The sequence below is a fragment of the Vipera ursinii genome (assembly GCF_947247035.1).
Source record: "Vipera ursinii genome assembly, chromosome: Z".
Classification (NCBI taxonomy): Eukaryota; Metazoa; Chordata; class Lepidosauria; order Squamata; family Viperidae; genus Vipera; species Vipera ursinii.
Window position 1 is genome coordinate 29,098,419 of NC_139517.1, and position 72,089 is coordinate 29,170,507.

The 72,089-nt window shown below is 39.2% G+C and overlaps 4 protein-coding genes across 9 annotated transcripts in view; 3 read left to right on the forward strand and 1 right to left on the reverse strand.

Moving 5' to 3' along the window:
• HDAC5 (histone deacetylase 5) overlaps positions 1-9,853 on the forward strand; it is a 176,944-nt gene extending 167,091 nt beyond the window's left edge. For 4 of the 5 annotated variants that reach the window (XM_083378654.1, XM_083378653.1, XM_083378652.1 and 1 more), the window contains 3 exons: positions 3,173-3,257; positions 4,104-4,257; positions 4,715-9,853. In XM_083378654.1, the coding sequence (XP_083234780.1) occupies positions 3,173-3,257; positions 4,104-4,257; positions 4,715-4,754 (279 nt within the window). In that variant the 3' untranslated portion in view covers positions 4,755-9,853. Of the gene's footprint in view, positions 1-3,172; positions 3,258-4,103; positions 4,258-4,714 lie in introns of those variants that run through there. The other variant, XR_014494321.1, reaches the window with a different exon arrangement.
• An 8,557-nt stretch (positions 9,854-18,410) lies between these two features.
• G6PC3 (glucose-6-phosphatase catalytic subunit 3) lies at positions 18,411-33,122 on the reverse strand (the record flags this gene model as incomplete). The annotated part of the gene is made up of 7 exons (XM_083379078.1): positions 33,098-33,122; positions 28,586-28,816; positions 26,732-26,842; positions 25,234-25,320; positions 23,259-23,377; positions 19,487-19,628; positions 18,411-18,771 (listed from the first exon to the last, which is right to left on the reverse strand). The coding sequence occupies exons 2-7, from the start codon at positions 28,804-28,806 to the stop codon at positions 18,411-18,413; spliced, it is 1,041 nt and encodes a 346-aa protein (XP_083235204.1). The 5' UTR covers positions 28,807-28,816; positions 33,098-33,122.
• A 3,557-nt stretch (positions 33,123-36,679) lies between these two features.
• On the forward strand, positions 36,680-56,160 carry LSM12 (LSM12 homolog). Of its 2 annotated transcripts, XM_083378210.1 has the most exons (6): positions 36,680-37,136; positions 38,657-38,790; positions 40,887-40,996; positions 42,470-42,596; positions 48,439-48,573; positions 55,865-56,160. In XM_083378210.1, the coding sequence occupies exons 1-5, from the start codon at positions 37,016-37,018 to the stop codon at positions 48,544-48,546; spliced, it is 600 nt and encodes a 199-aa protein (XP_083234336.1). In that variant the 5' UTR covers positions 36,680-37,015; the 3' UTR covers positions 48,547-48,573; positions 55,865-56,160. The 2 variants fall into 2 exon arrangements, with proteins under 2 accessions (XP_083234336.1, XP_083234337.1); XM_083378211.1 differs by lacking the exon at positions 55,865-56,160 and having other exon boundaries at positions 44,397-48,572.
• An 8,251-nt stretch (positions 56,161-64,411) lies between these two features.
• On the forward strand, positions 64,412-68,580 carry LOC310649877 (uncharacterized protein). Its single transcript, XM_083378705.1, has 3 exons — positions 64,412-64,526; positions 66,280-66,530; positions 67,051-68,580. The coding sequence occupies exon 3, from the start codon at positions 67,458-67,460 to the stop codon at positions 68,517-68,519; it is 1,062 nt and encodes a 353-aa protein (XP_083234831.1). The 5' UTR covers positions 64,412-64,526; positions 66,280-66,530; positions 67,051-67,457; the 3' UTR covers positions 68,520-68,580.
• Positions 68,581-72,089: the final 3,509 nt, after the last annotated feature.

Sequence of the window (72,089 nt, forward strand, 5' to 3'; positions counted from 1 at the left end):
AGTGATTAATCATTGTCTAGATTCCAACAGTGATTTTATCCATGCTTTTGAAAAGAGAACTGGCATTCAGTAGGGTAGAGTAATAAATGGGAAAGGTGTATAAAAGTATAACTTCCCTGACACATTAATGCATGTCAATATCTATTAAAAGCACATTTTAAATTTAACTATTTAATTTGTAACACACCTTTCTATTTATGCAAAGGTAGCTAAATATTACAAGAAATAATAATTTAAAAGTATTGAAATCAAGACAAAAATTAATTGTTAAAGCCTTGCAAAAAGGCATCATCTTTACAAATGTTCTTTACAAATAAACACTGAGTGGGTATAGGCCTTGTGTGCCAGTAAGCAAGTCTCTAATAAGATATCTTAAAAAGGACTATCCTTTAGGAAAAGACATGACTCTAACAAGAAGGCATTCACTTAGTTGACTCATGACATCTTTAGTGATGTCTGCCAAGGCTCATCCTGAAATTGACAAAATACCTATTTTTGTTTATAGGAAATTGATCAATATATGTAAGAAGTCCTCTAATAATAAGAGAAAAAATGAGTCATGAAAATGGATAGAAGAGAAAATGCAGGTCTCTTTCAAAGTTTATGAGATATAAACATACAAATATCAAATTTCTTGAAGCCTAGAAGTTATGGGGGAAGAGATATTAAAGCAATATATTTATAACATTTATTTTCTTATAATATCTAATATCCTCCAATAATCCCAAATTCTTCATTCATAAGTAGTATGTCTCAAGGCAGCTTTTGATTCTGTATCCAGGCCCCAATCCAGAAGCTTCATGAAGCATTTATAGGTTTTTCCACTAAATTCAAGTCAGATGCAGTGTGCAGGGGTTCTCTCAAAACCAGTTACAACTCAAAAGGGGGTAAAACAGGGATATATTTTAGTACCCCTGCTTATCAGCTTCTATCAATGGCATGTCCAAATGATCCAAATTTTCATCCCTCTAAATTGTGGGATCACAGCATTTCCCTGCTGCTCTATGCAGACAAATTGTTATTCCCAAAACACCAATAGATTCAAAAGAGCTCTGAGAATTTTCATCCATATTGCAATAATAAAAATCTGAAAATAAAACCAAGATTATGGCTTTTGCCAAAAGGCTGAAGCTCCATTTATAGAGCATTAACGACCACAAAATAGAACAAGTGACTAGCTTTAAGTATCTAGGAGAAGTCATGAATGCCACTGGCTTGTGGAAAGCGAACTGCGAACATGATGCTGCTACTGGACAAAGATCTGCCAATGCCATCTTTAAATTGTTCTGATCCAAGGGAGGATAGTATGTTCTAGTCGTATTCAAACTTTTTCAGGCTAAGCCTCTAGGCCAGCTCCTTTATGGGACTTTGGTTGCCCTCCCTCTCCCTGGCTTTGTGTTTCACCTCTCTGGAAAGGGTACAGTCTAAATTCATTAGAGCAATTCTCCATATACCATGATGTGTCCCAAACACACACCTATCAGAGAAGACAGAGTCCAGAATGCATCTGTAAACCTTTGGTTAAAGCTCAGCTTCTTTCTCTTAAGGCAAAGCACCATTAATCTTCAGGGAAAAAATCCAATCCATATGGATCAAGGCTGTAGAGTCTAATCTTTAAAATTTAGACTACTCTCCCTCCACAGTTCTTAAGATGGAATGTGATCAGGGGAAACAATCCCTGAAGCAAAGGCAAACAAATCTTAAGGAAAATTCCAACCTTCCTAGGGCTTTATCTAGTGCCCAATGCCATGTTCTCCTCTCTGCAGTATTGAATCCTAAATACAAAAATATTTCATTGCCTGAAAGGTTTTGCACCTGTGATTCCAGAGTGTTAGAAACTATAGAACACGTCCTTCTACAATGCTCCCTTGATGGAAACATCCAAACTAGATTCATACTTACTTTGATCAGTAGATACCCTGGTCACCAGAATTTAGCCTATGCCCAGATGCTGTTTATAGACAAAACACCCCTTATTGCAGTGCATGAGGTTTTGCACAGCAGCACAGAAGATTCCTCAAACTCTGATGGGCTATTATCCTGCAGTGCATCCCCTTTAATGATAATTCATTTAAAATTTTAATATTATTGATATTAATAGATATTTTACTCAGTGTTATTTTAATATAAATTAGTGTTTATATTATAATTTAATATAGGCTATCTCCTAGATTTTATATATATTAGATGTTAATTAGATTATTTTACAATTGTATGTTATCTCTGTGCTAAATTTTATTTGTGTAGTATCTTCAACCATAGTAACTCAAATTGAGCAGCATGTAAAACTGTGACTTGGTATTCAGCCTGTATATTTATAACACGTATGAAACAATATGGTTTGTTTTAGATGTTTTTCTAGACCACTATCTAGAATGCAAATATTTTATTAGTGTTTAGTTTTTCTCTAAATCTATGATTTTCAGGTGAAAAATAATAAAGGTTGCTTAATTGTGTATATATACCAGTACTATAGGCAGAGCACAAGGAGACATGGAAACTTATATTTAAGGACAGGTACCTTATTATTAAAGGTGGCTCAGTGGGTTAGGACGCTGAGCTTGTTGATCAGAAGGTCGGCAGTTTGGCGGGTCGAATCCCGAGTGCCGCGTAACAGAGTGAGCGCCTGTTACTCGTCCCAGCTTCTGCCAACCTAGCAGTTCGAAAGCACATAAAAATGCAAGTAGAAAAATAGGGACCACTACGGTGGGAAGGTAACAGCGTTCCGTGCGCCTTTGGCGTCTAGTCATGCCGTCCACATGACCACGGAGACGTCCTCGGACTAGCGCTGGCTCTTCGGCTTTGAAACGGAGATGAGCACCAGCCCCTAGAGTTGGAAACGACTAGCACGCATGTGCGGGGGAACCTTTACTTTTACCTTACCTTGTTATTAAATATAATCAAACAAAAAACAAATGTCATTCAAACCTAAATAGAAGCAAAGTTCATAAATTCACAATATTAAGCAGATGGAATGGCACACGAAGGCTTTGTGGGAAATAGAAACAGAATTGTTTTGGCTTTTTTGTCACCATGGCCCCAGTTATTTTCACATACACCTTTTTTCTTGGGCACCCATTTATTTGAACTATTTTTCTTTTCTCATGACTTCTGTCCAGATTTGAAATTAGGAAATTAAACTCTTGAGTTTTTGTTGTTGTTGTTATTGCAGTTGGAACAGTTGGATCAAGCTCTGTTGCAACAAAAGCCCAATGCAAATGCCATAGCTACATTGGAGAATGTCATTGAAATCCAGAGTAAGTTTTTGGGGCATGACCTTGGCTTCAGATTACATTTTCTTATGGAAAAAAGATTTGTTGAAGAAAAGCTTGAACTGGTGATTTATTGTTCATCCAGGCTAAGGTTATAACTATATAGTATACAACTGTTTCTCAACCTCTGTAACTTTAAAGAATGTGGATTTCAATTCCCAGAATTCCCCAGTCAGGATGTTGGTATGAAGAACAGGGGTTGGCAATATGCTTGTAAGAGGCAGGTTGCCCTTTATATTCAGCATGGTATCTGCAATATCCTCAATTACTCTTAAATTTTATGTTGCAAAAAGATGTTAGTGATATAAAATAACCTTCAACATGTTATCATACATGGGATGGAGGGTGGCTTTCCAGCATCTGCTTAAAATACTAGAGAAGTAAGCTCCACTATCTTTTAAAGCAGTAGTTTAGATTTTTCTTTGAATTTTAGCACAAATCCTCTTGCTTGCAGCACCCCGTTGTCCTAGTCCTGCTTTCTGGTGCGTCAGATTTGTGTTGCCACCTTCCCAACAATCTTTAGATGCTAGAAGAGAGCATACCTGAAATTTCTCATCTCCTAAGCTACACTTAACTGGCTAGTTTTAACTATCTAGTCCCACCCAAGACTAGACTAGGGATGCTATTCATTTATTTTAATTAATCTCCTTAATCATGATCATAGCAATTGGTTGATTATAGGCATGATTATAGCAAGAAATATTCCAATAAAGATCACAAAGGTGTGCTTTCATTGATACTATGATGGATTTGGAAAATGTAGGTAGACAAGACAGGAACTCAACATAAGTGCTAGAATTTTTAATCTAATGCATGGCAATTGTATCACAGGCAAACACTGGAATTCAGTGAAAAGTTCTGCAGCAATTGTTGGCTACTCGTTGCTGGAGGCACAGAAGGGTGAGACAGAAGAAGCAGAGACCGTCAATGCCATGGCATCATTGTCAGTGGACACAGAGCAAGGAAAAGCAGACTGTGCTGTCCGGTAGGTTCATTTTGGGAGGTGGCAAGTGTCTGTTTGTGAAGGTTTGAGGTCTAATCTGCCTGACCAGGTTGCCCCAGCACCATGCATACCACTGTTTCTTAAGGGCAAGAATCACTTCTGCACACCCAAATCCACAAGGAAGAGAAGCATTGCCTGTCTTTTCTTGCTGTGCATCAACCAGCATTGCTGAGATTGAGAAACATTGCCTTAGTCTTTGGTGTGTTGGTCCCTCAATTTGTCAGAACCTGGGATGAGTGCACTAGTGGTCAAAGCCCATCTGGAAGGTGCTAGATTGGGCATAACTCTCATTGGACCTCACCTCCACCCAGAACAAAGCCTTTGAATTGTTACTGCCCCTACTACTATTAGAACAGGCCTTGAAAATCCTTTCATCAACAGCGTAACTAATAGTGAAAGTCCATTAATCGTCATTTCTTTTTTTACCTTCTTCCCACAGATCAGTGGAAGAGCCCATGGAGGCTGAACCAGTGTTGTGAAGTGCCAAGACTTCAATTTCTGTAGCTGTCACTCTGTGGGTTTAATTGGTCATTTGTGAGTTCGTTAAAACAACAACAAAATTATTATTTTTTATCTATTAAAAAGGAAAAAAAAGGAAAAAAAAGAGTTGCACTGGACAAAATGAGCCTCTGTGTGTGTGCGTGATCGCGTAAGTCTCCAAGCATTTGTTCTCACCAGCATCATTGTCCTGACTCTTTGGAGATTTGTGAAGGGGACTGGTGAGGGGGCTTTCACATGGACATCCCCTTTATTCCTTTTTCAGATACCATTCCCTCCCCCACTCGCTCCATTGGACACTAAACCCGTCCACTTCTTAGGCCTGGAAAAAACATTTTGCTTCTTGAGGAGGAAAAAAAACATTTTCTGCCTCTTTGTCTCTCATACATACAGTTAGTAGGAGCGAGCAAAGAAGTGCATTCTTCCTCAATAATTTTTTCCAGTGTTCACATGGATCCTAAATAGTTATTCAGAATTTTGAATCTGGATGCCCTTTCTGAGCAAGGAGTTGGATTTAATGATCTTAGTCATCTCCAACTCTTGTAATTCAGTTTCATCTCCTCTTTCCTCTTCCATGTAAGTGAATATATAATTTTCCCTCCTTCATTTGTTTGGAATGAAAGAGAAACGGATTGCAATCTGAACAAAGGGACCCACAGCTGCCTCTTGCATTTTAGAGTCTAGAACAGGAGAATTTTCCTATCCATCAGAAGGTTCTACTATCCTACGTAGGCCATTCATGTTACCTGTTTGCATTGAGCCAGACTTGCCCACTTCACCTCTTCCTAAATCTGATCTTGAAACAGTATTCCTCTCTTATGGGTTGTTTGCACAGTGAGATGGGGTTGAAAATCCCTCCCCTGGCCCAGAATTTTCAAATGCCTTTCTCCTAACTTTGCAATTTTTAATGTTTTCATTCTCTTCCTTGCCCCCAAAATAAATTCATAAATATTTGGATTTAATGCTACCTTTGTTGCCTAAATCTCTCTATTCATCTCAGCTCTAAGGTGTTCCTCAATTTGTATAGTTCTGGTTTAACCTCTAGAAAAAACTCCCAAGGTGGGGAGAAAGGGGAAAAAGTGTGCCTTTAAGTCATTTTTGTTAATGCCTTAATTTCTCTGTAAGTTCATTTTTACACCATCTCTCCTCAGTCCTTTCCCTTTTTCATTTGCCATCTAGTTAACAATTATCCTACATAAATACAGAAAGGAATCACATATTATCCCCAGCCTCAATGCATGTTTTGGCCCTGATCCTGCACCAGGTATGTTCAAAGAAACCATGAATATCTCACCAGCCTGGGGATCATTGTGGATGAGCATTAACTTACTTCCAACACAATGCAGTTCAGTGTGACTGCATCATCACTCAGCTGTGCTTTGATTTGCACATCTGAATTATGTGTCCTGTTTATGCCTGCAGTTCTCAATCTGTCAAGCGATATATGCGATATATGCGTGCAAGCCTATTTACAAGATTGGACCTCCTTAGCTGGATCACTCGTATGTGTCATAAAATCCTTTTTGTAACAAAAGTTTTGCATATGTGGACTGTTTCATGACCAATGCTTTGACATTCTCTTTTTGCTATTTTCCTTCCTCCTTCACTCTGTCATTGTTTGAAAGACTCCTTGTCATTTATTGTAAATAATTTGATTTCTTGTATCACTTGTACAAACTGTTTTGATGAAAGTTTGTCCATTCATAAAGAAAAAACAAAGCAAAAGAAAAAGGAGAGAATTCTTTGCTGTTACTTCACCAGCCAAAAAGAGGGGGAAAAATAGAAACAGAACAATTTTAGCTTTTAAAAGAAATGGATATAAACAAAAAAAGGTATATAATTTTATTACAAATGTATTATTTAATAGTATTTTTTTAACTCGTACCAACTCTCCTTTCCTTTGGAAAGTTGATAGCAGGGATAATGAAACAAAGGAAAAGATGGGGCTTGATACTGTTTTCACTAACCAGGGCTGCTGGATTTCTAAGCTGTGTGTGGGAGGGGGAGGCACTGGGGAGGGGGTAGTTGTGTAGAATGTAAGGCTGTGACCTATTTTTAGCTGCACGTATGGAAACCTTGCCAGGGTCTATTTTAAAGATTCCTGCACTTGTTCAGGTTTAGTCCTCCCAAATGTTCCATGGTGTGCCTGTGTGAGTGATACTTCTTTCCAGATTTTCCTATAATTATTCTCACAGTCATGATTAGTGGAATGTTGTGTCTTGACAGTGCTATGTTCTGTTTTCTTTCCCGTTTTTCTTTGTGGCAATGAAGACCAATGTTTCAATACCATCTGTTGCCCTGATTTATCAAACAGTGCATGCCTGGAGATAGCTTCTTTTCATCCTCGTGTTAGCCAAAGGTTTTCTGCTTAGGGAGAGAAATAAGGAGGATTGGAGACTTCCGCCATCAACTTGGTAATGCACACTTTGTCCCACCAAGATCTATTTGTGACAGCCTGACCACTGCTAAGTACTGTAATGTATTTCTCCCTCATGCTATATATTGGATATTTAAAAGTATCAAGATCAAGCTAGACCATTCAATACAGAAGGCATCAGTGTTCCTTATCATTTAGTTCTTACCATTTCTGAATTTCATTATGTTTTTTTAAAGTCCAATATATACAAGTGTATATTTAGAAGTGAAGAATAGTAAGGAAAATCAAGTTTCATGGGAAATGAGAAGCAGTAAATTATATATTTGCTACGAAAGGTATCTGGATGAGGTAGAGTATCACCTGTAGCATTAATTACTTTACAACAGCCTTCAGCTGTGTTGGACTTCACTTTCTATCTTCTGTAGATTAGAGGGGACATCAGGTTCAGAATGGGCTACATTACAGTATGTCACCCTTCTCAGATGGGCCAGCCTGCCATCTTTCCCTACCCCACCCCAAATGGGAAACCAGAAGACTTGAGTAGGACGCACCACCACTCTTGCATTATTTGTCCATATCATTTCTGTAATTCAGTAGCATGCACTGTGCAGCCTTCTGCTTCTGTCAACACAATGAAAGCAAATGCCTTTGCCATTCACACAGACTGTTCACACATTGTACTAAGTTGAACTCTGGTGTATTTGATCATGGTTGAATGCAGTGTATGAACAGGACATTGTGGTTTGTAAAATGTGATTCATGCTTATAGCAGAGATAAGCAACTTTTCAAATGCTCAAAAAGTAGCTGTCATTTTGTATCTATACTGGTCTTTATGCTTAGCCAAATGTGGAGCACTGATTAGGTGTAACTCATTAATGAAAAACAATGTTTTTAACCTGGGACTTTCAAACGTATTGAACTTTAGTTCTCATAATCCTTCAGCCAACATGGCTTGGCTGTTATCAGAACTGAAATCCAACATGTTTGGAAGACTAGGGAAGATCTTTCTAGTAAGAGGAGAATGTTTGCTAGGTCAGATGGTCTGCTGTGGCTCTTGTTCAATTGTCCAAAGTTATTCAGTGCTAGCCATTCCATCCCATAATTTCACATCTGATTCCTTGACAGAGATTGCACTTATATTCTATGGGGAAGTTTCTTCAAACTCTAAAATGACCTTTTTCATTGGCAAGGCTTAGACATTCTTTGCTGCCTTCAAAATGGCCAAATATTTTGTCCATGGATTTCATCACAATAGGTTGAATACAGTATATCACCACAATCCTATGCACATCTACAGAGAAAGAAATATTGTTGAATTAAATAGGGCTTACTCACCAGTAAATGTATACAGGATTGTACCCTAAGTTGCAGTGAAAATAATATATAACTCCATTAGACACCAACCCCGTGAGTATTTTGAATTTTCAAGGTACTCATTGGCTTGACACAGATAATGTCATTTCTGTGGTTCTTTAAATAAAGTTCTGTGACATGAGAAATTTTGGGCTTCTGAATGTTGTTGGATTCCAGCTATAGCTCCAGCTGCCAAGGATAATTAGAGGCAGAAATCCTATGAATTCTTAAGCCTGAAAAAGGCCAAAGCTGATGGGACTTGTAGCATCAACTCTCTGCAAGATTCCCTTTCTATTATAGAATAAACTTCTCCTTTAAAATACTGGTACTTTTCCTCTTTGCCCACACAGGAGATGCAAGTATTTCCTTTATTTGTACTTTCATGTACACATCTTAACAAGTGTTGCTGCATTTGATTTATGGGCAGTTGTTATGCAGTCCTAGAGATTTGCAACAGGCTTATTGCTGGCTTCTGGCTGTATGTCCACCTGTACATAAGGGCCTAGTACCGTCAGGCTCCCATTTGTGCATGTCATGGGGTAACCCATGAACTTGTGTGTGCATTACCAGGATTGTTGGAAATAGTCTCTCCCCCTAAAATACACTGCAGGCTTTTCAATGAATTTCTATACAAATGCAGCTTACATTCAGTGGGCCAAGCTAATTATCCAGTGGCATAGATATAAAATATATATATTATTCTCTACTACCATTTTTTCACTTACAGATTCATAATCATAATAAATTACACAAAAACTCTACCACTGCAATTATACAAATCACTCCAGCTAGAGTAAAAAAAGATTACAGCTAAATATATCAATGTATTCCATAAAGCTTACAATTGGGAAATGATGGTTCCACTTTTAGACTTTGTTGCATTACATTTGTTTCTACCACCCCCTTTATTTATGTGAGGTGGGGGCAAGAAAATCTCCATGAACCATTGATTTCATATTTTTCATCTTGAGTTTTTCTGGGGGGTGGGTGGGGAGGAGGGAGAAACAAACAAAATTCTGGCCAAGAATAGCAACTACTTTTGAAAAGCCATTAGTCCTTAGGACACCAGCATTGAACAACTTTATGCTACAGCTCCAATTCCACACAGTGGTAAACTGTCATGGGGATGGTTATTGTTGAGGAGGATTAGGACTTTTTTGTCTTTCCTCCCTTCTAAACAGCCTCCCCACCCACCCATGATATGGCAAGATGCCCCACAAGTGGGGAATATCTGTAGATTTTTTTTTCCTGCTTTCTGTCTATCTCGCTCTGAATACAATTTTCAGTTGAGTATTTTGTAAGATGTTGCAATGTTTGTCCTTGTGTAAATAAAATTGTTTCTGGCAATATTCTGTGGTAAAAATCAATGTGTGGAGCTATCTTGCTTTCCCCTCCCCCTTCTTTTTTGATGTGTGTATCTTTAGTTTTCTGACTTGCTGAACCCCAATGGGGAAAATTTCTAACAAGTCTGCAGTATCCTGAGTCAGACCAATCTGTCTACTTCTGCATTTGGAGTAGCTTTTCTCCATCTGGGTGCCCTCTAATTATGTTAGACTATATTTCCCATCACCTTTGAATTTGTAGTTCACATAACCTGACAATTTTCAAGATGTGTGGACTTCAATTCCCAGAATTCCCCCAGCCAGTGGTCCTTTAATATCCCAAAAGTACACACAAATTTCAGGTGTTTAATTCTTGGCATGCAAAGTCCTTCCCATGCAACAATAGGAAATCAACAATGGCATTCTGATATCCCACTCAGTGTGTTATATTGAGGCAATAAGATTATACCATCTGTATAACCGTGAACCAGTATCTCATTTGTGGCAGCTAGATGAGTGGTTGAGTTCTTAACCCCACAAATAAACATGCAGAATATTGATTGCCCATTTTAGTCCATAGACTTTTTCAATGGTGCCTGTATTTTCATTCTCTTGGAAAGAGCTGCTTTGAAAGGTGGATCACAGGGTGGTCCATCCCTTCATGACTTTGGATAAGCACTGCACCTAAGTCTATGTTAGAAGTGTCTATTTGTTGGACAAAGGGTTAGGGAAAATCCATCCCTTTCAATACTGCTTTCACACACACAGCTCGTTAATTAAATGTCTCCTGGCATTCTTTGGTCCACTTTATCCTTGAGGGTTTTTCTTTTTAGGTCCACAAGGGGTTGAGCCACAATAGAAAAATGAGGTATGAACTTTTAATACCCCACTACTCTTTACTGCCTGTAATTTGCTTTCTTTACTGGGCAATAATAACAGTATTTGATCTTCTGCATTAAACTTCTTTGACTTTAAACCCTTATCATGGTGTCCCTTCTGTCCTTCCTTGTCTGTTCTAAATGTTTCTGGACAATGTGTCCTAGGGCTTTTAACTTATTCCTTTGCTTTAATATATATTTTAGTAAATTCTAAAAGCTTTCCAAGTTTTCATCCCAGCCTTAATGTCTAAAACTCCTCAAGATTGTCTCCCATAAAGTAACTCAAAGAACCTAAATCCCATGGATGCCTGAGAAATTTCCTATCCTATAAGATTTTTGAATAGCTCCTCAGCTATTCTTTTGGCTGTCACATTCCTTAACAAAACTGTTTCAGGATACATAATAGCATAATCACTGACAACTAGGATATATTCGGTGCCTTTACTGGACAGTGGCAGAGGGCCTACAATGTTTATAACTACTTTTTAAAAAAGCAATTGGGATTAAAGATACTCTTTCCACTAGAAATTTATTATGTTCCCCTTGACAAAGTGGGATCTACAGCAATGGGTCACATTTTTACAAATACCTGGCCAATAAAATCTACCTAATATTTTGAATGTGTCCTATCTCTACTCATATATCCAGACCAGGGATCTTCATGGGCTAGTTCCAATATAGCCATGCAATATTCCTGAGGAACTACGATTTGTCTCGAATTCTTTTATCTGGATCCAACCCCCAGTAAGTGGAAAATTTGTTCCAATTACTAGGTTATATATTAAGTTAGGGATTACACCTACTACCTGTCCTCCACCGGAGGAAGTGGACAGGATTATGGGGAGGCTGAGCTCCACCACATGTTTATTGGACCCATGCCCTTCCTGGCTGGTTTATGCAGCCCGGGAGAGGTCACGCAGCTGGTTCCAGGCTGTTATATCAGCTTCTTTGAGTGAGGGTAGCTTTCCTGCCGTCTTGAAAGAGGCGGTGGTGAGGCCTCTCCTCAAGAAGACTGCCCTGGAGCCAGCTGTATTGAACAACTTTCGTCCGGTCTCCAACCTTCGCTTCCTTGCGAAGGTTGTTGAGAGTGTGGTGGCGCATCGGCTCCCTCTGGTCCTGGATGAAGCGGATTATCTAGACCCGTACCAATCGGGTTTCAGGCCCGGGTACAGCACGGAGACGGCATTGGTCGCACTGGTGAATGATCTCTGGAGGGCTCGGGACAGGGGACATTCCTCTGTTCTAGTCCTATTAGACCTCTCAGCGGCTTTCGATACCATCGACCATGGTATCCTGCTGCGGCATCTCAGGGGATTGGGAGTGGGAGGCACGGTCTTACAGTGGTTCTCCTCCTATCTCCGGGGATGTTCGCAGTCGGTGTTGACAGGAGGGCAGAGGTCGACTGCGAGGTCTCTCGTTTGTGGAGTTCCTCAGGGGTCGGTCCTCTCGCCTCTCCTGTTCAACATCTACATGAAACCGCTGGGTGAGATCATTCGTGGCTTTGGAGTTGGGTATCATCAGTACGCTGATGATACCCAGCTTTTTCTTTCGACCCCAAACCACCCCAGTGATGCCCTCAACGTGATGTCCCGTTGCCTGGAGGCGGTTCAGGTCTGGATGGGGAGGAACAGACTTCAACTCAACCCTGACAAGACTGAGTGGCTTTCCATACCTTCATCCCGGGTCTATTCGGATATTCCATCTCTTTCTATGGGGGGGTGAATTATTACCCCCCCCCCCGTAGATAGGGCTCGCAACTTGGGAGTCCTCCTAGATTCACGGCTCACTTTGGAAGATCACATGGTGGCTGTGACTAGGGGGGCTTTCGCCCAGGTTCGCCTGGTGCGCAGTTGCGGCCCTATCTAAGCCGGGATGATTTATGCACAGTCACTCACGCGCTCGTGACCTCTCGTCTAGACTACTGCAATGCTCTCTACATGGGGCTTCCCTTGAGGACCACCCGGAGGCTCCAACTGGTACAGAATGCGGCCGCGAGAGTTGTGTTGGGAGTTTCCTGATACTCCCATGTCACACCTCTGCTCCGTGAGCTGCATTGGTTACCAGTTGTCTTCCGGGTGAGATTCAAGGTACTAGTAATGGTGTTTAAAGCCCTACATGGCATGGGTCCGGAGTACCTTAGGGAACACCTGCTGCCGGCATCAACTTCCCTCCGCCCTGTGCGTTCCCACAGAGAGGGCCTCCTCAGGGTGCCACCGGTCAGAGAATGTAGATTGGTGGCCCCCAGGGGGAGATCTTTCTCTGTGGGCGCCCCGGAACTATGGAACCAGTTACCGGTTGAGCTCCGGACAGCGCCCGATCTTCGCTCCTTTCGCCGCGATCTGAAAGCATACTTGTTCGAACAAGCCGGCCTGGCCTGAGGGGGGATTGGTGGGGTTTTTACTATCATTTTATTGGGGTTTTATTATGTATCAACTGTTTTACGGGCTTGTATTTAATTACCTTTTAACTTTTGTAACTCTGTGTTTTATTCTTGCCCTGTACACCGCCCTGAGTCCTTCGGGAGAAGGGCGGTATAGAAATATTAATAAATTAAATTAAAATTAAATTAAATTTCCATGTCCCTATACTCTAGCTTTACCAATGGGACTATCTTAGTTTGCCCAAACACATTGATAAGAGACTCTTTTCCCATAGATGCTGCCTTTTTTTTAACTAAATGAGGGCATACTAACATCCCTCTACTCCAAGTATCTACTAGGCCAGAGGTCCCCAACCTTTTGGGCACCAGGGACCGGTTCCATGGAGAGAGGTTTTTCCATGGACCGGAGGATGCGTGATTTTGCCTGCATCCCACGGATGGGGCTTTGCTTGTTTGTGCAGACCAGTTGCTGGCCAGCCGCGGCCCAGTACTGATCCATGGACAGGGGGTTGGGGACCCCTGTACTAGGGCTCTGATTAAACCCATTAACCTTTGAATCATATTTTTACCCAGAGGTGCTTACATTCCACCCCCATCTTTTAGTGTTGACAAATGTCCACTTTTTCTGCAGTTGTAACAATTATGGGTCTCTCTAGCTTCCCAATGCCTTCCTTTAATTTGGGCACACATTTTCCTTAACCTTTCCAGCTCTTTATGGTTCCTATTTTCTACAACAGAAATATTCTTTCTCCTTTTGTATCTTCCCAATATTCTCCAATATCCTCCAAACAAACAGGGGCAGGCTCTAGTGAGAGTCTGGTTTCTTCAGCCAGGATGTTGGCTATTATCAGCAAAGTCTGAGGTCTGCAACCGCCAAACTTCCTTTTGCAGCTAAGGTTTGTTTTCTTTTCCTATTTAATTAATTCCTCATCTCTGAACCTATCCCACCTATTTGGGTACCACCTGCGTAGTTATTTCTACTTGTTTTGGATATCCCATCTTTTTATGGATATTCCACTACCACCACTTCGACACAATTCTTTTAACTATACTCAGTTTCATGGGCTCAAGACACAAAAAGAGCCCACAACCATCCAGGTCCCTAGAGAACACACACAAACACTTGCATATTCTCATACAATTACTCACTCTTCTCCACAGCTACACATACTACTCCTACTATTATTCCTTGCAAGTACTCCTAGCAAAAAATATCCCCTTCTAGCTGTTTCTAAGTTGCTTTACTTCCACAAAGACACACCTCCTTCTCCTCCGCTTGCCCAGCTGTTTCACAGCAAAACTTTTATAGGCAACTTTGCCATGCTGATGCAAGTGTGAGGGCTTAAAGGGAAGCAAGTAGCACAGATGCTGGCAATCTTCAGAGCGGTCTGCTCTCTCTCTCATGTGCGCATACACACAAAAACTCCTACAAAAGTGACCTTTGATTAAAGATAATATAGTGCTGATTTACCAGAGGCACATTCCAGGTAAAAATATGCTAAGAAAAAATACATAATCCTAGAATTATTGTATGTTGCAAGTCATTAAAAGTACAGCATCAGGTTAGACTGCGATTCTATACACAATTACCTAGAAATAAGGCCCATCAAGTGCAGTGGAGCTTACTTCTGAGTAGACATGCATAGGGTTGTGTTATTAATGGAAGAATCCAGGAATTTTAACTGACCTAATGATTTTCTGATTTATTATTAAATTAACTTGTCACCCATCTTGTGGTTCAAGGCAACTCTGGGTGGCTTACAGTGAGATAAAATATAAAAATATCAAGAAAAATATAAAAATGGATTAAAATTACTAAAAATTAACTGGGGGAAAAACAGGCTTAAAGAGAGCTGGGACTGCCTGCTCTGTTAGTGCACCAACCATCTCCAGCCAATTTTTCCTTTAGGACCCCATGCCAGCAAGCACAGCCAAGTTTTAAGGCTTTTCCTTATGGCTAAATGGGGGGGGGGGGAACAGATCTTATCTTCTATGGAGATATTCCAAAGGCCATGGCAGAAAAGGCTTTTCTCCTGCATCCCATCTGCTGAAATTCCTTAACTCATGGGGTTTGCAGTAGGCCTCTTCTGCCAGCATGAGTGGGATGGCCCAGTTCTATTGGGGAGAGACAGTTGTACAGATATCCTGGAGTCATGCTAAAAAGGGTAAAGATAATAGCCAATACCTTGCGTTGTACCGAGGCAGACCAGCAGCCAGTGCAGTTCACGTAATAGTGCTGTCACATATGCTACCCTTGGGGCCTCCAAACTATATGTGCCACTGCATTTTGGACCAGTTGTAACTACTGAGTACTCTTCAAGGGTAGCTCCATGTAGACCACATTGCAATAATCCAAGTGAGAGATGACCAGGGCATGAGTGACTGAGCACATGGCCTCATGTTCCAGAAAAGACGCAGTTGGCACACATGAAATTGTGCAAAGGCTCTTTTTGTCCAGAATGGTCTGCAAGATGCTTCTAGAAATGTCACATGCAGATGAGTAAATGATTATTGCTGATAGTCCTCAAATCAGTGCCATTTTCTGAATTTTAGATCATGATTTGTGGGCAGAAACGGGCTTATGCTACAAATAATTTAAGTTACTAGTGTTTTTCACTACATTTAATAGTAGTAGATCTCATTGGACAGCAATGTATTATGTGACGTAGAAGTGTATCTTCTCTGTCCTGTCCAAAAGTTCTAAACTGGATCACTGTTCTCTCCTAGATACAAGAAGTAGCTAATGCTCACACTGAGATTCAACTGAATCTTAGCTATTTTCGGAAACAAAAGTAGAACAGACTGTAAAACACAAGTATAGAAAACAGAGACAAAATGTTGCAATATTACTTCTCCCAAAAGTGTGTGGAGTTATTCAGAATCTAGAATAATATCTAAGAAACACAGTAACAAAAGCATATGGTTCACAAATGGGACCAGCCACAAATACACTGCGTTATGGAGTGCTTTATTTAGGATGCTAAGCAACTGGGCCTTCTCTTTGTAAATACTACTACTTTGCCAGACTATTAGGTTGTACAATGAAATAAGCAATCTGTGAGAACTGCATCATAAAATGTTCTGTAATTTCAGAGTGTATGCTTTATTTCTGCCAACCCTGGAGACTTTTAGGCCTGAAGATATTATCCTCTTGTACATGGATGGAGGCATACTGAGAGCAAGTTATTTGTAGTAAGAAGACTGATAAAGGGCTACATCAGTGATCCTGCTTATGGGAATAACTTTTAAAAATAAACATATTTAAAGACTGTTCACAAAGTAGTGCAAATAAGTTTTCACACCTCTAGGATAATCAGAAACCTTTTATGTGTGTATTTCCTTCATTTTCCCGAACATCAGAGAGATGGTGGGTAAAATGCAGCCACATTTGTGGAAATATCCACCTAATAAGAGGTTTATTAAATATACCAAAGTATAAAATAAACACACACCAGCTGCTCTGCATGGAATTAATCATAAACAAACACATTATACAACCAGTTGAAAATATCAACTCGAACATCATAATTTACTGCAACATCTTTTCAAACTTGCAAATCAGCAATGGGATATCCTGAGATCCAATTTCTCCATTGTTTGGTGGGCTGGTCTGCCCTGAATCAAGTGTGCCATGAAGTTATCATTTTCTGTACCAGCTGCTTGATTGTAGTGCAAAACATGTGTGGTAAGCATCACATTAAGAGGGAAGGAAAGATTCTCCATTACACCTTTTCTAAAAGGAGAGGTCTCTTTATTAGTCTTTTGCTGATCTGAAAGCTAGATGCTAAACTTAATTTAAATTATAGGATAGAAAAAAAATCACTTTACCATGGTTGGATAGTTAGAATGGTTTGACAATGGACTCAAATGATTTTGAAGGGGATGGTTAGGGTCTACCAGATGTTGGACAAGCAAATTTAGACATTGTCATAGTTTTGGATTCCAATACGAAGCCCTTCCAATACTTCACAGATTTAAAAGGATTAATTTCCTCCTGAATAATTGTACCGTATTTCCCTGAAAATAAGACTTATCCTGAAAATAAGCCTTAGCCTGATTTTTACACATGGGCCCAATATAAGTCCTACCCCCAAAATAAGTTTTGGGGCAAGGGGCATGTGTAAAAATCAATCTGGGGGGTGGGGGGAATGGAGCTGCCCCACGACCACTGCAGCCAGGCCTCCCACATCCCAACACTTGTGCTGCTGCCTGAGTTCTACAACTACTTATGACCGCACGCCATGTGGCTGCGCCGCTGATGCCAGTCGTGGCAGGAGACTATGAGCTTGTTGTGCCAATTGCGCTGCTGCCGCTGCTCACAACAGGACACCACACAGCTTGTGCTGATGCTGCCACTTGTGGCAGGAGCCCATGAGGCTCCTCGCACTGATTGCGCCTACTTGCAAATGGCGCTATGAGCCTCGTGGCCTCCTGCCACAGTTGGCGGCAGTGGTGTGATTGATGTGATGAGCTTCGCAGCCTCAAGCTGACAGCTTGTCAGAAATAGCCATTTTCTCTCTAGGAAGAATTTAGCAGTTATTAAAAAAAGGAACACAGCATGTCGTCTTGATTTCTTTGGGCTACAAAACTGAATAAGGACGTGTGCCTTCAACAGGGACATTTCTAATTGCATCAAACAATGGTGAACTTTGACATACATGAAACAACAGTTTCTACCTCATTTTGTGAAACAGCTATTTTTTGCTGGTCTTTGGTAGGACTTTGACCTCAAGCTGCTACCCAAATTAAGGCAAGATAAGGCAGTTAGAATTGGAGGAAGTTGCCTTATACAAAATCAAATTACCAAACTATCTAATTCAGTTTTCTATTGATTTTACTGGAGAACTTTTTCTACCCCTCTGTGGGAATGCTGGAGACTGAACCTGAGATCTTCTGAACTTTATGGATTGAATTTTCATGTTAAAATTTTATGATCTGTATTTGATCATGGTTGAATGCAGTGTATGAACAGGACATTGTGGTTTGTAAAATGTGATTCATGCTTATAGCAGAGATAAGCAACTTTTCAAATGCTCAAAAAGTAGCTGTCATTTTGTATCTATACTGGTCTTTATGCTTAGCCAAATATGGAGCACTGATTAGGTGTAACTCATTAATGAAAAACAATGTTTTTAACCTGGGACTTTCAAACGTATTGAACTTTAGTTCTCATAATCCTTCAGCCAACATGGCTTGGCTGTTATCATTACTGAATGTCCAGGTCCACACGTAACCCTTGAACTGGGCACAGCTGCTCTACATTTTGAAGGAAATACAGCATTTCCTTCAATGGGAAGGTCTAAGGAGAAAGAACAAATATTTCTAGCTACTCTGTGTGAGATCGTGTTCCTGAAGAGGCCAGTATTTGAATCGCTTTGGGAAGCAGTGTAATTACTATCCATGGGAAGCTGGAATACTTTACAAAATTCAGCCCATACCACAGAGCCACCCTTTGTGGCTGGGCAATACTACTTAGGAAATAAAGGATGACAAGAGCCAGGATTGCACACCATCCCCTCTGAAGCCAACCAAGTCTCTCCAGCTTCAGTTGGGTATAGGATGAAGAGTGGAAGGTCAATCCCAGTCCAAGGACTGTGGCTGCATCACGACACAGGGAAGCAAATGGGTATGTGTCCATACGGATCCACTTGGGATTTTCACACCACTTTGTAGCAAGTTTCATTGACCTAAAGACAGTAAAATGAAGAAAGACATATGAAACTTATCTATAGCCATGTCTACAGGAGGAAAAAGTTGAAATCTGAGTAGTTCTAGAATCCCTCTTGAATCTTCTAAAACTACAAAATGTGGTATCCATGGGTAAACTATTTTTTTCTTTTTAGAAGTGAATTCCTACAAATGTTTAAGTCAACATTCCTTTATTATCTGAACATACCTGTTACTTGGTGGAAGATCTTTGAAGTTGTCAGAATTAAATATCTTTAAATCTTTAAAAGACCAGTTCAATAATGGCAAAACCCACCCCCTGCTTATGTGGATGGATGGCTTTTTTCCCCCTCCCCCTCAAACCGAGAAAAGCGCTAAAAAGTTTATGGTGAACATGTGCATGAAACAGGCAACAAAGCTGAGAGCTTGTTTCCCTCATGTATTTATAGCATAATTAAAACAGCATTGCAATTTCACTTTCACTTGATGTCTTCGTAGTATTGCCCTCATCTCATATTTAGGGCACGATTATTTTAAGCCATGATTTTATCTTACCCTTTTCTGTGTGCACAACACCAGCAAATACAGCCAAGATTACCGGCAAACAGCATCCTAGTGTTGCAGGTACATGTGCTAGGTTCCATTAAGGAGTGCTAGTTAAGAAAGCCTGTTAGTTATTTAGATAGCCTGTGAAAAAGATGACCATGTGCATTCCTTTGCACTGAAGAAACTCACCAGTTGAGATCTATGCCAAGAGTAATCAATGTCCAATAAATCACTGTGGCACTTAGCCAAAGGGAGAATGAAGTCATCAGGTAGAAACGGAATCCTCTTTCCAGTGGGACCCAGAATTGAAGTAGCCAACCTAGACTGATCCCTGACGAGATGGTAGAAAAGAGAAGCTTCAGTGTAAATTGCCAGTCTATTGCCTTAAACTTTGTATGTTCTAAAGCAGAGGTCAGCAGCTATGGGAAGCCAGGTCAGCAATTCAGCATTTGGTGATATGGTAATTATCACCAGAAGCATATGTGTATTTAAACAACGTGTTGTCTGGTTTCATTAGTAATTCAGTGATACATATTAACTTCTTCAATCTAGGCCCAATATTACACCATCCAATGCTTCCTCTCTTCTTCCAGTAGTACACATTTTCCCACACTAGGCAAATAAAATTCTTATTGAATACATATACAACATGTATATATAGTATACAATTGAATATATATATAAAACAATTGAATATCAAAATCTGTTACATTTTCCTAATAATATAAAAATGTCAGTTTAAAATATCTTTTCTAACCAAAATATATCTTAATTGCATTTGTACTTAATATCCATTTGTTCAATTAATATCCTGTTTTTCCCGCTTTTAAAAAAAATTAATTTCCCATCAGTGTTCAAAATGTCTCTATTGCTTATAATTTCTCATAATAAGTTATATTTGGGTAACCAAAAGCTCCCCTTATTCAAACCCTCTTAGCATTTTCCTATTTCCCTTCTCATACCAAAATATAATATTCTAGTTACAAATCCTCTTTCTAGTTATAATACTTCTATTTCTAACAATTATCTGTTCTCAGCCATGTTCAAATATCTGATTAATAGTATAATATCCCATCTAATGGATCAAACCCTCTATTTTCTTTAGTCTTTCTCTAGCTTTCTTCCTTTGGCAACTAACTTTCCAAATCAATGCATTTGAATCATTAAGTAATTCTACCTCTATTTTTGTGTATGTTGTTTGGAATAAGAAAGATAATTTGATTAAAGTATTTTTGGAAGGATGCTCAGCCCATTGATATTCATTAAACAGCTTCTCCAATTTCCCCCAGGTCTCCTAACAGCTCTATCTTCCATTCAATCAGCTCTTCTTTCTTATCCTCAAGTGTGTTCTGAGATCTTGACAACTAAGATATCTTTTCCAATTCCGATATTATCGCTAGGTCTTCTAATTTTTCATTTGTCTGAGTCTGTCTGTTAGTTCCTTTCTTTAGGTCCTTCATCTTTGGATCTGCTTTCTCTGATTTTCCTTCTCTTTTCTGGGTTGCTAGTTCCTTCTTTGTAGTCATTTTCTAAGTTTGTAGATTTTGATTTAAAAAATGTTCTTTTATATCTTTTGTGTTATTTTTAATCTCATCTTAAGCTAAGGCAATTGTCTCTTGTATTTAGGGATTTAAAAAGTTTCAATCGTCATTTGAACTCCAAATTATCAATCTGTCCTTAAGTCTCCCCTCAGCAAATATAAGTAAAGTTTGAATTTTTCAAATTTTTCTGTCCAATGAAAAACATATCCTTTCTGTCCAGAGAGAAAAGAGCAATTAAAAATTGTTCATCAATCAAAGTATTCCATTATCTCAATCAATGATGCATGTTTCTTCTATAGGGAAATAGCTTCGTGACACAGCTCTAAAAGTCAGTTAGTATTTATATTCGTAGTCCAGGCAGGCGAGTTTCAAAATAGTTTATTATCTCTGCCACACAAATAAGCAGCCCAAGAGGGTTTTTTTTCCCTTTTCCCAGCTGCAGTCTTCAAAAATGAAAGTTTCTGAAAACAAGAGTCTTATCTGAATCTGGGCTTCCAGACAAGTTTCTTTTAGCATAATAAGTTGTAGTGCTGTAGTTTGCCACTAGATGTAGATGATGCCATCCTCCAGCTTTTTACATCCAATAATTACAAGCTTTTTAAGTCTCTTTTTTAAAAAAATCAGAAGCACTTTTAGTCCCCAAATTTCAAAGTTATATGTGTATTGATTCCAAATCAATCTTTTAATTTTCTGTGTTTTCCCCCCAAGCAATTAATTCACCGCTTTTCCTGAGAGAATGGAGTGGAAATAACCCTTCCCTCTCTCATAGGGGAGGATTTTTTTGCTTTGGGTGGTTTTTTTTCTAGGAAAAAGTCTTAAAATCATAAAGAGAGGATAGGGTCTTATGCAGTTTCATCCACGTTGCTTCAAAGCTGCTGGTTAATGCTTATTTTCTTCAGTAGTCAGCAGCTTCTAACTGGCCACATGAATATAGCCAGTCTTTCCCCTGCTGATTTGGAGGGCTTCCTTGGATCAAAGGGAAGGGCCTCCCCCTCCCGTGATCAATGAGGGTCCCCTCCTTCTCCGTCGCCTCTTCAGGGCAATGTTCGACCCTTTTTAGGGTCCCGTGTGGTGCAAAATCAAATGTGGAAGACGGAGCCCCGTCTTCCTGCATCCGTCAAGCTGCGATGTCAAACCAGAAGTTCCAAATAAACCATTCTTGACCTTCACCCTTCAATCCCATTCCAAAACCAAAAGTGTGAAACCGTACCAGCAAAATACAACAATCTCACAAAGCTGGAGGGCAACCTGGTGAGATGTAGATGGAAGCAAAGTTGAGTAACTGTCAGGCTTATTTTATCTATTTTGCTTTCTTTAATTTGAAACCTGAGGCCTATCAGCCAGGCTACTGGCTATCAAACATACATTTTGAATTTAAAAAAATGATAAGCTTAGAAACCTGTGTGATGATCATGCTTCTACATGAAAGTCCCTTCTTGGTTATTCCAAGCATCTTTTAATATATTGTTTCTCAAACTAATATAAGCTGAGATAAAGGAATCATATTGTAATCATATTATGTCTCTTATGATAAATCAATGGTGCATGAGGAAATATTAAGTGACCTATTATAAATCATTCAAGGATTTAACTAAGAGATCCAGATGTGGCCACTCTTAATTTAAGAGATATCTAATTTCTTCACCAAGTTCATAATCTCATAAACTATTCTTTAGCCAAGTATGCGCTATAATCCTGTGAACGTGTAATTAGAAATAAGTATGCTTTTAGGATAGGCCAATGGCAAAAGGGCAATTTTTAAAAGAATAAGCTGGCAATATTTCTAATCTGATAATTTTCTGGCACTCTGTGATCTGTAGTTATTTAAGATCAGTTAGAGTTGAAGGATGCAGAAGAAATGGATATGGCATTCTGATCCAATAGTCTAATCACCTGTGGATTTGATATCTGTCCCACTAACGAAAGGTTGCCAGGAAGGACAACAGTGGTGAATGCATCTTTGATGAAGGGATATTTGCCTCTTGCCTTGAATGCAGCAGAGTTAATGTCCCATTCTCAATAAGTCATTGTTTAATTTGTTTATTTTTGATAACAATCACCCAGTCTCCAACCATCCTTTTGGGGGCCATGTTGTAGAAAAAGTAATTGGCTGCAGTTACAGAGAATACTGGGGAAAAAGGATTATATGGATCAGTCAGGATTCAGGCTTAGATACAGGAGAGAAACTATACTGATGGTCCTACCAGATTACCCACGGAAAGTGGTTTTTGATAGAAATATTCTCAACGAGACGTGCTTTTATCAGTATTGAAAGCAAATATTCAAAGGGGTATTTAAAAACTGGGCTGATATCTCTTAGCTCAGCACATGTGTGGCCACGTGGTTTTGCCACATACGTGGAAACCAAGAACCTAGAACATGCACAAATAGCATACTGCTAACTTTCACGATGTACTTACCTGCCAAAATGCCACCAATAACTTGATGGGGGAAATGAGCAAGTATGAAGATGCGTGATAATCCGATAAGCAGCAAGAGGAGGAAATAAACTGTAAAGGGCGCTGCCTTCATGATCCAACTGTTGAGGTAAAATGGGAGAAGAAAATTGTCACGCCAAACAATTCAGCAGATGGATTGAGAACGATCTTTCTTGCCTCTCCCAAAAGCCAACAGCCTTAGAACTACCAGATCCCAAATTACAATTTCTGTTCAAATTAAGGAAAAACAGGATAAAGCATTTTTGCATATATGAGTGACAGAGGTACACAGCTAAGGTTGTTCTGCAAATGGAAATTCCAGTTTATTGATTTAGAAACACCTTAAAAAGAACCAGGCATATTTGCTGCCTTCTCTACTGGTAATGTTAAAAAGAATCTTGATGGGATTTTGCTCACAACTGCATCAGCTGAATCCAGATAATCCAGAAGCTGAAATTTTTCCTCATCTGCAAGCATTCACTCCTGGATTGCTCTGACATTAGAGGACTAGTGAGGCCAACTCTACCAACAGAATGAAAAGAATTATAGGAACGGATCGAACAAAAGGACCTTGTTGTTTATCCTTCTTCAAATGCAGGGGTTCCTATCTATTTGGAAGGCAAGTGTTTGATTCTGGCAACCTTATTCCCAAAAAGTGGTATCACAGCTCAAAAGATTACAGAATCTGCAGCCATAATAATCAAGGGCCTGGAATAATGTCAACCCAGAAATATATAAAATATTTGCCTTTTGTGTTTTTCTGGCGTTGGGAGAACCAGGCACAAATTATATTATAAAATATAATATAAAATATATCATAAAGGGTTATAACAAATGTGCATAGATTTTGACATCACCTGATAGGAGATAGAGGTATTTGGAAGAAAAGAGTCTGGGACTTTCCCTGCTGTACTGTCAAGTATACATTGTGGCCCTGATGTTCAGTTACAATAGTGTTGGCAGGAATGCTGCATGCAGGTAACAGGAGGAGGATCAGGGCTTCGTACTTCAACAGGAGGCTTTTAAAGAAGTCAGTACTGCAGACCAAAGGTGAACAACTCAAGACTCCATTGCCTCCACAGCAAACAGCAATTTCAAGACACAAAGCAAACTCTAAGATAAAGTATGTAAAAGCTGTGATCTGACTGTGATCACAATACTTCACTGAATGAGGCGCTGCCTCTCAGCCCAACCTACCCGACTTCATTAATGGTGAGAAAAAATAGGTAGAGAACAAGCTATGTACATTACCTTAAGCACCAGGAAAAAAAACAGAATATGTATCAAATCAATAAATCAGACATGATGCATTTCAAAGAAAGAATCCATGCCTCCAATCTCAATGCAAGAAAAAATTCCAAATCTCTGCCTGGCACTATTTTACATCATGATGTGTATGTGTGTGTGGGGGGGAGGGGGCATGTCCAGTCTTGCTGGAAGCAGAAGTTGGAAATACATACATCTGGATTTATTGATAGTTTTGGTATGATTTATTGTAGATTGAAAAGGGCTCCTGAATTCTATAGCAGTGACAGGAACTCTACAAAAAAGAAATTTTTTTTTTAGAAATTTACATGAGTTTTAACAAAATCAATTCTGACTTAGAGAGAAAAGTTCATATACTTTCTTGTATTTCTTGGAAGGAGGAGTGAATACATTAACATGTAAACAAACAATTACTATAAGTCACAATGGAAGAATTGTCAAGATGACAGCATTGAAGAGCTGTGGAGGCACAGTGATTAGAATGCAGTATTGCAGACTAACTCTGCCAACTGTCAGCAGTTCAATCCTGACCGACTCAAGGTTGACTCAGCCTTCCATCTTTCTGAGGTCATAAAATGAGGACCCAGACTGTTGGGGGACAACATGCTGACTCTGTAAACTGCTTAGAGAGGGCTTTAAAAGCACTGCGAAGCGGTATAGAAGTGTAAGTGTTATTGGTATTGCTACATACCTTTTGGAGTTCTTGGCTATCTGTCTGGCCAGAATGCTTACAACTGGCCACAGGGCTGCACCAGTGATCATACAGTGGCCAGAGGGACTGCCTGCAAAAAAAAGAAAAAGAAATAAAATCCCTCTGTTTGCTAGTGACCATCCATGTAAAAGAGAAAAAAAGTAAAGAAAAGGTATAGTTATGTCACATAGTTACACATAGTGTTCTTAAATTAACTAATGATCTATCGGTAGTCCTCAAATGGAGCCTGCCCATCGTGGTCATAAAATGGATTGGTCAGATGACCGACCTGATTTTACAATTTTTTTTGCTATGGGTGTGGTTTTACAAAAAAATTAGATGTAAATGCCGTTTTTCGTCAAAACCATTACAAAATGCAGTCATGGCTTGTACTACATGGTTTATAGGCATGAATGTTGCTGAGTACCCAAAGTACAGTCATGTGACGGAGTCATGGATTGTACTACATGGTTTATAGGCATGAATATTGCTGAGTACCCAAAGTATAGTCATTCATTGGGATTTTCTGATTAAATACATTTACTGTTACAGAAATAGCTAGTAAATATAAGTACAAATAAATAAAAAAATGAGTCAATTTTATTCTTTTCATTCTGCTACGCGGAAAAAAGTTGGAAGTTAATGCTTTCCCCCCCTTCTTTTTCCCCTCATCCTAGCTTCTTTCTCTTTCTTTTCCCTTCCCCATTTCCCTTTATCTTTGTTCTCATTTGTATTTTATATTATGATAAAAAAAATTAATAAAAAAAGAAACAGATATTAGGAAAAGGGATATAAAATATTTGGGTGACGAAAACTTGGCTGGAGAATTTATCTCAATAGGAATAAAAGAAACAAGAGTTGTTTTGTATATAAATTCTCTCAAGTATATCCAAAACTTATATTGACTGATAATCACGGCAGATATGTGACTTATAAGGCACTAAGACTTTGATACTGGGAATGTATGGTCCAAATGAAGACAAAATAGCATTTTATAAAGATCCTATAGGTAAACTATTGAACTTTCTATGTGAAAATGGTGTTTCCTAACATATTGGCTTTTAAATGGGACATAGTCTTATGCAGAATTGACTTGGGAGGCCGGTGTGTGGTATAGTTGGTTCACATAGTATGGTGGGATGGAGGGTTTGTTGTCACTGTGTGTTGGGGGGAGAGAGCACAAGGGGAGGCTCAGCTAATCTCAATGTACACATGTTGTACTTTGACAATAAAGGTTTATTATTATTTATTGGAATGAGGTGATTTGGATGATCAAACATTATAAAAATACGTTGTCACTATTCTCACAAAATGGGTGTCATGAGAAAACCTTGCTTATTCACACAATAACTGGCATGGTAGGCACAGCCAATCTGAAAACACTGACTCACCCAAAGGAAAACAGGTTGAAACTAAAAGCAAAGTCACCATTCAAGAACCTTACAGAACAGAATTTCATTATTTTCTTCAATTCCTATTTTCTATTGGGCTGCATTACCAACCTGGCCCTGTTTCACAAGTGGACGGGAACTGACGGAGAAAAATTTCCTTCTTCTTGGAAAATCCAGATTCAGAGATCCACCAGAAAGGCCGTTCCCCAAATAATAACCTTGGAAATAAAAGGAAGAGAAAATATATATAATTAAGAGCTGGTAAGAACAAAACCAACACTTTCAAAATGCTAGGAAGTTTAAATTTACTTGCCACCTTATCTACTAGCTTACAATTGACAACTATGGTACTCTTTTACTAGTTTTATTAATTCATTTGATTTATATATGTCTTTCTTCTAAGAATTCAAGGTGATATACATTAGATAGCAATTCCTCATCCAATATTTTGCTACAACAATTCAATGAGGAATATTGGACTGAAAGAATGCGACTGGCCTACAGTGATTAAGAAACTTTTCAGGACTAAAGGTGGACTAGAACACCAGTTTCTCCAATTCTAGAAAATACTTCAATCCCTGCACCATTCTGACTAAATATTAATTTTTATCAGCGTAAAACCACTGACTCTAATTTGTATTTTACAGCAGAAGGGTTGCAAACTTGTCACTTTTGTGAAGGCAGGGCTATCTGCAACTGGACATTATTTTGTTAATTTCTAGTGGAATCAGGTCTCACACCTATTGTATAATTAATAGGTATGGTAAGAAACAAAGAGAACAACAGTTTCCAATTAAGTCAAAGTCTTCTTCACATGCTAATGTAGAAGAGCTTTATTTGCAAACATTGGAACACACACATAGAGCTTTTTCCAGGCCAATGTAATGCACAGAGTGCAGGCAAGAGTGACTGTCCAATATAACCCAGGCAATGTATCCTACACTGCTCTTCAACCCATCTGCAATCAGCTTTTAATGCGTGGGTTCCAAGAAAGCCCTATTCATGTATATACACAAACCTGTATTCCAAGTCCTAACGATTACTATAGTACTAAGCGATTCTCTTCTTGTTCTTAATGGAGCAATTCTACAAATCTATATCCTTGTCAGAACAAGATGTGTTCCATCCATTTGTTCCAAATTTGTTCTAAGCCTTGATATTAATTCCTCTGAAAGCCAAAAATATTTTGCTACTACACAAAATTCTATTAAACGTCAGTTAATGAACATTAGTGTACTGTTGGTTAATAACAAATAAAAGCGCTACTAGCTGCGATTCAAGTCATCCTATCCAACCACAGTGCAGCATGGGGTGAAAGTGGAAATTCAGAGGGTGGCTTTGAGTGCATTATTTTTTCTCACTCCAAGCTATGACAAGATTCCCCACAGGCAGGATACAAGTCTAACAAATAAATTAAATATTCCAATTCCTTTCATACCTGATTTTCTGCTTCTCCCCACCATCCAAAATCACTGAATAGATTTTTTTTCTTCTTGCGGTTCTTTAAGTAATTACCTTACCTTAATTTAATTACCTTAATTTAGTTAATTCAATTCTCTTATATATTTGATGTTTGTTATGTGAATGCCATTTCAACCACATAGCATTCAATTACTGTATAAACCATGAAAATGAATTCATCCTCTGTATAAATTGGAGATAGTCCTATAAAATGTCCTTGATGCAAAACGAAGTTTATGTTTTGTGTTTAGTTCCTGGATGTTGGCTCTTCCTTCTGTATCACAAGGGCTGAATCTACCATTCTCCCATCTTACAAAAGCAAAGAAGTTACCGTCTTACTGTAGAATCTGAATTTTCAAATGATACTGCCCTTGTTCCTATGGGTTCTTTTTTGATGCCAAAAATGGAATCGCTAGGTTCCAAACATTCCATACAGTTCATAGGAACAAATCTAGTCTAATTCTGGAATATTGTCTTTTTACCTTTGTTTTTCCCCTCACCATTTAGATATCAGGTTCAGCCATTCTGAGATTAGGCCCAACCACAGCACCGTCAATCCAACCTTCTTATCCAGCAGGAAGTAGGCAAGAGGGAAATAAATAATGAAGACACATTTGGGATCGCCGAAAAAAGTTACCCAAAGCCAAAAATCCTCCAATCCAGGCAGGGCACCCTGAAGCGTTTCAGCAAACTGGACACCGCTAGCGTAAAAGATATCCATGGTGGTGAAACTGAAACAGATGAGAAGAATTAAAATGCGTTTCTGACAAACTCTTATTGAGCCCATGCCTTTGCAATGCAGAAATCAAGCAATGAAATTAGATAAACAGTTTCCATAACAATAAAGAATTAGCACGTGATGATTCAAACTCTGCTTCTAAGCCAATCTGGCCACCCTTTAGACGTGTGAAATTCAGATTTCTCAGCAGTAGCCATCTCAGAGGCCATCACTGAAGTTGAGAAAGGACCTTGTAAGTCAGTGAGAAACAGAAGTGGCCATTTTGTATTAAAACACCTTGCTGGGAACCTTTCTATTGCGTTCTAGTGCCACAAATGGATACAGCAAAGCCATACCTTGGCATAAACCTAAACATCTCACTCATCAAACATGCATACCCTATTAATAAACATCCATTACCTTTACCATTCATGTGCTGTCATTTAAACCTCCCCTCCTATTTCTCCCCATTATCCCTCTCCTTTTTCACAGAGTTTGATATAAAAGGGAGGTTATATAAATGAATAAAATAAAATAAAATAAAATAAAATTATGATCACAGTTAGGAAATATGATATAGGGCAGAAGTATGCACTTAATAATCCCTTATTATTTGACATGTTTCCAGTGGATATGCTGGCATTATAGGACTACCTGTAGGGTAAACTGTGTCAAGATGGCAACTGTGATAGTACAACCAAAGCCACTATCTTTACTTTTTTTAACTATTGTGTTGCTTCTGTTTCTATCATAGAGTTCCAAAAATAACTTTAAAATTCCCAACTAATGATACAAGCTTATAGGAAAACATGGGCAAATATGAATTAAATCACAGGAACATGCATAAATCACACAAACAAGGGGAAAATAACAACAACAACAACAACAACAACAATAACAATAATAATAATAATAATAATAATAATAATAATAATAATAATAATAGTTGGAAGGGACTTTGGATGTCTTCTAGTCTAACCCCCTGCTCAGGCAGGAAACCCTATACCATTTCAGACAAATGGGAATTAGGAAGGGGGATCATTTTTGGAGATGAGATGGACTCACTCTCAGCCGGTTCCAGCCTGACTCCAAGGTCGCGGTGCCCTGAGGATGACCTTGCACCTCAATGTTCTTAAAACACCCTTGTGGCACCAAGTGATACCAGTGGGCTGGTTGGGGGTGGGTGTTGGAATGGAAAGAATAGCTTTGTACTTTGTGCATTAGATTCAGCCTGTCTTTACTGCAACCACTGTCTCTCAGTAGAAGTTCTTTTGATTAACCTTAATGGAGTCAAGATGATACAGAAATAATACCAATAGCTTAACATACGATAGTTGAAGCCTAAATTAACTATTATATTTAAAATAATATTTTAAAAATATTTGCATTCTTCTTTCTATCCCAAAGATGTCTAAAGTGGTAAACTACAGGAACAAATATACCTTTGTTTTGTTTTTAGTTTTTTGAAATCCAATCAACTGAAATATAAAATAATCAGATTATAAGGAATCCACATATAAAACAGCCTGCAGCAAGAAAGAATCTGAAAAGAAGCAAATAGCAATGTGAGAAGTAAAACCATCCCAGGGAAAGATGGGCATAGAAAAATCCAATTTATTAAATGCTATGGAGAAGATAATTTTAGTTAGAATACAGAGTATTTCTTGAGGGCGGCCAAGAAGGAAATTCCACTGGGTCTGGAAACTACATAGTGGTCTTTTCTAAATTGATACCATGAAAATATGTAAATATCCATTATCCCCACCATGGATTTATGGAAGTTGGAAGAAGTATCCATATAGTAAGCCTCAGGCTTTGAGAGGCTGCATTAGAAATTAAAACAAATATCTTGAAATATACCTTATTTATTAAAGGAAGTCCTAGAAAAATGTATTTCAAACAGCTAGTTCCATACAATTCTTTTGTCACATGTTCAATATATTGCAGTGCCAATTGTACCAATAATAATAGGCGACTTGGTGCAAACCCAAAACAACTGGAGCACCACTTGAACACCATTACCATTGACAAATGCATCATTGGTCAGTTACAAACGGCAGCTGAACTTGGCAACAACTTACATCCTGCAATGACATCAACATCAAGAGCTGCTATTCCAGGTCCTTGGGAAGGACTTGATTGGTGGACAAAAATGCCAAATCCAGTCAGAACATCAGGCTGACTAAGCAATGAACCATAATAACAAATTATTTATTTCATTTCATTTATTTGATTGGATTTATGACTGCTTGTTAAACAACTCAACTGTCCAGGGAATTCAAAATTAAAACAATCATAGCATGCTAATGGACTCACAAAACACTATAGCTCAGAGCTCCTTGAACAGCCAGGTTGTTATGACCTACATGAAGACCATGCAGATCTTGAAGGAAAAACTATTAAAATCTTATGGGATCAAGATAGTGTGCTTCCACCTTCTGGAATAGTTCGACCCACCCAGAGACAAGGAAAGTACTGAAAACATGGCTTTAATTCCATCCAGGTCTGAGAAAGATGTATTATTGTTTGTGTAATATACCTATTTTGTTTGATTTGTGCTGTTCATAAGATTCTTTTAGTCAGGACTGTCCATGTTTTATTTGTTTTCAAGGATTTTCCAGTTTTATTCACTGCCTAGAGTCCTTTCTTTCTTTCTTTCTTTCTTTCTTTCTTTCTTTCTTTCTTTCTTTCTTTCTTTCTTTCTTTATTTTATATACCGCCCTTCTCCCGAAGGACTCAGGGCGGTGTACAGCGCAATGCAATAAAATACAATGTACAAAAATTAAAAATATTAAATACTACAGCCCTATTATACACATAATAAGTAATAATAACTGTTCCAGGAGAATGGAAGGGTGGCAGGGGATGTGTGTTCTTTCAATGAGATTGTGCTGACCTGATTGGATTTTATGAGATGGGCCATAGATAGGAATAGAGATGGCTTTGAACAGATTCTTCCACTGAATGGAAAGATTTCCAATAAAAGAACCCTCAGAAATATATTTTCATCCTATTTGATCCACCTATGAGAGAATGCTCTGTGTCTTCTGTACTTGACAGATCACAGAAGAGCAGACCTGGAAACAGATATTTTCAATAGCTGCCTCACCTCTGTGGAATATTATTAAATCCGTATTATCCCCTACACAGCGTTTTGTGAGGCAAGAAAACACATGGTGTAAAGTGAGCATTTAGAGATCAAGAGTCTTGGTATGAATTTTGCTTTACCCTCACAAATTTTTAGCTATGGCTCTACAAACATATTTTTCCAGAACAGAATAAAAATCTTAAAATGTTATTCTATCATTTGACAAGCTAAATACTTCCAAACCCAACCATTTCACAAATATTTTATGGCTGATAGCATCCAAAAACCTAGCAATGTCAAGGCTAGAGAATTAGCAGGAGGCAACAGCTTTGTTTTGTTCTGTTTACAGATCTCCCCCTAGGCAAGTGTTTCTCAAATGCATGGACTTCAACTCCCAGAATTCTCCAGATATTTAAGTCCAGCATCTTAAAATTGCCAAGGTTGAGAAACATCGCCTTAGGGCAACCAAGATGCCATAAAACCATGCTCAAATTACCATCTGCCATCTACTATATCTATTATAATCACTTATCCTAGTTGGTCTTGCATTATCCTCTATGATAGCTTCAGAATAAAGTCCAGAAAACTCATAACTCACAATCGTTCTCTGTGATTTTCACAAATAATTTCAGTTTTGAGAAAAAAATCCCCGCACAGAATAGTATACCTAAAGCATCACAGTTCAAGGACAACTTTCACACCAGGAACTTCCTGATTCTTCTGCTGCTTTCAGTACACCACCGCAGTGATTTCCGGTCTCCAGAAGCCCTGATCTAACAAACCTGAAAAATCTGCATTAGCCCCTCTCCTCCCCAAACTGCTTCCAGGATTTCTAGGAAGAGGTTTCTTGAGGATAAAGCAACGTAATGCCCTACGGTGCAATGAGACACGCGTAGGCTAAATTTAATATTCTTTTTTGTTAGGAATGCAAAACGCAATGCTAGAACATTTTCATGTGCTGACTGAACGTATATTGTATTACACTCTCCCCCCCCCCCACACACACACCAATAATGGCGCAACAATACATACTAAATGAAGTTTTAAAACTGTATTTTAAGCATTATAATATTAGAAATATTAAACAGCTATTCTTTTCAGTTCTGTTTCTGTATTTCCCAAGATCGGTTTCAAAAAGTTCCCTTTCTTTTCCTTTCTTTGCGATTTGTCCGCTTTCGATTCAATTACTCGCTTCCTCCCCGTTACCTGCAATTGCCGGCTTCTGACTGTTCACGCCATTGAATGACCAAACTACATTTCCCAGAAGTCTTAAGAGATACGGACTCATCAGCATCCGGCTTGATTACCGGGTGAACAAAGGGACATTCACCGAGACTCGCGTAATCTTTCAAGTTGCAATTTTGATTATTTTACTAAATAGTTTTGTAGTTTATTGGTTAGATGTATCTCTGTGTACGACACATGGCACGAAACTCTTTGCTGCTATATGATGATCTGATTTTTGCACCCCAAAATTTTAAAATAGAGGAATCTAAGAAAGCCATGACTTTAAAATATCATTGCACTTTAATGAATTGGTATATTTGTTAGGATAATTTTTTTTGATGTTGGGAGGCCTTTTGTCAGTTTTTCATTATCCATTTTTGATTGCCCCATTCATGCATATATAGTAGGCCCACTCACTCACACACACACCTACAAAATTGGGAAAAGGCCCCCTCCTCCACAAAAAGCACATTCAAAGTATCAGGAGATATTGAAGAATTTCCTTCTGATAAAAGATTACAGTCCTGTACTGTACTTAGCTTGGAACCTTTCAATGTATATATTAAAAAGATGTTAATGAGTTATGAAAAGTGTTATACAAAATTATACAGAATATAAAGAAAGTGAATCTCTCCCTCACCCTCACCCACTCGAAATTCAAACAGAATGTTTATCAAATTGCTCCCATCTCATAAAAAGTGATTATTTCATTAATCAATCATTAATAAAAAATACAAAAATTACTGTATTAAAATATAAAAAAACAAGGCATGGGAGAGAGTATTAACCACAATGATGGAGCCATTTTAGAATGTTGCTAGGATCCCAGCCTGATGACATGGCCAAGTGTTGAGGGACTTCCAGAACATTAACAGGGATGGAGCTAATTTCACTTTTGGACAGTTGGGAATGTAGATGGATTCTTTGACCATAGATTAGTCTTTGGCTTGATCCAGTAGTACTGCTCCTAATATTCTTCAGTGTTTCATAAACAAACCTTATATTGGGACTACTTTCAAGCTTATTTCCCACAGTACCATTTAATGTAGTGAAAATATATTTTCAAGTGCTTTGATATTTTGTTCTGAAGTAATACATTGCCTCCCTCAACTGTTTCCTCTAACTAGCATGGATTGTGTATAAAGAACTTGTGAGTTTCTTATCATACTGACCTCAAAAAAAATTCTAACTTGCATTTATTCTGCTTCTTCAATAGCTATTTTCAATACCGCTTGTTTTAAGGAATATATAACTGCTGGGCATTGTAAGACTTTAAATTATGTTCATCAGAGACACTTATGAATAATTTATTTGAATTCCTTTCCTTTCACCTTTGCAAGGCTGACAACTGATGCCTGCTTTGCATTCATTTTCTTTAGTCAAGTCTACCATAGTTGGACTGCAAAAATCTGGCTAACAATTAGCTAGCAGCAAACATAGAAATAGAATAACAAGGCTACAAGGGAACTTGTGGGTCTTCTAGTCCAATCCTTGCTCAAGCATGGGACCCTATACTATTCTGAACAAGGCAAACTTGGCTCTTTTATGACTCATGGACTTCAACTCCCAGAATTCCTGAGCCAGCCATGCTGAGGGGAAAGGGAGAGTTACCAAGCTGAGCCATGCTGGCTCAGGAATTCTGGGAGTCCACAAGTCATAAAAGAGCCAAGGTTGCCTACCCCTCCAGAAATAGTTACAGGAAGCATTAATTTGGTACAGTATTGCCATCTACTGGTAGTTTTCAACTTCAAACAGTCACTAAATAAATGGTTGTAAGTTATGATGCTGTGGAAAAAAATATTTACGACTGACTGGTCCTCACATTTGCAGCCATTGCAGCGTCCCTGTGGTTACATGATCCAAATTCAGGCCCTTGGCAACTGGAATGAATTTTTGATGGTACAGACTCCCAGGGTAATGTGGTTATCATTTGCAGTTTTTCCAGCCTGACAAAAAAGGCATTGGGGAAAAATGAATTTGCTTAATGACTGCATGTTTCACTTAATAATTGTGGTGATTCACTAAATGATCATGGCAAAAAGATCATAAAATTGGGTGTGACTTACATAATTAAATAATTGATTAAGTAACAACTGCCTTGCTTAAGCAATGGAAGTTCCACTCCCAATTGGGGTCATAAATCGAGGACTACCTGTAGTAGTCCTCCAAACTGTTGAGGTCGATATACAGGAGTCTCACTTTCACGAAAAGACAGAATGTATGCTCCTAAATATTATTTGTCCAAAATAGTGATTCAATTTTCAAAAAAAGTCCAGTCATTTGTTATCCATATTTCTACAAATGCTGTAGAAATGGTTGTATTCAACCATTTTCTAATCTGTTTAGGATTGCAGTTATGAAGCAACCTATTTTATTCATATGTATTTCAGGATAAAATCTATTGAATTGCAACTAATCTTTTGAAGTAAATTCCTGCGACTATCACTCTTCCATTTAAAAAGATTTTTTTCTAAACTAAGAGGAGTACTTGAAAGTTTGATCAGACATGGTTGTCTTTTGCAAAAATGAATATGTTCTACCCACGATAGATTTTATCTATTATAATTCCATTAATAGAATATTTTAAATATGGAACTCTCAGTTTAGTTTAATCCATCTATGGAACTCAGTAAAAGGCTTTGCAACAAAAACATTTGAGATGATTATACCTCCTAGAGTCCAACAGTTTCTATAGCATACATTTTCATAGATTGCATTCTGCTTCTTTGGACATTTGCAAGCTGTCCGGAAATTTTGCTATAATAAATTACAGTATTCTTTAAGATGCCACAAGAATCTCGTTATCTTTCCGAATATATAAACGTTTATTTGAAATGTCTATCCATCTATCCCCTCACAGATGGAAAATCTTGAACTAGCACTGCGAAAGCTACAGTGATATAGTTTTAAGAGTTTAAAGGCATTGCATATCCAGGTCCACCTTTAGAGACCGGATAATATGGCACCAGGAATTATTTCGCAATCCAATACTACTGCAGTCGGGAAATGCTGGAAAAGAGCATGCGGTGGTCACCATCTTAAGCTCCTGGAGGAAAGGCAAGTTATTAAACTAATGAATGATCCTAAATTTTGCATCTGAATTAAATGGAGTTCGATTTATTCGCCCCCAAACAGCAATGCATCCTTAGGGGCGATGCACTGGCCGATCTCCACTTTGCAGCACATCGTAGTTTTTCTGCAGGTTAAACTTGCTCTCGAACAGGTAATCTGCAATCTTACAATTAAAATGCGGGCGTGCTTGCTCAGAAGCAGCCTCTACTAAGCAATCATATTTCTCTCGGTTCAGCGGGTTTAAGATTGTAGCCGCGATGTTTTCCCTCGAAGTGAGAGTGATCACTCTATGGTCATCAATTGAGAAAAAGTTTAATCCTTAATCAGATTTATTTCAGAGAAAATCTGCATAAAACACCAGCTCAAATTCCCAGCTGGACCCTCCCCAACAGATTCGCTGGTTCAGGGCCCGCCCCTTTCCTGCCGCTCCTCCCCCTTTTAACCGGCCTCTGCTCCCCGTGGTGTTCTTTCCAAACGTTGGTAGGGGGATACTCGCACCTCCCTAAGAAGGGACCGCCGAACAGGCAGCCAACCGCCTCTCGCTTTGCTAGTGACGTCACGTGCGTGCGTGGGTGCGGGAGGGGCCGACGTACAGGCGGGGCCCCGTCGCCTTGGCCACTCGTCCTTTTTTTTTTTCCGCCTAGGCTGAAGGAGCCAGGTGGCTAAGGAGGAGAGACGAGCGCATCGGGCCCGGTTTGGCGCGCCGGGATCGATTTCGGCGCTCCCTTTCTCCTCGCGCCATTCCTTCTGCCACCTCAGCGAAGGTTGCAGAGGAGCAGCGGGGGCGCGAAGGGTGCCGCCGCTGCGGCCTGGGCCTGAAACAAGATGGCGGCCCCGGGCGAGTACTTCAGTGTGGGCAGCCAGGTGTCGTGCCGGACTTGCCAGGAACAGCGGCTGCAAGGCGAGGTGGTGGCTTTTGATTACCCCAGCAAGATGTTGGCACTCAGTATCCTGATTGGGAAGGGCAGGGCAGAGCTTCGGTAGGGCAAGGGGAGGCCGTCGCTGGGCCTGCGAGGGGTCTGTATGGGAAAGTGGCACGTGAGCTCGGCCAGCTCGATCCTCTTCGGCAGATGGAAGCATGAGGAGCTGTGACAGATTTGGAAAGATTGGGGCTGTTGCTGGAATGAGCGCTACGTCAAAGACTCCCAGAAACCTAGAAGCGTGGCTTTGGGGGAGGGGGTCTAATTTTGAAAGAGGAGATTTGATTGAAGGACTATCAGGGTATTTGAACCATACTATTTACATATGGAATTGGAGCCAGAGGTGAACTGTACAGGAAGGAGGGTGAAGAAGAGCCATTACGTTAACTAGGAAGGGGAGAAAACTGAGTGCTAATAGATGGATAAGAAGTGAAAACTGAGGCATAGAAAGTGCTTTCTGGTATTGTAATAGAAATGGAAGAAAAATTGGGGGATATGTCAACAATATGTAATTTATGGAGATAGGGTGTGGAAAGCTGGTTTGAGGACAGTGGTGCAGGATTTCATTGAGTGTAACACTTGATTTCTCAATATATGATGGCTAGTAATTTGAGTGTATGAATAATCTTTGAAAAGTACTTTATGCAAGTCAATCTATGTAAGTTCATTTGCTGTTAATGCAATTGCTTTTGACGTGTGTAAACCTTTCAAGGTTTACTTTAATATTTGGTTTGGGATATCTTATTACATGAATTGGAAAAAGATTTGCAGCAAAAAGAAAGGAGTAGTTGGAGTAGTTATTTCTTGTAACTGCTATGGATCTTCACTGACTACGTTTAAGGCAATCATAGTCTGGGCCATAGTTTTTGAATTGAAGAACTCAGAGAAATTGAGTTAATGAATGATGATGAGATGTGAATGGTGTGATGTACAGTCATAGCTATTAAAAGGCAAGAAACCTAATAATGCAGTAGTCTACCTGATATCTTTCTTGATCTAAGAAATAATACCCATATTAGGAAGACTGAAACTCCATACCTTCTCTTTTCCAAGTGTAGTTCATTTCAACCTGTATGACTTTGAAAGGGTAAGTTATTGCAAATAAAGTCATGGAAAAAAAGGAATATCCGTGGTGGGGCAGAGTACAAGATTCTGTGTTCAGTCTTGTAATAGGAGGCTTTGATCTGTTTTTTTAATTACTGACAATGAAATTAGTATTCTGGGTGATTTGACAGCAACCTCATGGATGTAAATGAATAGTCCACAGAGATTTTGTGTATTCTTACAGCAGTTTTACAGAGAGACTGATAAAGCTATTAAGAAAATGATTGTTCTGTTGGGTAAGGTTTGGTTTATATAGTTAGTACCTGTTGCTGGACATTTTAAGTGAACTAATCTTGTGCTGTTAAATTTGTTTGCAACTTTTCTCAGGAGGCAATCCTGATTATGTTGGATGTACCATAAAGATAAAATCTTCCTTCATAGAAGTGTATCACACTGAATTGCTATACAACTTTTGTATGTTTCCTTAATATTTTTTCCCCAGAATGCCCTTCCTCAAGTGGTAAACCTAACCACGCAGATATCTTGCTTATAAATTTACAGTATGTATCAGAAGTTAACATAATTAATGACCGCACGGAAACACCCCCACCTTTAGCTTCACTCAATGTTAGCAAGGTAAGAATCTTTTGTGAATATGGATTTTGAAGTCACATACACTAACTTCGCAGCATAAAATATTTTTTGTTTAGTTCCAATTGACTTAAACTGCATCTTGATGTTCTTAGCCATTATATTTTCAGTAGCAACAATATAGTTTTGAAGTTAATTATTTTTTCTGGTAATTGTTAGATATTTCCTACTCCAGGAATTCTCAAATCCTAGCACAGCAGTCTTATAAAACAATGAAATTAGTTGGCTTGGCCAAGAAATTAATATAGAACCATGTGTTTAATATTCTCTTGACTTTATCAGCATTAGTGGTCAACTTCAACTTTTCTCTTACCGTACCACAATTTTTTTTGAAAGATTGCAAGTTTAAATAACAGATAAAAATACTAAACTTTGCTGATGTGTACACTTCATGAGACACTAAAGATTATGAGAATTCTATTACATTGGAGGTTATAAGCCAGCAGAAGATAACTTGCCAGTCACAGTACCAATGCACAATTTAACCATCTTTCAAAAGTCATTTCAACAGTGATTCCCCATTGTTATTATGCAAGACAGTTGCAGGCTTGGCCAGGAAACATGGGAGCAAATTTTGACAATGCATGTGTTTTGTGCACACATGTCTAATCACTTTAAAATTAAATGTGCATCTCAATTCTTCTAATTTTCTCATTATCTTCGATTTGGAAATAATATATCCCATAATAATTTTCAGGCTTTAAAAATGCATTCTTAATCTTGAGAGTATTTTACTGTTCAACTGTATCTCATTTCCCTGATGCATTTTAGTTGGACAAGGCAGCCTTCCCTCAAAGTTATATATGATTATAGCGTGGACTTGATAGGAGAATGCTAGATTCAAGAAAGATGGCTATCCTCTTGTTTATCACTGGAATGAGGTATCCCTATTAAGCACTGGTCCAGCTATTTATTTATTAGGTTTTGTTTTCTTTTTACTTAGATGCCTATCTCTGGGTCAAGGCTTTTCCTTTTCTCATAGATGTTCTATCTTTTAATTGCCTAGAGTTGGGAATGACTGGTTTATATAATTAGATGAATGTAGATGTAACTCTTTTGTAGGGGTAATGGGAGAAATTTGTTCAGAACTTCCTATGTTCTACATGTTTTGGCTTTGCACTGGAAATGCAAATATACAGCAGTATTTAAAATAATATCAGGTGGGTATTGGGGCCTACTAAACTATTTATCATACAAGGGCAAAGTATAGAAAGGCAGTTACTGCTGCTTTCAGAGTTGATTTTGTAGTGCAATTTTGCTAAAGAGAAGAGAAGGGTTTATTTGGCCAAGTGTGATTAGAAGGAATTTGTCTCCAGCACACAAGCTTTCAGTGTACATGCAAAGTAACTAATAATTACAATAATGATACCTATAAGAGGGGGTAGTAGAGAGTATGAGAAGGATAATAATGCTAATACTACAGCCATAAAACATGGGTGGATATATTTACACATATGATAGTATTGTGAGGATTAGATATTCACAGAGTGATGGCATGAGGGAAAAATGGATTTGCCTATAGAAACATAATTCTGTTATATGCCTGTTGGGCATATTCCCAATTAAATAATTTCTTCATCTGTCAGAGTCTTCAATGGCACTTGTTAATTAAGGGAGAAAATATGGAGGCTTCTTGGTGTTGTTTGATAGCCACATTTCAATTCTTGCCAGAGAAATAAATAAATGGATTTAGTTAACTAACTTTCTTTCCTACAAATAAAGCTATAAGTGAAGCATTTTGTACATTTCTTCTAGTCTAGTGTTTCTCAAACTTGGCAGCTTTATGATGTGTGGACTTCAATTCCCAGAAATCCTGGATTTGGATATTCGATTGGACTACTGTATATTAGCTGTATCTCATTTTCCCCTCATCTTTCCTCTACCCATTTAATCTTCTTAAAACTACTTCATTGCTTCCTTATTTTAAAATTATCTGTGGTTTACATGTTTTGATTTGGAGAGTTTTTAACTAGTTAAATAAGTTCATGAGATGGAATTAGTCCCATATCTCATCCAGACATTCCGCAGATCCAATTCCATTTGAAGATTAAAGTTACTGCATCTCTCATGTACCTTTGCAGCTTGCAAGCAAAGCACGGATGGAGAAGGAAGAAAAGATGAGCCAGGCATATGCAATTAGTGCTGGTGTCTCCTTGGAAGGACAACAACTATTTCAGACTATACACAAGACGTAAGTAACATGAACTTATATAGATATAATGGTCTTAGTAGATACTTTTTGAGCAGAAATTTCTAGAGTAAATTTATCCCTTTCAAGTGCTCATTCCAACAAATACAAGTGTACATTAATTTGGTTTTTCTTTCATTTTCCTTAAAAATCAAGAGTTTGGAAATAAAACTGAATTTTTTCCTCACTTTTTGTGATTAAAATTGAATATGTTAAGTGAATTATTCTAACCCCACATAATTTGGATTGTTATGGCTATTAGATACAAAATGGTGTATGATTATTTGCTGGTGAATTTATGTTGATAGTGTGAATTTTGCTTTGTGAATGTTTTATTTCCTCATTTTCACTAGCAAATATGTTTTATGCAAATCACTTCGTTAAAAAAAACCACTATATATTTTAATTACTTTTTTGAGATGCAAGAGTATTTCTAAAGGGTTTAAATTCTGTAATGAAAATGAAAATTGCATTGAAACTAGTTTATTGTGAAGGGTGCACATCTGTTCATTAAAAGAACCAGTTTACAGCTTACATATTTCAAGTCAGTTACCAGTTTACAGCTTACATATTTCAAGTCAGTTTGGTAAGACTACACAAGAACATTCAGATGTCATACTAAGCCATTATGTGGTTTATTTCATTTTGATTTAGCATTATGTGTAAAGTAATTCCTTGTGGTTTATGATTTATGTCTTAGACATGCATATAAATTTAATCATATTTTATTGACAACATAATTTAGCATTATGTGAACCTAATCTATATATGTACACAATTACAAAGTTCAGCATGTACAGATGTTTAGATGATTGAAAAAGGATAATGTTAATGGAATGTTGAGGACTGATAAAAATAAAATTTAACAATGACTCATTCGTAAGTTTGTATACTCACAGAACAAATTCACAGCGTGAAAAACTAGTACAGGTAGTCCTCAACATACGACCACAATTGAGCCCAAAATTTCTATTGCTAAGTGAGATAGTTGTTAAGTGAGTTGTGCCCCATTTTATTATCTTTTTGCCACAGTTGCTAAGTGAATCGCTGCAGTTGTTGAGAGAATCATGTGATTGTTAAATGAATCTGAGTTTCCCCATTGACTTTGCTTATCAGAAGACAACTGGGAAGATTACAGATGGTGCTCGCTTAACCCTAGGACCCTGAAACTGTCAGTTGCCAAGGTCCTTAATGTTGATCACATGACCATGGGATGCTACAATGGTCATAAGAGTGTGAAAACTGGTCACAAATCACTTTTTTCAGTGCTGTTGGAACTTTGAACAGTCACTAAATGAATGGTTGTAAGTCGAGGACTACCTGTATAGGAATGTTCAGGAGTACTAGTTCTTCGGCTAAAAAGAAAGTCATTAGACAGTTCGTGATGAGAACAAACAGCATCATCCTGTTCCCTTTTCCCATTGCAAATTCCCATGAATTTTCGGAACCAATAAAATTTCTCTATGCTTTCTCCAGTATTAAAGATTGTAAATGGCAAGAGAAAAATATAGTTGTGATGGAAGAAGTTGTCATTGCCCCTCCATATCAAGTGGAAAACTGTAAAGGCAAAGAGGGGAGTGCCCTAAGTCATGTACGCAAAATAGTAAGTATACAAAGACCAGAGGGTTATCAGGGAAAAGAGAAAATGGGGTTCAAAGAACAGCTGCACAAGCAAGCTTGACCTTGATCATGCAGATTAAAAAGTGAACTTAAATTGAATTCACATATCTTGCTTGTCCATTAAATGGTATGTTTTGATTTTGGAATATATGTGAGCCCAGCCACTATACTTCATAAATACTAGCTTCTAATTATATTTGGTAAACTCAGACAATTGTTTCAGTAATGATGCTTCAGTATACTGTGGTGATACAATGTGTGAATGTAGGTTTCATATTGTCAGGCTCGGGCCCAAAGATGAAATAGTGAGACCCAACTGAGTCCAATGTTTTATTTCCTTACACCAAATAGACAGATTCTTGCCCAACTAAAGCTATAACTTTCTAAGCTACAAGATATATCCAGGGAGATTCTATGGTATGATTATCCTAAACCTCTTTCCCCTTCCCCTTTCAGTTTGGGATTGTGCAATCTTGAGCTGGATCGCCCTTGGCAAAAACCTCCCCCTCTTCTGTTGCAGGTGCACATTCCATCACATGTATGCCTCAAGCAATGCAGATAGTCCTTGACTGATGACTAGTGGTTTAACAAACGTTCAGTGTTGGAAAGGGTGGTTTACAGCCTCTAAAACACTTCTGGCTGTTACAAAATGTTTCTCGGGCATATACCCCAAGGGACATATGACCGCACTTGGGGCATTTGGCAAGTTGGCTTATATTTATGACTGGTTGCAGAGTCCCATGCTCACATGACCACAGTTTGTGACATATTTACCATTTTCTGGCAAAAAAACCCCCAGCCATTTAGGAGAGTGGATTCCAATTTAGGATTACGTGACTCATTTAACAACCGCTGTAAAACAGTAAATGAGATTTGATCATGTCAGTGACTTGGCTTATGATGACAACTTAATGATCAAAATGCCAGTCTCGGTTGCAGTTGTAAGTCCAGGACTACCTATAACTTTTTAAAAAAAATAAGTATCTGATCAAACAAAAGGCAAGCTAAAATTCAGATGATTAAAGTGGTAGCTGCATTTGTAGTATGGAATGAAATTCCACAATCCTACAGTAGTAGGACTATAAGAAATGTCTTTGTGTCGTGTTTGAAGTTTTATATAAAGACATGTTCTGTATGTCAAGTAATGTAATCCCTTGATACAGTTTCCTTTCTCCCCCCCCCCCCCCCGGGGATCAAATTTAATTATTTTAACTGTTTTTAACTCTTGTATTGTATTGATGTTTTTAAATACTTTGTAAACCGCCCTGAGTCCTACGGGAAAAGGGCGGTATGTAAATTCAATAAACTTAAACTTAATATTCTTTAATATTTGCAATGGAACACAAACACCTTGGTTTTGTTGTGTGTGGTTTTTTTTTTTTTTTTTTTTGCTTTAAATTTTTTTGATTCCTTTTATGGTTCATCAGTGACCCCCAATTTCAAACTGCTGTAAACCAGGGGTCCCAAACCCTGTTCTGTGGCCCTTTGTTGGCTTGCAGTCCATTCAGAACCAGGCCATGGAAATGTTGGGAAACACATGGGCATGCGCATGCACAGCTGCACTTATGAAAGTGGCGTGCACACGCATATAAAACCGTCCCCTCCCTCCGCTGCCATCGTTTCTATCGGTTCGCTGAACTGAAAAGGTTGGTGAACGCAGCTGTAAGCCATCTTGTTGCAATCGGTGTTTCCAGCCTCATGAACCCCTATATTTTTCAGGAACATGCCAGCAGTCCCACTGTCTAAAATGAGTGCTAACTTCCTTGCCTCCTTCTCCATCCAGGTCGAGAAACATTTTAGAGATGTCGAAAGCCAAAAGCTGATGCAGCGTTCACAAGTCCAGCCAACACAGAAGGAAAGCGCCCTCTCATCCTGAGTTCCGCCTGCCCTTCCTGGTTGTGACAGAGTGCTCCTGCGGGGGGTGGGGGTGGGGGGAAACCCTTCGAACACGCAGCAGCAGATGACAAAGACTTCTTCAAAAGAGGTCAGGGGAGGGCAGGGGAGTTCCACTTCTATGTCGTGGCTACCCTGTAATGATGGGACCCACAGCTTCTGAACTTTAGACTTCAAAGACAAAAAACAGAATAATTTAAAAACTCATTCATTACTTGACTAACAGACTCTTTACTTTTTTGCCCACCAGGTTTTCCCCCTAGAACAGTCAGCTGTCTTGTATTTGACATTTTTCTCCCTCCCAGTTTTTTTCTGCTTTACTGAAATCAATTCCGTGCCACCCCTGTTCTTCTATATGCTAGGAGAATTCTGTTCCCTAGTTGTCACATTAAAAAGCAAAAAGAATAGAGGAAACAGAAAATAACAAGCTGACTGTAGTGATGTAATTGGAACTTTTCTGTGACTGGCGATCTCATTTTGGTTTTCGTTTGCACAGGGCAAGGCTTGAATTAGCCTTATTTTTCTTATCTTGAAATATATATATAATAAATATATATATACGTATATATATATATATATATAAAAATACCCTTTAAATATTTTTCTGCTTCTTGCAGTATTCAAAATTGGGATCATGGCAGAAAAAAAATCTCTATGCTTGTTAACAAGCTTCCTGCAGTTGGCATTTTTAGGTATAATTCTGAAGATCAGATTTCTGCTGAAGCTTGGGCTTTAATGGGTCATGCCCTATTCAGAATGCATACAGGCTTCTCTCGTTTGGTCTTTCTGTAAATTTTACCTTGTGCATTATGTTATATTGCCACAAATCTGAGCTCTGTTAATGCCACTGGATTAGAACTGCTAACCAAGACTACAGAGTAGTGGAATCATTCTATCCTCAAAGGCATGGAAACTAGATTTCACAGCTTCCTCTTGCTTATGTGCTGTGAAGCACCCAAAGATTTTCTGTAGGTAGAGGTTGCCTGGGTATAATGTAGGAGGAACAATCTGTGAATTGTCCATAGTGACCCAATGGGGGCTGGACAGGAGCATGAAGATTTGGGCGTGAATGTGATTGTCCTTAGTCCTTCAATTGCCTTTTGTGCACGAAAATAAAGCATCTGAATTGGTAGGAGAATAAAACTGCCTCAGTGGGATTTTCCTCTGCAGCATAGTAAAATATCCAATGGTGTACAGCTGTGTCCATGGCATTTGCAGAGGAGCAAAAAGAAGTACCGTGTTGTGGTGCAAATGATGCAACTTATGTACCTTTGTAAGACATCATGATGCAAGTATATCACCTGTATGTCACATGACACATGTTTTGACATGACTTATTATGGATAGTGCTGGCTATATCATTGTTAAAAGGACAGGTGACTTCAGCTTCTTTGTTTGTAGATAGTGGTCAGGCACAGTAGCTGTAGTTCTGGGAATCCAAGTATGATTCTTTGACTGGAAGTAATCTCTGTCCATTAGTCTATGTACTGCTGTTGTTGACATGGTCAGCATTTATATGATTTGCTTCTCCTGGACTTGCTGCTTGCAGGGTCATTCATAAGTATCCTTGGTTTGGAAATAAATATTTTGAAGATACATACGATATAAAGATAACACAGAATGGGAGGGTGCTGTTGGGTTGTTGTCGTTTTTTTTTTTTTTTTTGCTATGATCTCTTCTCCCCTTTTCCCTTTTTTGTTATTTTTAAACAAAAGGATAAAAATTTAAATAATTCAAGCCCTGCCTTTCAGAATGGAGGATTTTTTTTTTTTAGCATTGTCTAGCAAAACCAATAAAAACCCAGAATTTTTTTAACCATCAATTAAGCATTTGTGTTGGTGGGTTTGTGTCTTTTAAGCGTGCAGGTAGAGGATGTCTGGGGGGAGGGTTCTACGGAGAATTGGAAAACAACATACCGTACTGCTTGCTACAATTGGAGGACACATGAGGATATACAGTTGCACATTATGTGCAAACTTGCATGCCAACTTGTGCGCTCTCATATGTTCTGTTGGGCATGCCTATTTTACATATTCCTACATCAGTTCTATATTTCTATGAAAGATAAAATTGCTGGATATTTTTGTAAAATATGTGAGTTAATATTTTTGTTGTTTGCAAGACAGTGCAACTTCAACGTGTGGAAAGCAAAAAAGAAAAACTTTATGAAACAAACCAAGCACTATGCATTTGTTCTCTAGAACAAGCACTAAAATACCATGACACAGTTGTATAAATTTCTCTGCACATCATATGACTTTCCATTTTGACATATCTCAAGACATTCTACTGGTAGTTAGGAAATGAGAATGAAGTGGCTACATAGCTCAAAAAGTGTTCATGAATAGTTCCTTATTAAACTAATGTAAAGTGGCAGAATTCAACTTTTATTAGCCACTTCAATTGAGAGATATAGAGAATGCTAACTGAAGTTGCAGATGATACAAAGAACAAAATCCCACAAGACAAAATAAATGTTTTTGATAGTCTAGAGCAGAGGCGTCAAACTGCTGGCCCATGGGCCGGATGTGTCATGGCGAAATCGTGCCCACCCCATTGCCGGCAATGGAAAAAAAGTCGTGATACATTGTGACACATAACATGATGTTGCGAGTTTGACACCGTAGGCTAGAAATACTAAAATGAGAGAAGCACGGACTTCTTAGAAAATAAATGCAACATGGAATAGCTGATTAGGTAGTGATACTTAACTGCAAAGTGAACAGGAATTAATGCTGTAATAATGACAGCAAAGTAATGTTTTTATGGTGCATCAGAAATAATTCAAAATCATAACAGGTAAATTGTTCCATTTTACTCTGGCTGGACTCCACCTTGAGTACTGTATCTAATTCTGGTACCGTATTTTAAGGATTTAGAGAAATTGGAACATTTACAGAAGGGCATTTATAATCAGATTTAGAAAGTAAGTCCAAGGAGATAAGTTGAAGAAATGCTTGCCCCAAGAAAGATGGAAGCAATAAAATAGCCCTCTTTATAATTGAAAGGATGCCACCCAGAAAAAAGGTTTCCTTTCATTCTAGTGTGCAGGACATTAAATAAGCACATTCCAACCAAATGTTTTTAAAAACTATACCAGCTGTTTGAGAATGGAGTGAATTATTCAGAATAGTGGTGTGTTCCAGTGAGGGCTAGGCAGACATTTTTTCTGGGAAGTTTTAATTTGGATTCCTGTGTAAAGTAGGGCCTGGGTTCAATTGGCTCGCTGACTTCTTCCGACTCTGATTCTGTATTGGGGCCCGTATTATGTAGTGCATAATAGTTTATTTCCTTTCCAGTCTTTACACCATTTTTTGGCTGATAGGCCATCAATACATATTAAAAAAATATTAGTTTTCAAAGCTATGTAAGTAACTCAGTTGTGCTTGGTTGTCTAGGGCATAGTTGGTCTTAGCTCTCGAAATGTGAGCTTGGTTCAGTTTAACTTTTGTAAGAAAGATGGTCTATCTGGAGAAAAACAGTAGCATGTATTAGTTGTAAAAATGAATTGCCCTGCCTTCCTTTGGCTCTCCTACTGCTGTACTGATTTTGGCATCCTGTATTGCTGCTGGCATACCGATCTGGAAGAATGTGTCAACAGAAAAAATGCACACATACAGGGTTTAATCTCTAATGTAGCAATGCTAATTGAAATGGTATGTACATTGTAATCAGGTGAGTAACAACAAAATTGTTAACTATATACAAAATTGAAATAGGCAAGATATGCCCAGCAGTATATAAGACAACCATAAGCCAGAGACTTGATTAAATTTATGATTGTTCATGAAAGGTATTCAATGTGTTATTTGCACTCCCAATCAGAAACAGCAAGAATATTAGATAGTCATACACAGATGTCCCAGCATTTGAGAGTAGGCAACATGTATTTTCAAATTTTATGATACCCAGAAATCTAATCTCTTTTACAGATAACAATTGAGACTGATTCTCAAGCTGTTAAAAGGAAGGCAGCAGGACACATCTCCATGAGCAGAGACCTAACAAATCTAAATCGTTTATCAGCCATTAAGCTATAATTTTGTAGTTAAGAGCTATGATTTGAGGTACTTTTGTAAATGTTTGCAGTATAAAAATGAAAGTTAATTTTAAATTGTGTATAGTTACAAGAAGTAGCTATTTATTAGTAAAAATAGAATAAGGTGAAGAGAAGAGAGAATCATGCTATGAAATACATATAAAAAGCAATTTTAATGTGCATTTTGATTATTTTTCCCTTTGTATAAACTCTGCTTATACAGAGTTTTCCCAAACTGCATGGTGACCTTTTCAGTAGGGCCTGAAAAGCAAAATTTTTCATAGTCTAATAGATTGCAGTCCCTTTTTTGTTTTTCCCTTTGGGAGTTAAATATATCATTTCCCCCCTGAATTTTAACATCATTACAAAATGGCGCACACAAACTGTCACCATTTCAAAATAGAAATAGGTGAATCTAACATTTGGGATGGTGTAACATCTGAACTGAACTAAGCCAAAATGCATCCTGCAAGTCAGCTTGTTTTTACTTCCCTCTCTTCCCCCTACGCGTCAGAGGGAAACCAGTCTAAGCCTTTTCTAATACTATCTTCTCCCAGCTCTTAAGAACATTTTTGTCCTTGTTTTGTAATGGCTTTTGAATATTCCCTTTAAAGTCATCTTCATGGCTCTACATTAGCAAAGCAAAATGAAAGACTAATAATATGTAAAATAATAATAAAATCACATGTATTGAGGACATTTAAATGACCAAATTGAATTGATGGGGATGGAAATCTGTCAGTTTGCTTGGATCGTGACTTCTCACAAGATAAGACTGCTGGACAAAGCTGAAATACAAACATTACAAGAGGAAGACATTACAGTAGACTGAAAAAAGGTATGGGGAGTAAGTAGAGCAGACTGGATTAAGAGCCAATTTGATGAAGTGGTTAAGATGCTAGCTTAAAAAAGAGGAATTAAGTTCTAAACATCTTAACAGGCATGATAGCCTGATGAATGACTGGGCCGCTCTCTTTCAGTCCTAACCATCTCAGGGTGGTGGTTGTGGTGAAAATAGGTGTAGGAATGTTACATATGTTTGTTGCCTTGAATCATATAAAAACAATGGTAAAAATAATTGACGAAGTAGTTTGTAACAAAAGAGCCATCATTGCAAACCTGAGTGTAAAGTTCCCACAGTGACAAAGACAAGGCACTGGAAAAAGCAGAGATTTAGTGGACAGACTGAGTGCAGGTCTAGTCTAGAGCTAATAATCAGAACGAGGATTGTATTTCAATTTTAACCGTACAGTACATCTTTTGATATGTATTGAGGGACAATTCAAAAGCTGTTGGGGGTTTTCTTAGTGGCTGAAGTTTCCCCACTGCAGAAATACGGAGAATATTAACAAGCAGTGCCATTTACAAATAAGTTTGTAAAACAAAGTGAGAGTTGGTTAGCAGAAAAATACGCATGAACCAAAGGCACTGGATTTAAACCCGGGGAGCATTCAGGTTGTGAATTGGCCTTCATTTTAGACAGGTAGCAGTTTGTAATGGTACTGCTTTTGAGTTACAATAAAGATTTAGTTCTAAATTTGTTATGTCAAGATAATGGAAAACAAGTCATGCCTTCCATGAGCCAGCCTAATCAGAATTTTGCTATGTATGAGGCCCAAAATTTGCGACTTGGGTTTCTGGTATGTTGGAGTGGGGATCATATTCCCAATGTCCTTTCTGATTGTGATAATGGTAGAATTACTGTAACCTGACTCCTGGAAGGTTCTAGACCAGACTCCAGCATTAGGAGAACTCAGCTTTTGTTATTACTACAATATGATCTGTAGGTTACAGCCGAATAACACAGAAATTAGAATATGCACACTTCTGTTTTTTAAGCAATGGCTTTTTAGCAGAATATTCTGTATACAGTTCTGTAGCATGTTAAGCCAAATAAATGTTTGGATCTCTTATTGGGGGCCTAAAGACAGGGAACAGAATATCCAAGTTACCTTGAGCAATATAGCAGTTTCCTTAATTTTATTTAAGTTTGGTTTAAGTGTAGATGCAAACATCTTAAACTATTACGAAGCATTTAAGCACAGTAAAAATAATATTTCCAAAACAGGCTCAGTTGAGAGGATAATGTTTTGGGGAACTTAATGGATCCTAGAAAAAGGAAATTTTCTGCATTTCTGTCTGAGTCCTATGACAGCCTCCCACCAAAGCCCCTGCTGAATAGTAAGGTTTTAAGTCTATCTAAATATTAATGGGAGGGGCATCCTGAACTTGTAACAGTTTCAGAGAGAAAGGGTTGCTACCACAGTTCAAGGTCCTGTCCCAGAATTTCAAGAGCTTGATACAACATTTCCTTTCTACTGGCACATTTTGGGTGAGCAGTTTCAGGCAGAGAGCATAGTCCCAAAGATAGCAAGAATCTTAGAATTTATAGATGCTGCTTGTTTATAATAATTAGTTAATAGTGCAGGGCTATTAATGAAGCACCTTTCATACTTAACACATATTGGCTTTGTGATGTTGGCCTGGTGCTCGTGATCCTTAATTATGGTAAGTTATATCTCACTTTATCTTAAAATACATCAAATGGTTTCTTCTTCCCATATTTCTCTGTAAACAAATCTATAAGGCCCTGTTATTTGAGTCCTGATGTGCATTATGCTTACCAGAGACAACAACATACCTATTTTAACCTTGATCAAATAAACCAAATTTATATTTCTTCCTTTTAACAATCTTGAACTTTAATTTTTTAAATGTCCTAAAACTTGATTTTATTTTTTGTCCTTTCTTACAAAATTCTTCAAATTTTTAACAAGCCTCTTGTGTAAATCCAATATAAAAGGTCATACTTTTTATTTGCATATTCTTTTTAATTCCTAAGGTATCAGCTGTTTCTTTTGTATGTCCAGTGTAGCATCTTTTCCCCTATCATTCTTATAGTTTGACATTTTTAAATCCATTTTCAGTCTCAGTCTTGTCTGGTAAAACTTACTCCTCTTCCATAACATTAATTTTTGGATCTATTGTTTAAAAACACCCTTCAATATACTGAATGTTAAAATATTTTCCTCCATTCTGTATTAATAGAAGTCAAGTTTAAGTGATCTTCTCCTTTAACAGTAATTCTTATTTCCTTCCAGTTCTCTCTACTGTCCAATCTCCCCTCCCATGTTATCAAGTTTTATAAAGATTCAAACAAACCGAAAGTATTTTCCCATTGGAAGGATTCTTATAATTAATCTCAAATCCTATTTCCAGTTTATTTTGATCCTTAAACTGTTTGTATTTTTTTAAAAAATCAAAATTTTAATCACCCTTTTGCTGTTTATTCTAGAAAAAATGTCTTTAAATTTGTATTTAAAACTTAATTTGCTAAGAATTGAAGGAAACATTTTTAAAAACGTGTTGATCCATAGGTTCCTAAGGCTGAAAAATAATTAATATTGCAATGTCTGAAAGTGAATAGAAAGGGAAATATATGGATCCAATGTCCTTATAGGCACTGACTGTGGGTTGGCCAAGTTAGCTATTCCTTTGTCTCCCAGAGCTCTAAACTTGATGGAGGTCTCTTGTCTTGTAGCTATAAGGAGCACTGGTGAACTACCTTGTCTGGAAAAAGTTACAAGCAGCTGGTTTATTCACTGGCTCCTCATTCCACCATAATTATTAGATCTGTTTTTAACAGAGAAGCTTTGGTTCTTCATTTCTTCTGCAAAAGTCTTGCAGAGATATGTCCTCTGATGTAAATATTCACTCAAGCACAGTTCACACCCCCCCCCCCATCATCTAGTTCTGGGTGACATTGTCTCACTTTTAAAATATCTGTGCAGGGTAGTTTCGCCTACCTGTTACCTGTTACTACAACGCTGTGGAAAATAGGAAGGAGTACTCAGTATGTTCACCACCTTGAGTTATTTATAAAAAGAATAAAGGGGTGTTTTATTTACAAAAATAAATAAATAATAAAAGTCATAAAATGGAATGCCATCACTGCTGAGAGCTTTATTGTGGAGATGTAGTCTCCACTAAACATTAGTTTGGGTTCCTACTACCACACTCCAAGGAAGAAGTAAAGCTATTTGCATTTAAAGTTGTCAGCTCAAATATTGGAATGAACTCAGAATAAATATTCTCTAAAAAGGATAAAATACATAGCATAGAAGAGATGATGGTTTCCACATTTTGGCACCATAAAGTTTATTCATTCTATATCAATATGATCAGTTCCTGTTCTAAAGTAGTATTCCTTTACATAATGGATCTCCTGTATGCAATAATATTATGTGACCCATCTCCATTGTTCCTTTGATACTCATTGATTGGTGGGCAATCAATCCATTTTCATATTAATCTCTGTGTTATATATTAATACATATTAACATGCATACATATTTAGCCTCAAAATTACAGAGAAAGTGAAATAGAACTGCTTCTGCACAAATAGTATGCTGCCCTCTTTGTTTCTATTATACATAAATGCTCACATGTGGGAATCTGAGCTGATGCTCTGTTTGTAGATACACCATGCATATAATCCACACCCTTTATCCTATAGGACAGAGGCAGGGGAATCAATTCAACAAATATTTATCTCTCTTCCTCTGATAAATGGCATTTCTTATTTTCTCCCCCACTGAGAGGGAGACTGACATAATAGTGGCATTGTGCATCCTCTTGCCAGATACCACAGAATTCATAAAATGTGTCAATTCTGAATGGGGACAGTTTTGACAATAGATCACCCCAATTCATAAAATTGACATTCCTAGAATGTCTTCCAGGAACATTGGATGTTGCCTAAAGAGAAGTTAATTATATACTGCAGTTAAAAATTAGCAAGGTTGTGATATGGTCTCTCCCCCCTCTCTCACTCTGTTTCTTTATAAAAAAAAATAACATATAGGCTATATAACTTTTTCTGCATCTTCTTGGGACTTGCAACTGGCGGTTGTTTTATTTGGAGTCAGACCAGTAGACTAAAATTGGTGCTTTGTGGTTCAGTGTTTGTAAGAACACAGCCATTATCCTTGTATGATGTATCAATCAGCCTATCAGCTTGACTGACAAATTCAGCACCAGAAGCATTTTTCTTTCTGTCTTCAGGAATCTTCTGGAAGTATTAAACTGCCAAGCAAAAGAGCAGGATTTTTCTGCAATGTAACTAAATGCTTAAAGAGTGGTAGAAAATGTGTCCTTCCTGGTAAAGGGTGAAAGAGGAGTGATGGGGACTGTGATCGAAGAGGGTATGCATGGATAGTTAGGCATAAGGGAGAAGGGTGTAGCTGTGTTCAAAAGAAAGAAATCAAAAGAAAAAAATGCAAGAAAAATAAAGAAAAATAGAAAAGAAAGGAAAAAAGATATTAAAAAGAGGCTTCCAATATTCCTTGCAGCTAGTATAAGTACAAATATATGTTAGTCTCTCTCTAACATCACATTACTGTTCTTTCTTTATGTTAGCTAATCATCAAAACCAACATTTTTCCATTTTTAAGTAAAAAAGGCTTCTGAAGTTTATACAGTTTACTAAGCCAATCTTCTGACCTTCCATTATATGCTAATGCAGCAAGCTAAACAAACTGGATTCATAAAACTTGTTGTGGCTCGAAACAAAATTTAATCATATATTTATAATGTGTACAGATCTTACTGACTTGATTAAGCGTATGAATCCAATCAGAAGATCCTACAGGGGGAAATTAAGGTGAGGGGCTACAGAAGAGTGGGGTCTCCTGGAGGCATTTTGTTCCGACTCCTATTGAGATAGCTCCATCTAACAAAGTTGTTTCCCTTTGAAAGAAAGGGTTTGCCATTTCAGGAAGCTAATTTCTGCAATAATTCCAGGTTTTCTGATAAGGTGTAGACTCCTGCCCTGTTAGGAGAATGTCCTGCAGCATGTAACATATCTGCCTGTTCAAGGATCCTTCTCTGTTCTTCCTTAAATGAACAAAGCCAATATTAGCTGGGCAGCAAGGAGCTTTTAATAATAGACAAGGTGCTATGGGGGATGATTTTATCTTCCTGCCATAGGGACTCAGGTGACGAATGACCGAAATATGATCCTCTCCCATGGAGAATGGCAGCTTCATGAATTAGAAAATGGGTATAAGTTGCTCAATTGGCAGGAGGGGAGGCATTTGTCTGAGCAGAAAGTAGGGACTTCAAAAGTTGAATTGTTCTGCAGGCTAGCTTTATAGGCTTTGTCAGTGCTTTTTTTTGTAAAAGAAAAAGGTGCCGGAACTCACATGTGTCATACAACCTGCCTTGCCTACCCTACAAGGTTCCATCCAAAAAAGGTGCCGGAACTCCGTTCTGAGCGTTCTATGAGAAAAAAAGCCCTGGGCTTTGTGGACTACATGTATATATTTGATTTCATAAGAATTCCAAAGCTCTCTTTCCCCCACCCCCAAAGGATAAAAGTACTTTTTTTTGGCCAATAATTTTTGCATGTGCATGGTTATAACAATGACGATTGATTCTCTTTGGCAGAATGGGCTTGGAATATCTAGCAGGATCTTTCTCTTGCAGTTGGGTGACGCTGAACTTCATTTTTGAATATTGAAAACAGTCTGATTAGATTTTGGAAAATGCTCCTAAGTATTTTAACTACTGGTGCTAGAGGCCAAATAAACCAATATTCTCCAATCTGGCTTATTTTAGTTGTATTGAAACTGTTAAGGAATTTGTTGTGCAGGGTCTCCTTGTGCTACCAAAGAGTTGCACAGACAAGGAAGGGTACTGAGAGTAGTAAAAAGTCACACACAGAAATACACTGAGTTCTAAAAGCAAAAAGTATTTTACTTTTGAGGTGGTGTAAAGACAAAAATGCACAGTCAAAAATAAACAGTCCAGGTCATAAACAATAGCAACAGTCCAAAGAGTAATCCAAAACTACAAAGTCTTCCTACCGGTCCAGAGGTCAATACACAGTTCAGGTTACAGGTTACAACAGTAGTAAACCAACAGCAGAGCAAGAACAGTAACAGTAGAGATCAGTGAATTCAGAGAGAGAGAGAGAAGCTATGTTCCTAGCTTCCTCTTATGGCCATGAGAACACTTACACACCCATTGGCCAATTAACTTCTTAAAGCCATAGCATTATGGTTAATATATTTTCAACCCAACATTGTAGGCTAACACCATATGCCTAACAGAAACTCTAGTTACATGTTCATAGCTGGAGATGTTACCTGGGAAATTATGAAGGTTAAAATCTAACTCTGGACTGGGAGACTGGGCTAGGAAACCAACTCCTCAGGAAGACTAGAATTATACTGTAGGTTATGTAGCAATTACAGAATCATACAAATCTCTCATGTCCCAGTGAATCGGGAATCTTCTGAACTCTACTCCTTTTCCAGGATTTAAGGAATGCATTTGTCATTGTCTACTTAAAGGATTTTGGATATTTGCTTCAAGGCCATTTCCTTGGCTCTGTGTAGCGGAATGGGATAACTTGCTGCGGCACAACTCATCATGGACAACTCGTCACAGGACAACTCACATAGGACAATTGAACAGTTCAATTTAATTATTTAAAATAAAAAATAAAAAAATGTCATTCACATTTCATTCTTTCCCTCCTTTTGCATCCTTTCTTTAATTATTCTATTCCATCATGTCTTTGATATTAATGTAACTATTGTCCTGTGGCAAGTTGTCCTGAGGCAAGTTGTCCTGTGGCAAGTTGGCCATAGAGAGTTGGCTGTGGCATATTTCATAGACCCCTCTGTAACGGAAATGGAAGGTTGTAGAACACGGTACTATCAACTAAATGAACCTGGCCTATAAACTGATACCTAACATTATTACCTTACAATTTTACAACACATGCACTGTTCAGCTATAACTGGCTGAGACCTCACAGGAGCAGTGGGGAGCAGGCCCAGCACCACAGCAGCTTTGCATGTGCCAATAGGCCAAGCGGGCAAATGAGACGGGAGGGAGAGATGGATGCATTGCAGCACTGCTACAGTCAGTTGTAAAAATGGGCAGACTGCCAAGTGTTGGAATTTTAATCATATGATGGTAGGGGCACTGCAATAGATATAACTTCATATACAAGATATAAAAGTCCTTTGAAAATTTCAAAAGGTCACTGAATAAGTGATCATTAAGCGAGAACTACCTGCTGTATAATCTTGTTTAACTTTTCACATTAATATCATCTAGCAAACTCCCTCATTGGCATCCTCCAGGGAAACCTACTACTTGGGGATTTGGGGATTTGCATTCCCAAACTTTTTGAAGTTTGGTGGTCTGAGGTTGGCTAATCTAGAATCATCCATATTTTAAAATTTATCAAATGCTAACTTCTATTTCTTCTGATTTTTCAACATTCCTCACTAGCCATTTGCTTTCCATTTCATGTTTGCTCCTCCTTAGTTATTTCCCCATAACAGCAGGATTTTGCATGTGGATATATGGAACCAGATGGGTCAAATCTTATGAGGGAGGAAAAGGAGCATTTTGTGACTGCCTTCATATTACATGCCTTTCTGTTTACCAAGTTAATCCAATTTCTAGTTCTGTAAAATGTACTGGACTATAACCAGGCAGACTGGACTCACAGAGCATGCTGTGTCGCAAAAACACCTAAAATAGGTTAACAGATTTAATTAAACTCAGTTAATCATGTGAATACATCTGTTAGATCATTATTTGACCTGGTGACGCATTTTGTGAACATAGCTAGCAGTGGGAATTAAAGTTTCAGCAGCAATCCAATTCAGAACCAAACTACAAATTACACAAAAGTTTGTGATAAACACACTGCATTTATACCAGGAAACTAGTGCATTAAGAAATGATTCAGCAACTGTGTTAGCCATCTGCTTTTTGACTTTCAGCTGCTCTCTTCCAAAGTTATTGTTCTAAATAAATTAGGTTTGCCATCTCTTGACTGCAAACATCTAGATAGCCATGAGATAGCAGCAGAGAAATAGAGAAAGCATTTTGTGATATAATTTGAGAGAATTTCTGTCACTGACTAAAACCACACTTAGCATTAAGCCATGGCTTGTTCAAGGAGTCATAACTGGTTAAGTTTATACAGTTTGCTAAGCCACAACACATGTAAAATAATAACTGAGCTTGGAATATACACGAAAAACCCATTATGATACAGTGTCATGTGATACTTTATTCTAAAAAGTTCCAAACTGTCTAAAGGCTTTTCCCTATAAATTCATACAAAGAAACTTATTGAATAGTAGGCTTCAGTAGGCAAGGAGCAGACCAGCATAGTTACAACATTATTTATAGACTCAAACTAGAACTGGAGAACTGCAGGAAATTGCCTGTAATTTATACTCTGAACCCACAGGGCCTTAACCAATCACAATACTTGAAAAACCCACCCAAATATGAATGTTCAAAGTTTCCCTCCAAAACAGTTGGAGTTAACAGTCAGGGTCATCTAAAGGTTAGTTTCATTTTAGCTTCACAAGCAGTTGGAGTTAAGTTAGTTTCACTTTAGCAGGGATTAACACAGCTTTATATATATTCACTACATAATGCCCCTTTCCCCTAGGATAGATATCATCCTCAGTCTGTTCAATATTCATAGTCTTTGAGATAGGCCGGGGGCCCACGGATCCTGGTGGACCACCACAATGTTATTGGAATGTCCTGTTCAAGGGGAGTATTATCCATCTCCAGTTGAACAGAGTCATAATGGCCGTTTAGGTCGCCCATGAGTGGCGGTGGCTCTATGGCCTTTCATACATCTGTTTCCCTGGAGGTGGCCATGGGTGATGTAGACAAACTTGGAGGAAAACAGTTCTCTCAGGATCCTCACCTGGGACTGGTTCGGTCTGCCGATGCCGTAACGCAGGGGTGTCAAACTCAATTTCATTGAGGGCCGCATCAGCATTGCGGTTGCCCTCGGGGCTGGGTGGGTATGGCCAGGGTGGGCGTGGCCTACTGGGTGGGCATGGCTAGAGCGCGTATGGCCTACTGGGTGGGCATGGCCAGCTCTACATCGTTCGCATCAAGGGTGCCTATGGGGGCCTGGGCAGGAGTGGGACAGATCTGAGGGTCTCTGGCAGAAGGAGGGTCTCTGGGCCAGGGCCAAGGCAGTGGGGGCCATTTCCTCACTGTTTCCAGGATGGCTTCGCGGGCCACATGAAACCACTTCGCGGGCCGGATCCGGCCCCCGGGCCTTGTGTTTGACACGTCTGCCGTAACGCATCAATGTGGCATCTGACTTTACAATCATTTTCCAGAATAACCTCATATGACAAGGGCCCCATTATCTTAGTTACCCTAGCTGCCACCCAAGGTGCCCCACTTCCATAGTTCCTGGCCCAGACCAATTCACCTAGCTGTAAGTTCCTGGGGGGCTTTGGTTGAGCCATCTCTGCCTCTAGTCTGGGTGAAGTTGCTTGAGCTTCGTGGTGAACTGGCTGTCCCACCTCAGCTCTACTGGGTTGCAACTGGTTGCTGTACTGGGAGTTGTACTGGTGTACTGGTGGTGTACTGGTGGTGATTCCAGTCCCCAGTCGTCATCTGCTTGAGCGCTTCCTTTGTGGTCCTGACCATTTGTTCGGCCTGACTGTTGGTCGCAGGGTGGAATGGAGTGGATGTTACGTGCCAAATCATATTGGCGTTGAGGAAAGATTGAAACTCTCCTGCTGTGAATTGTGCCCCGTTGTTGGACACGATTACATCTGGCAGACCATGTGTGGTGAACAGCCAGCGCAACTCTTGGATGACCCTGGTTGTTGTCATCGATGAGACCAGTGCCACTTCCAACCACTTTGAATAACTGTCTACTACAATTAGGAACACCTGCCTTTGGAAGGGGCCCGGAAAGTCAATGTGAACACACACACACACACACACACACACACACACACACACGCCTACCAGTAAGCCACAATGGGGGCACACTGAAATCACTGGGTGTCAGACCAGGTAAAGAGCCCTGATGGGACAACGCTCCCTGCCCTGTCTGCCAGAAAGACACACTGGAGGCACAGATATACCTGAGGGATCTGTCCCCAGGATCCCAAAGTGCAGCACAGCTCCAACCGCAACAGTACAGGCATGAACCAGCACCATAGGGGCCTCCCCAAAATGGCTAAATAGGGAAGGCTCAATGAGTTCGATATTAGTCATCTGGAACAGTGGAGCTCATACGTCTCCCAAGTAGACAACTATTTCCGGGCTAACCAGATCACAGATGATGGCCTGAAGGCGGCAACCTTACTATGTGTCTGCGAACAAGCCACGTTTGATATTGCTGAAAACCTGATAGCACCAGCATGTATAGAGATGGTGGCCTACACAGACCTTAAGAAAAAAATTAAGGGAACATTTTGAGCTGAAATTCTCAGTAATTGCTTGGTGCCATGCATTCAAGCAACGTGAACAGACATCTGGGGAATCTGCAGTAGCATTTGTGGCAGCCCTTTGCCAAGCTTTGTACCAATGCGAGTTCCCTGATCTGGAAGACCATCTCAGAGACAGGCTCATTTGTGGCCTGCATAATAGAGAATTACAGCAGCGTCTATTCGCCATGGAGAAACTGACTTTCCAAGATGCATTGAAGGAAGTCATGGTGGAAGAGGCTGCCAGAGGGGCAATGAAGACTCTTCAGCCACCTAAAACACACACCAGCCCCACAGCGATCCACCAAGAGACTGCGGAAGGCTTGGGGGAGGCCAGTGAGAGTGAAGAAATCAATCATTTGTGGAGAGAGCCACCCAGATGGTCATGCTCCAGAGAGCAAGCAATTTCCCCATAGAGCTGTGCAAGCTGCGGGGGCAGCATGAAAGAGCAGAGTGCAGATTCCGCACAGCAATATGCTGTGCTTGTGGAAAGCAAGTATACCTTGCCAGAGTTTCCAAAGGTTGTCAGTGGGAAATGAAACAACAACACAGCAGCACAAGGGGAAATGGCCCCCAGGACAGAACAGAGTTGAATACTGCTCAGGAAGGTGTAGCATCCAACGCACAGGGGCTCAATGTTCCATCAAAGAAAGGGGTCCCATGCTCCATGGAGCTAGATACTAGATCGGCCCTGTCCATTATCTCCTGCAGGACTTTCGACCACATTTGCAAACTTAGCTGATGGCGGGTCCCGCTCAAATCATCAAACCTAGTGCTAACGGACTTCCAGAATTGCCATGTTCCCATAAGGAGGGAAGCTACCATTAGAGTACAATTCAGAGAGTTCGAGGGTCCCCTCATCATAGTGGTCTTAGAGGGATTGCACACCAGCTTCTTAGGACTAGATTGGTTCAACACCCTGGGCATCAGGGTGACAGGCATCCATCAAACACAAATAGCTGAACTATTTATTTATTTATTTGTTTGTTTGTTTGTTTGTTTTTATATACCGCCCTTCTCCCGAGGGACTCGGGGTGGTGTACAGAGCAAGGTAAGTATACATTAAAAACAATAGTAAAAACAAATGAAACCCCAAAATCTATCAGGCCAGGCCAGCTTGCTGGAATAGGTAGGTTTTTAAGTCATGCCGGAAGGTGCGAAGGTCGGGGGCCATCCGGATTTCGGCAGGCAAGCAGTTCCAGAGGGTTGGCAGGCAAGCAGTTCCTTACACGAGGGGCACCGAGGAATTGTTCGAATGAAGGCTCTAGCCAGGAGCTACTTGTGATGGCCAGGCCTGGACAAGGACATTGAGAGTCAAGTAAGGAGTTGCCAGGCCTGGCAAGAAACCCAACCAGAGATGCCACAAGCACCAGTGCACTGCTGGAACACCATGCACGCCCCATGGTCTTGCATGGGTCAGAACTAGGCCTGTCGGGGCTCTTTACCCAGCCTATCACCCAGTGATTCCAGTCTCTTGGTTAGCAGCAGCTCTCTCCTCTGCAGCCTCCCACCTTCGTCACCACTATTGTATAGTGGGCTTCAGTAAGCAAGGAGCAGACCAGCATAGTTACAACATCATTTATTGACTCAAACTAGAACTGGATAACTGCAGGCAATTGCCTGTAATTTATACTCTGAGCCCGTAGGGCCTTAACCAATCACAGTACTTGAAAAACCTACCCAAATATGAATGTTCAAAGTTTCCCCCCAAAATAGTTGGAGTTAGCAGTCAGGGTCATCTAAATATTAGTTTCATTTTAGCTTCACCAGCAGTTGGAGTTAAGTTAGTTTCACTTTAGCAGGGATTAACACAACCTTATATATATTCAATATATAACAAAACTTATTAATTCTTAAAAATGGATATGGCTGGTGCTGGGCTAAAGATTTTAAAATGCAAATATGCTCATTTGCAAGGTGATCTGGTATCTGCCCCTTGACATTTAACTTCTGATACATGCTGTTTTGACTGATTTCACTAACAACAACGACAACAACAACAATAATAATAATGGGTGTCCAGTCTCTTCTTAAAAACTTCCAGTGTTGGAACATTCACCACTTCTGGAGGCAGGTTGTTCCACTGGTTAATTGTTCTAACTGTCAGGAAATTTTCCTTAGTTCTAGGTTGCTTCTCTCATTGACTAGTTTCCATCCATTGCTTCTTGTCCTGCCTTTAGGCGCTTTGGTGAATAGCTTGTCTCCCCCTTCTTTGTGGCAGCCCCTGAGAAATTGGAAGACTGCTATCATGTCACCCTTTGCCCTTCTCTTCATTAAACTAGACCTACCCAATTCCAGCAACCATTCCTTATATGTTTTAGCCTCCAATCCCTTAATCATCTTTGTTGCTCTTCTCTGTACTCTTTCTATTCATTAAATTTATCATTGGTTTCTTACTGCAATGCAATCAATATATTAAGTTTTTGTAGACTAGTCATCTGACAAAAAATACAAAAATAATAGAGAAAACCAGTAGGACATACTCATAATAAATTACTACCTCTGAACAAACCATAACTGTGTGTGCATACTTATTAAATATTAATCACGGTTGGCAAATCCTAGCTTTGCATAGTATAAGTGAAATCAAACTACATTATAACTAAGCCATAATATAATGGGCTTCCTTGTGTACATGGCTGGTTCTGTAAGAAAAGGCTACTGGAACAGGAGGCAATTCAGCAAGCCACTGCCTGTGTTCTTTTGACTGGCCCAAAGTCACCAAGCCAGCTTCCATGCCTAAAATTAAAGCTCACAATCTAATCCAGCAATTACTACATCACTCTGGCTTTCAGCAATATACTGTATATCTTGTCAATTATATACCATTGCCCCTTAATTTAAAATGAATTATATAGGTACAATCCTTTCATGGTTAAGAAAGTTAATTTCAGTGGAAATATCTACTTAAGGTTGAATACTTCATAGGGAGTATCCTCTATTGAAATTAATTGGGCAAATTATTTTACCTACATAATGTCTCTTTTGATATTTTGTTTTAATATTATCCTATCTAATTTTTTAAGGGAAACTGGTATTTGTCATGTATCATGTTCTGCTATAAGACTATAAGAGACATTTTTAGAAATTAAAAGTGTTCAACAACCTAAATATAGCAGAACAAAGATAAGTGGCTTTAACTGCCTCTGTGATTAGTCAACTCCTACTCCCTGGATTAATGTGAGGACCAGTTGTGAAACTACATGTGTTGAATATAAATAAAACCAATAGATTTCCTGTGGGCATTGAGGAAGGGGGCTAAATGCATTTTTCAATCTATTTCTTGATTTTGGAACAGGAAATTTACAGAATAGATGCAGAGAGAAAGCTAAGGTCTGTTTTCATATACAACAGATATTCATTCACTTTGAGGGTGAGACTGCAGGCTACTATAATCATGCTTCTAGAATAAGTATAGTTTTTCTTTTTCTTTTAAATATTTATCTGAATCACTACCTTGTTCTTATGTTGTTCCTTCATATAAGGTTTCAAATAAAGAGTTTTTCTGTCAAAATAAAAGTTTAGTATCCAGATTTACAATCCATTCCCATCCCTCTGACCTCCTTTTTTAAAGAATACTTTACAGCAGAGTTTTTTGGTCTCATGCACTTTAAGATGTGTGAACTTCAACTCCTGAAAACTTTAACCAGCACTCTGAAGTTAGTGAAGCTGAGAAATATCGCTTTATAGTATCATATAACATATTAAATGCAAAGTGATTAATTCATCCAGGCTGACATTGTTTTATCACCATACTCAATATGAGTATAGGTATCACTCTGTGGATCGTCATATCCCTTCCAAATGTGGGTTGAACAGAATTGTCTCCATTGGGATGAGAAATTTAATGAGAAAGAAAATGGTCACAAAGTATCTACATATTTATTTATTTATTTATTTATTTTTGGGACTTATATGCCGCCCTATCTCCCAAAGGACTCAGGGCGGCTAACAACAATAAAAAACAACAATACAAAAATTAAAAAAGAATTAAATAACAGCCCGAAAATAAATTAACTACACAGTTAAAATTAAAACATATTTAAAAACCCATCATCAATCCAGGTCAGCCTGATGGAAGAAAAAAGTTTTGAGGTCGCGGCGAAAGGACCGGAGGTCCGGGGCCATCCAAAGCTCAAGGGGGAGTTGGTTCCAAAGGGCTGGTGCTCCCACAGAGAAGGCCCTCCCCCTGGGGGTCACCAGATGACATTGTCTGGCCGACGGCACCCTGAGGAGGCCCTCTCTGTGTGAGCGCACTGGGCAATGGGAAGTCGTCCCCGGTAGCAGACGGTCCTGCAAATATCCCGGGCCTAAGCCATGTAGGGCTTTAAAGGTAAGTACCAGCACCTTAAATCATATGCTCTCTCTCTTTTCTTCCAGAGCCATCTTTCTGTCTGGCTCTCCTCTTCAATATACTGCAACCTTCTTTCTAAAGCAGTCGCCATGTTTTTTATTCCCGGCTTGGACTGAACCATGATGAAGACTATTCCTTCAACAATTCTTTAAGGAAGAATTCTTGCGTTGAAGTTCTTTAATGGGATTCATCTATTGGAACCATGACAATGATATAATAACTTTTCTCAGTGTGGTTTCTTCCATAGATGTCCCTATTCATGCTCAATTCTATGTGAACAATGTAGGATGTAGGATGATGCTGACATCTACATTTGGAGATCTACAGGACAGTGCTGTAAGTAAAGGGCACCAGACAGGCACAAAATGGAAGTACAAGTATTAATAAATTTTAGAGGAATGTGAACTGGGGAGAAATTAAAAAAAAATAAACATTAGAAACAGTCCAATGAAGACAGTGATCCAGGCTTCCAAGGCCAAAACTGCTGTCTGATTCCAAGAAGCAACTAAAGCCTTAATCAAACCACACATTAGAGTCCTAGGAACACTCCAAAGTTTCACCTGAAACCTGATAGGACCCGTCAGGTATCTGGGGTGCACCTGTGGGGAACAAATAACTCCAGAGGAAACAAGGAATGATTGGTCTGTGGCAAAGAACTAATGGGAATAGGCACCAATTCCCGATCACACCACTACGGCCATGAGATGTTTGTGTGTTTAATTTATTTAGCAAGCTAGCTGGCTAACAAGCAAAAACCATGTCTAATGTGTGGCCTCATTGTGAGTAAGGCCAGAGATAATTTGAGTCAGGTCCATGGTTGCCATGGTGCCATGAACTCTCAAGTTGCCTCAGAGTATATGCTCAAAGATGATTGAAATCCCTAAGACCAAATCCCTAGGATACTCCATCTCCAACCTGGCCATAGATTTCAGCAGCTTTGATAGGGAGGTTGCCATGCAACAAAGAATTTCTGATTTTTGCAGCCCAACTTCACAAACAAGGCTTCATACATGGCAATCTGCCCCTGAAAGCTTATTAAGGTTTCTTGGATCATAATTGCCACATTTTCACCTTGAGCCTAACTCATGGTTGATGCCATGCACAAAAACCATCTGGGCACAGCCAGATTTTGTTAACCTAGACAAGATCAGCCCTCTGATTCACAGTTACATTGTGAACCAAGTTTTATTGAAGGCTGACTGTGCATTTAAGCAGCAAAGCTGAAAACCAGGGTCTCTGGAATGCTGATGGCCAGCCTTTGGGGTAGACAATAAGTGGCTGGAAACATCAAGGGCACCTTCCTTGAGAACCACCCAGCCTCAGTTTCCTGCTATACCTCCTCGGCCTGTCACTACTAATAACCTGACTCCTGCTTCTCCTCCAGCCAGCTCAGTCTCCCACTCCAACAACTACACACCATACCATCAGAAAACTGACACCAGCCTCAGGCATGCTTATGTCTCACACTCAGCACTTCTTTACCTAGGCACTAGATAACCCACTCACATCCAACCATCCAGACACCCACTGCCTCTCACTCAGGTGGAGGGAACAAGCCAAAGAAGGAAGTTTACCCAGAAGCCACTGCTACAATCCCTGCTCTTACCCAAGAAGAAAGAAGCATCCCGAGGTAACAATCTCCCTCCAATCATAATGTTGCCTAGAATTTGCACAATCCATTCTTTTACATTTTCAAGAAATATACCTTACAGTTTACATAGGATTCTTAAGTGATATGAGAGCCTAAAGTCGGTAGGCCGAAAGTCTGGAGTTATACTGCAGAGTCTGATTTTTTTAAAAGTTTCCCCTCTATTCACAAAAAGCAGGTGTATTTCTGTCTCCTTCCTGACATGGAATACAATCAAGAGCAAATACAGAGAGAAATTTGGGCATATATGTGAAAGAAAAATATAGGGAGTAGGGAGAGAGAATGGAGAGAAAAGAAACAAAGTTTAAAATCTCACTGTGTTGTGGACATTGCAGCAAAGTTCATTATCTTCCTTAGGCTATTTTAATGACCACCCTATTTTTCCGCTTGATGGCCCTGTGATTTCTCTGCTTCCTGATCTTTCTTTGATCTTCATACTAGGCCTGGTGGGACAATACTTCAGAATTGCTTTGAAGTAGAAGGCTAACCTCTGACCATCAACAGTAACAAGATAACCATAGAAGCTGGCAGGATCTGCCCAAGGTTGTTCTTGAATAGGAGATCTCCAGAAAATATATGTAGTTGTACGCTGGATTGGGAAGCTGGAAACTGTACAATGGCAAGGAACATTTGTAAGAATACAAAGAAAACTGTGAACCTGAAGTCATCAAAAATCAAACTCATCTTGAAAGGTGAGTTAGCTAAACTATCTTTGTGCACAAGTGCTTCTTATTGCAAATACAAGGATACCTGGACAATTTATTAAAAAAAAGTTTTCTCATTTTACTGACCAAATGCTTTTAATGTCAAGGCCAGTAGAACTTTAACTGACAGCTGAATCTCAGAAGCAGGAACATTTGCTAGCATATGAACATTGCAGACTTTGTGGCTTCTTCCAGTGCTCTAGAATTCTTGTACAGTGCAGGACAGGGCAGCATGAACAATTCCTTAATATTTGATTGAGTATGTGCCATCCAGTCATTTTTGACCCCTAGCAACCACATAGGTAGATTTTCTCCATGACGATTTATCCCTAGCCTGTTTTTTCAGGTCCCCTTGTGTGTGTGCTATTTATGGCATAAATATATGCATGGTTCAGAGGAGGGAGATTTTTGTTTGTTTGTCCAAACCTATGAAACTAATGCTAGCAATTATATTTCTTTCCACTACAAATATGCCAATCAGTGCCACTTCCGTCTTTTTTTTGCCTAGTATTTCTCTACAGAAGATCAACTGAAAAAACAACAACCCTTTTTTTGCCCTGGATTTAGTCTATCAAAGTTCAACCAGCGAGTGCTGAAAACAGAGAAACTAAGGTATGAATGACCTATCTTACAGAAAATACCACTGCTCCAGTTACAGATCTCTGGTTCCTTCCTCCTCTCTTGTTCACTCAAGTTGCCTGTTGTTCTTCTTCAAGGCTAAAGTCCAAGGAAGCTCTTAGCTAATCACTTGACAAAGAGCTCTTTGTGATGGGTTCCTCTGGGGAAATCTGATTCTCTTCTCCCATCTGTAGAAGCTGACAAGGATCTGAAGTGCAGGAGTGTAGATCTCCATTCCTTTTCTGTGGACTTTGCAAGTGCTCAGCAAGAATAATTTCTGCTGCAGGCCTCTTAGAAATGTATCTCCTGTTTATAGCTGCTTTTTTCTGTTCGGTTCATGGGGCTGATACATCCAAGATTTGCCCCCATCTGTGCTTCTGCTACGAATCCTCTAGTTTCGTGGACTGTCACAATCGGCACTTGGCCCACGTTCCTCACGGCATCCCTCACAATACATGGATGCTGAACTTGAGACATAACAACTTGAGTGGGCTAGAGGTAGGCTACTTTGATGCTTTGTGGTCTTTGAAGATTCTTCTTCTGTCTCACAATTCCATTGCAAAGATTTGGCCCCAAACATTCATGTCCCTGAGTTTCCTGGAGAAGATGGATCTCAGCTACAACCTGCTTGCTCGCTTACCACGTGACTTCTCAAATGAGTTGATTTCCCTGAAGGATCTCAAGGTGGCTCACAACTGTTTGATAGCTTTGGGATTTGAAAGCTTGCAGTATATGGAGAACCTTGAGAAGCTGGACTTGAGCCACAATTTGGTCACTTCGATTGAGAGAGGAACTTTCCGAGGACTCTCCAGGCTCCGACATCTCTACCTTCAGTCTAACAGGCTTGCAGTGATCTATAATGGCTTCTTTTTTATGCTCCAGAACCTGGAAGTTCTTTTGCTTAACAGCAACAACATCAACCTCATTGAGGTAGAGGCTTTCACTTCATTACACAACATGAATTTTCTGGCTTTGACTGGCAACCGGCTCATCCACCTAAAATTTAAGACTTTTCTGAATATCCAAACAGTCAGCACGCACATCCAGCTGGCTGGTAACCCATGGGCCTGCGACTGTGACCTACAAAGGGTTTTTGGCAAAATTACGAGTGTTCGGCATCTTCATGTGGATGATTATGAGAACCTCACCTGTTTCAGTCCTTGGCAATTAGCTGGCTCACCGCTTGTTTCTGTGGACAGTCAGCTGTGCATGGCAGAGACAGCCACTGTCTTGGTGATCACAGTCACTGTCCTGGTGACAGTGATCGCTGCCATTGTGATGGCAGAAAGGAACAGGAAGAAGAACCAGGAGAAGAACTGGAATGAATTGGAAGGGCCTTTTGACTCACAGGAGAAATAAGACAAGGGACAAGAAATATTTTTGGGGTGTTTTTCAAATGTTGTTTCACTATGATTCTTTAAACCTGATCCTTAATTCCAAATTCTGCTTGGGTTTTTTTTTAGTCAACTTGGCATCTTCCAGATGTGCTGGAATTGCTCATGGCTCCATGGGCATCCACAGCAGGGGAAAGTGATGTCATGTGCATTATGACATCATTGCACAAATGATGCAAATCATGTAATTTGCATCAGTCATGTTGTGCATATTATGTAATGCTCTTTGTGCTATCTATTTATGTATTTATTTGATTTATATTCCGCCTTTCATTCAAGCTGACAAAGATAGTGCTCCCTCTTATATTTCCCCACAACAATAATCCTATGCACTGGATTGAGCTGAATGAGAGAACAGCCAGCCCAAAGACACCCCAGAGTAGGGGTGTCAAAACTGCCAGCCTGCAAGCCAGGTGCATCGTGCGGAGGCTGCGTCCACCCCAGCTCTGGCAATGCAAAAAAAATTGCGATACATCACTACACGTCACGTGATGTGGCGAGTTCAACACCCGTGTCCTATAGGGAATGGCTTTGAAGGGCAGGAGGAAGACCCTCCAACAAGGCAGAAATTGGACAAGTGGGGCTTGAGCTCATTCCCAAAAACTAATTTGAGAATATGTCTCATACGAACCTCTTTCTGATTTACATGAAGATAAATGAGAAAGAGGGAAGCACATGCAGAATTGCAAGATTCTGTTGCTATTGCTGTTCCAATGAAAGTAGCTTTAGACCTATGGAGTATTGGTTTTTTTGGTCTGGTCTAGCTTGTAGGCTCTTACCCAGAGATCTTTCCTGATGAGGGTGGAGTAGAGCCTAGGTTTGTTTTCTTTCACATCTTCTCTAGTGTATCACCCTGGTTCTCTGTGATGAAAATTGTGCTAATATAATGCATACCATGTCATCATGACTTATATTGGATACTATTTGGTTTTGGATTCAACGAACAAATGAACAAACGAATGAACTGTCGAAGGGAAAGTCTTCATCATGGTTCAGTCCAAGCCGGGGATAAACAACATGGTGACTGCTTTAGAAAGAAGGTTGCAGTTTATTGAAGAGGAGAGCCAGACAGGAAGATGGCTCTGGAATCAAAAGGGGTGAGCATATGGAGGCAGTGGGTTTTTTGTTTGTTTCCTGTTCCTGTTTGAGGCTTTGTATTTCCTGTGTCATGAATTCTGACCTGAGTCTAGGTGTGCCCTTTGGCATCTGTGGGTTAATCCTATTATGTCCTGTCTTAGATTTTGAGTGGGGTATGTAGATTTTAGGTGTCTTTGTCTTCTTAATCTTCTAGCTCCAATCTTCCTGGATTATTTACATCTGCATTTCTGTAGAGCTGGTTTCTGCTTGGGGGAGGGAGACTTGGGGTTATAAAGAAAAACTGGGCATGCTTTTCTGCCTCTTTAAGATCCTTTGAGGAAATATATTTTTCTGCCCTTTTAATATTTCCTTCTCCGGGGGGCTGACTTCCCACAGAACAAACTAATGAATGAATGATTGAATGAATCAACACATGAAACGTTTATTAATTATGGAACTACTTGGAGAGAGGGAGCTTACAACAATTATTTGTACACTGGCAACCTCTGACTGAGAATTCAGCAATAATGTAAGTATGTGGAGCTGCTTTGAGAATGCTGTCAGCTACCAACTGTGTTGGGGAAGGGACAGATAATATCAACCATTTTTAGTCTGCAGTCGCTTGACACTAGTGCTTTGCAATTAGCACTGCTGGCCCCTGCCACATTTTCCCCCCAAGCCAAATTCAAAGTGTTGCTTAACCTTCAAAGCATTCTAGGTCTTAGGACCAGGTTATCTGATGAAACATCTCTTCACCTGTTTTCTTACCAGGCCCTTCCTGCTATTATGCAAGACCTCCAGAAGTTGCCCTTTTAAAGTTATGAAATGAGCAGCACCTAGTGGGGAAAGAGAGTCAGTGCAAGGTTAAGGTAGAAGTAGAGAGATCTAGTTTCTAATCTTCCCTCAGCCATTGAAGCCTTCCAGATGACTTTGGCCTGGTCACTTTAGGCAGCTCCCTTCAAAGGATTGTTGTCATATTAAAAATAGGAAGAAATGTTGTGTATGTTACCTTGAGCTCTTGAATGACTATGGTAGTGCTGGAAGTCAGCACTCACCCACCCTCCTACGGAAGGAAATATTGGGGGAGGGGGAATATTAAAAAAGGCAGAATGTTATATTTCCCCAAAGGATCTTAAAGGCAGAAAAGCAGGCCCAGTTTTCTTAATGGTCCCAAGCAGAAACTAAGCAGAGGCCAGGTCTGTAGAAATGCAGATTTGATAATCCTATTCAGAAAGGTTGGGGCCAGGAAGCTAAAAGCTGATGAGATTAGGAAGACAAAGACCCTTAAAATCTATATACCCCACCCAAACTCTAAAGATGTGACCTTTAGGACATAATAGGATTAACCCACCAATACCAAAAGCTCAGGTCAAAGTTCACGCCACAGGAACAGGAACTCCAAACACAAAAGCTCTAGAAGGTATAAAAACCCACCAGCTCCATGTGGTCAGCTTTCCAAGAGCCACATTTCTGTCTGGTTCTGCTCTTCAGTAAATTGCAACCTTCTTTCTAAAGCAATCTCCATTTTGTTTATTCCCGGCTTGGACTGGACCCTGACAAAGATTTTTTTTTCAACAATGATATTATGATAGTTCTCCCCCCCCCGCCCGGTGTATTTTGGAACATTAGTCCAACATATATGAAGAGCAACAAGTTGGGAAATTTTGACTGGGAGCTAATGATATATTATTATTTAGCTCCTGATATGAACACACCAACAACTATTTGATCTTCCCTAATGTAGGGTGGCTAGGAAGTCCAGTGTCAGCTCACAAATTGGGAGGCAAACATGGTCTTGGGATAGATACTCTCCATTGCTGGACCCTTGGCTGAAGTGGACACAAAAATATAATACAGATGACTCAGGGCTTTTCTTGCATCTACCATGGCAACAGGGTCTAAGTCTGCTCTTGCTAAGCTTCCCCATCTGTTTCACAGGGCCACAAGGGAGCCCCTGTTTGCCTTCCCCCCATCTCTTCCCTCACTGCAAAACACTGGCCATACCCTGAAGCTACATTTTTTTCAGCATTTCACTGATCAGAAGCACTTTGTTTCTGAAAACCTCAATTTTGATTTCTAATCATCTTTTAAAGGAAATTGGAAACTGAAGAGGCACTCAAGCTCTCTCTGCTGATAATTGGAATCTGTAGATACACAAAAAAGTCAGTGACCCTGGTTTCTGAAATTAAATGCAGAATGTATTCTAAATTGTGCTAGCTAGAACATGTACTTCAGGGACCTGGTGATGGAAACTGGAAGGGTTTGATTGATGGAATGACAAACGCTGGCCAAGTTATAGTAGGAACATTTCTACAGATTTTCTTATTAAAACCAACATTTCAAAAGGTTGTTTTCAAACTTGGCAACTTTAAAATGTATGGGCTTCAACTCCCAGAGTTCAGTGCCCCAAACACCTTTGCTGACTAAGGAATTCTGGGAGTTGAAGCCCGTCTTAAAA

Coding starts and splice junctions, on each gene's coding strand:
- LOC310649877 (XM_083378705.1), top strand. CDS start 67,458: ATGTATCTCCTGTTTATAGCTGCTTTTTTCTGTTCGGTTCATGGGGCT.
- LSM12 (XM_083378210.1), top strand. CDS start 37,016: ATGGCGGCCCCGGGCGAGTACTTCAGTGTGGGCAGCCAGGTGTCGTGC. Junction 38,791..40,886: donor CTTCACTCAATGTTAGCAAG/GTAAGAATCTTT, acceptor GTACCTTTGCAG/CTTGCAAGCAAAGCACGGAT. Junction 40,997..42,469: donor TTTCAGACTATACACAAGAC/GTAAGTAACATG, acceptor TGCTTTCTCCAG/TATTAAAGATTGTAAATGGC.